The sequence below is a fragment of the Prenolepis imparis genome, unplaced genomic scaffold, assembly GCF_030444845.1.
Source record: "Prenolepis imparis isolate NDT839.2.m4 unplaced genomic scaffold, iyPreImpa1.0 SCAF_4, whole genome shotgun sequence".
Classification (NCBI taxonomy): Eukaryota; Metazoa; Arthropoda; class Insecta; order Hymenoptera; family Formicidae; genus Prenolepis; species Prenolepis imparis.
Genome location: NW_028141162.1, coordinates 4141778 through 4213866, shown reverse-complemented (window position 1 = coordinate 4213866; position 72089 = coordinate 4141778). Strand labels below are relative to the sequence as shown.

Genomic DNA, 72089 nt, shown 5'->3' with positions numbered 1-72089 from the left:
AAATAAGGTTGCATCGCATAGGAATAGCGTTAAAAAGTATCGATTTCCAATATTTTAAGACGAGCCAAAAATTCATCGATAATACATTTTAATAGTACATTGATTACAGAATCATTTGGTACCAAATAGACACCAGCGTACAAATTTTTTAACTTGATATACATTAAATAAGGATGCGTCACACAGGGTCCGCGTCAAAAAAGTAATAATTTCGAATATTTTAAGACGAGCCAAAAATTCATCGATTATACATTTTAATAGTACATTGATTACAGAATCTTTTGGTACCATGCAGACACCAGCGTACAAATTTTTTAATATGATATACATAAAATAGCTATGCGTCGCATAGGGTCAGCGGTAAAAAGGTATCGATTTCTATTATTTTAAGACGGGCCAAAAATTCATCGATTATACATTTTAATAGTACAATGATTACAGAATCATTTGGTACCAAACAGACACCAGCGTACAAATTTTTTAACTTGATATACATAAAATAAGGTTGCGTCTCATAGGGTCAGTCGTAAATAATATCGATTTCTAATATTTTAAGACGAGCCAAAAATTCATCGATTATACATTTAATAGAACATTGATTACAGAATCTTTTGGTACCATGCAGGCACCAGCGTACAAATTTTTTAATACAATAATCATAAAATAAGGATGCGTCGCACAGGGTCCGCGTCAAAAAAGTAATAATTTCGAATATTTTAAGACGAGCCAAAAATTCATCGATTATACATTTTAATAGTACATTGATTACAGAATCTTTTGGTACCATGCAGACACCAGCGTACAAATTTTTTAATATGATATACATAAAATAGCTATGCGTCGCATAGGGTCAGCGGTAAAAAAGTATCGATTTCTATTATTTTAAGACGAGCCAAAAATTCATCGATTATACATTTTAATAGTACAATGATTACAGAATCATTTGGTACCAAACAGACACCAGCGTACAAATTCTTTAATTTGATATAAATAAAATAAGGTTGCATCGCATAGGAACAGCGGTAAAAAGTATCGATTTCCAATATTTTAAGACGAGCCAAAAATTCATCGATTATACTTTTTAATAGTACATTGATTACAGAATCTTTTGGTACCATGCAGACACCAGCGTACAAATTTTTTAATACGTTAAACTTAAATTAATGATGCGTCGCTTAGGGTCAGCAGTAAAAAAGTATCGATTTCTAATATTTTGAGACGAGCCAAAAATTCATCGATTATACATTTTAATAGTACAATGATTATAGAAGCATTTGGTACCAAACAGACACCAGCGTACAAATTCTTTAATTTGATATACATAAAATAAGGTTGCATCGCATAGGAACAGCGGTAAAAAGTATCGATTACCAATATTTTAAGACTAGCCAAAAATTCATCGATTATACAATTTAATAGAACATTGATTACAGAATCTTTTGGTACCATGCAGACACCAGCGTACAAATTTTTTAATATGATATACATAAAATAGCTATGCGTCGCATAGGGTCAGCGGTAAAAAAGTATCGATTTCTATTATTTTAAGACGAGCCAAAAATTCATCGATTATACATTTTAATAGTACAATGATTACAGAATCATTTGGTACCAAACAGACACCAGCGTACAAATTCTTTAATTTGATATACATAAAATAAGGTTGCATCGCATAGGAACAGCGGTAAAAAGTATCGATTTCCAATATTTTAAGACGAGCCAAAAATTCATCGATTATACATTTTAACAGTACACTGATTACAGAATCTTTTGGTACCAAATGATTCTATAATCAATGTACTATTAAAATGTATAATCGATGAATTTTTGGCTCGTCTTAAAATATTAGAAATCGATACCATGCAGACACCAGCGTACAAATTTTTTAACTTGATATACATAAAATAAGGTTGCGTCGCATAGGGTCATGGTAAAGAAGTATCGATTTCTAATATTTTAAGACGAGCCAAAAATTCATCGATTATACATTTTAATAGTACATTGATTATAGAATCATTTGGTACCAAACAGACACCAGCGTACAAATTTTTTAACTTCATATACATAAAATAATGTTGCGTCGCATAGGGTCAGCGGTAAAAAAGTATCGATTTCCAATATTTTAAGACGAGCCAAAAATTCATCGATTATACATTTTAATAGTACATTGATTATAGAATCTTTTGGTACCATGCAGACACCAGCGTACAAATTTTTTAATATGATAAACATAAAATAAGTATGCGTCGCACAGGGTCCGCGTCAAAATAGTATCAATTTCTAATATTTTTAGACAAGCCAAAAATTCATCGATTATACATTTTAATTCTACATTGATTACAGAATCACTTGGTACCAAACAGACACCAGCGTACAAATTTTTTAACTTGATATACTTAAAATAAGGTTGCGTCTCATAGGGTCAGCGGTAAAAAATATCGATTTCTAATATTTTAAGACGAGCCAAAAATTCATCGATTATACAATTTAATAGAACATTGATTACAGAATCTTTTGGTACCATGCAGACACCAGCGTACAAATTTTTTAATATGATATACATAAAATAGCTATGCGTCGCATAGGGTCAGCGGTAAAAAAGTATCGATTTCTATTATTTTAAGACGAGCCAAAAATTCATCGATTATACATTTTAATAGTACAATGATTACAGAATCATTTGGTACCAAACAGACACCAGCGTACAAATTCTTTAATTTGATATACATAAAATAAGGTTGCATCGCATAGGAACAGCGGTAAAAAGTATCGATTTCCAATATTTTAAGACGAGCCAAAAATTCATCGATTATACTTTTTAATAGTACATTGATTACAGAATCTTTTGGTACCATGCAGACACCAGCGTACAAATTTTTTAATACGTTAAACTTAAATTAATGATGCGTCGCTTAGGGTCAGCAGTAAAAAAGTATCGATTTCTAATATTTTGAGACGAGCCAAAAATTCATCGATTATACATTTTAATAGTACAATGATTATAGAAGCATTTGGTACCAAACAGACACCAGCGTACAAATTCTTTAATTTGATATACATAAAATAAGGTTGCATCGCATAGGAACAGCGGTAAAAAGTATCGATTTCCAATATTTTAGGACGAGCCAAAAATTCATCGATTATACATTTTAACAGTACACAGATTACAGAATCATTTGGTACCAAACAGACACCAGCGTACAAATTTTTTAATATGATAAACATAAAATAAGGATGCGTCGCACGGGTCCGCGTCAAAAAAGTATCAATTTCTAATATTTTAAGACGAGCCAAAAATTCATCGGTTATACATTTTAATAGTACAATGATTATAGAAGCATTTGGTACCAAACAGACACCAGCGTACAAATTTTTTAATTTGATATACATAAAATAAGATCGCATCGCATAGGATCAGCGGTAAAAAGTATCGATTTCCAATATTTTAGGACGAGCCAAAAATTCATCGATTATACATTTTAACAGTACACTGATTACAGAATCTTTTGGTACCATGCAGACACCAGCGTACAAATTTTTTTATATGATAATCAAAATAAGGATGCGTCGCACATGGTCCGCGTCAAAAAAGTATCAATTTCTAATATTTTAAGACGAACCAAAAATTCATCGATTTTACATTTTAATAGTACATTGATTATAGAATCATTTGGTACCAAACAGATACCAGCGTACAAATTTTTTAACTTTATATACATAAAATAATGTTGAGTCGCATAGGGTCAGCGGTAAAAAAGTATCGATTTCTAATATTTTGAGGCGAGCCAAAAATTCATCGATTATACATTTTAATAGTACATTGATTACAGAATCTTTTGGTACCATGCAGACACCAGCGTACAAATTTTTTAATACGTTAAACTTAAATTATGGATGCGTCGCATAGGGTCAGCGGTAAAAAAGTATCGATTTCTAATATTTTGAGACGAGCCAAAAATTCATCGATTATACATTTTAATAGTACAATGATTATAGAAGCATTTGGTACCAAACAGACACCAGCGTACAAATTCTTTAATTTGATATACATAAAATAAGGTTGCATCGCATAGGAACAGCGGTAAAAAGTATCGATTTCCAATATTTTAAGACTAGCCAAAAATTCATCGATTATACAATTTAATAGAACATTGATTACAGAATCTTTTGGTACCATGCAGACACCAGCGTACAAATTTTTTAATACAATAATCATAAAATAAGTATGCGTCGCACAGGGTCCGCGTCAAAAAAGTAATAATTTCGAATATTTTAAGACGAGCCAAAAATTCATCGATTATACATTTTAATAGTACATTGATTATAGAATAATTTGGTACCAAACAGACACCAACGTACAAATTTTTTAACTTCAAATACATAAAATAATGTTGCGTCGCACAGGGTCCGCGTCAAAAAAGTATCAATTTCTAATATTTTTAGACGAGCCAAAAATTCATCGATTATACATTTTAATAGTACATTGATTACAGAATCTTTTGGTACCATGCAGACACCAGCGTACAAATTTTATAATATGATATACATAAAATCGCTATGCGTCGCATAGGTTCAGCGGTAAAAAAGTATCGATTTCTATTATTTTAAGACGAGCCAAAAATTCATCGATTATACATTTTAATAGTACAATGATTATAGAAGCATTTGGTACCAAACAGACACCAGCGTACAAATTTTTTAATTTGATATATATAAAATAAGTTAGCATCGCATAGGAACAGCTGTAAAAAGTATCGATTTCCAATATTTAATACGAGCCAAAAATTCATCGATAATACATTTTAATAGTACATTGATTACAGAATCATTTGGTACCAAATAGACACCAGCGTACAAATTTTTTAACTTGATATACATAAAATAAGGTTGCATCGCATAGGAACAGCGGTAAAAAGTATCGATTACCAATATTTTAAGACTAGCCAAAAATTCATCGATTATACAATTTAATAGAACATTGATTACAGAATCTTTTGGTACCATGCAGACACCAGCGTACAAATTTTTTAATATAATTATCATAAAATAAGGATGCGTCGCACAGGGTCCGCGTCAAAAAAGTAATAATTTCGAATATTTTAAAACGAGCCAAAAATTCATCGATTATACATTTTAATAGTACATTGATTACAGAATCTTTTGGTACCATGCAGACACCAGCGTACAAATTTTTTAATATGATATACATAAAATAGCTATGCGTCGCATAGGGTCAGCGGTAAAAAAGTATCGATTTCTAATATTTTGAGGCGAGCCAAAAATTCATCGATTATACATTTTAATAGTACATTGATTACAGAATCTTTTGGTACCATGCAGACACCAGCGTACATATTTTTTAATATGATATACATAAAATAGCTATGCGTCGCATAGGGTCAGCGGTAAAAAGGTATCGATTTCTATTATTTTAAGACGAGCCAAAAATTCATCGATTATACATTTTAATAGTACAATGATTACAGAATCATTTGGTACCAAACAGACACCAGCGTACAAATTTTTTAACTTGATATACATAAAATAAGGTTGCGTCTCATAGGGTCAGCGGTAAAAAATATCGATTTCTAATATTTTAAGACGAGCCAAAAATTCATCGATTATACATTTAATAGAACATTGATTACAGAATCTTTTGGTACCATGCAGACACCAGCGTACAATTTTTTTAATACAATAAACATAAAATAAGGATGCGTCGCACAGGGTCCGCGTCAAAAAAGTAATAATTTCGAATATTTTAAGACGAGCCAAAAATTCATCGATTATACATTTTAATAGTACATTGATTACAGAATCTTTTGGTACCATGCAGACACCAGCGTACAAATTCTTTAATATGATATACATAAAATAGCTATGCGTCGCATAGGGTCAGCGGTAAAAAAGTATCGATTTCTATTATTTTAAGACGAGCCAAAAATTCATCGATTATACATTTTAATAGTACAATGATTACAGAATTATTTGGTACCAAACAGACACCAGCGTACAATTTTTTTAATTTGATATACATAAAATAAGGTTGCATCGCATAGGATCAGCGGTAAATAGTATCGATTTCCAATATTTTAAGACGAGCCAAAAATTCATCGATTATACATTTTAACAGTACACTGATTACAGAATCTTTTGGTACCATGCAGACACCAGCGTACAAATTTTTTAATACGATAATCAAAATAAGGATGCGTCGCACATGGTCCGCGTCAAAATAGTATTAATTTCTAATATTTTAAGACGAGCCAAAAATTCATCGATTATACATTTTAATAGTACATTGATTATAGAATCATTTGGTACCAAACAGACACCATCGTACATATTTTTTAACTTCATATACATAAAATAATGTTGAGTCGCATAGGGTCAGCGGTAAAAAAGTATCGATTTCTAATATTTTAAGGCGAGCCAAAAATTCATCGATTATACATTTTAATAGTACATTGATTACAGAATCTTTTGGTACCTAGCAGACACCAGCGCATAAATTTTTTAATACGTTAAACTTAAATTAAATATGCGTCGCATAGGGTCAGCGGTAAAAAAGTATCGATTTCCAATATTTTAAGACGAACCAAAAATTCATCGATTATACATTTTAATAGTACATTGATTACAGAATCTTTTGGTACCTTGCAGACACCAGCGTACAAATTTTTTAATACGTTAAACTTAAATTAAGGATGCGTCGCATAGGGTCAGCGGTAAAAAGTATCGATTTCTAATATTTTGAGACGAGCCAAAAATTCATCGATTATACATTTTAATAGTACAATGATTATAGAAGCATTTGGTACCAAACAGACACCAGCGTACAAATTTTTTAATTTGATATACATAAAATAAGGTTGCATCGCATAGGATCAGTGGTAAAAAGTATCGATTTCCAATATTTTAAGACGAGCCAAAAATTCATCGATTATACATTTTAACAGTACACTGATTACAGAATCTTTTGGTACCAAATGATTCTATAATCAATGTACTATTAAAATGTATAATCGATGAATTTTTGGCTCGTCTTAAAATATTAGAAATCGATACCATGCAGACACCAGCGTACAAATTTTTTAACTTGATATACATAAAATAAGGTTGCGTCGCATAGGGTCATGGTAAAGAAGTATCGATTTCTAATATTTTAAGACGAGCCAAAAATTCATCGATTATACATTTTAATAGTACATTGATTATAGAATCATTTGGTACCAAACAGACACCAGCGTACAAATTTTTTAACTTTATATACATAAAATAATGTTGCGTCGCATAGGGTCAGCGGTAAAAAAGTATCGATTTCCAATATTTTAAGACGAGCCAAAAATTCATCGATTATACATTTTAATAGTACATTGATTATAGAATCTTTTGGTACCATGCAGACACCAGCGTACAAATTTTTTAATATGATAAACATAAAATAAGTATGCGTCGCACAGGGTCCGCGTCAAAATAGTATCAATTTCTAATATTTTTAGACAAGCCAAAAATTCATCGATTATACATTTTAATTCTACATTGATTACAGAATCACTTGGTACCAAACAGACACCAGCGTACAAATTTTTTAACTTGATATACTTAAAATAAGGTTGCGTCTCATAGGGTCAGCGGTAAAAAATATCGATTTCTAATATTTTAAGACGAGCCAAAAATTCATCGATTATACAATTTAATAGAACATTGATTACAGAATCTTTTGGTACCATGCAGACACCAGCGTACAAATTTTTTAATACAATAAACATAAAATACGGATGCGTCGCACAGGGTCCGCGTCAAAAAAGTAATAATTTCGAATATTTTAAGACGAGCCAAAAATTCATCGATTATACATTTTAATAGTACATTGATTACAGAATCTTTTGGTACCATGCAGACACCAGCGAACAAATTTTTTAATGATATACATAAAATAGCTATGCGTCGCATTGGGTCAGCGGTAAATAAGTATCGATTTCTATTATTTTAAGACGAGCCAAAAATTCATCGATTATACATTTTAATAGTACAATGATTACAGAATCATTTGGTACCAAACAGACACCAGCGTACAAATTTTTTAATATGATAAACATAAAATAAGGATGCGTCGCACAGGGTCCGCGTCAAAAAAGTATTAATTTCTAATATTTTAAGACGAGCCAAAAATTCATCGATTATACATTTTAATAGTACATTGATTATAGAATCATTTGGTACCAAACAGACACCAGCGTACAAATTTTTTAACTTGATATACATAAAATAACGTTGCGTCGCACAGGGTCCGCGTCAAAAAAGTATCAATTTCTAATATTTTAAGACGAGCCAAAAATTCATCGATTATACATTTTAATAGTACATTGATTACAGAATCTTTTGGTACCAAGCAGACAACAACGTACAAATTTTTTCTTTTGCTATACATAAATTAAGGATGCGTCATATAGGGTCAGCGGTAAAAAAGTATCGATTTCTAATACTTTAAGACGAGCCAAAAATTCATCGATTATACATTTTAACAGTACACTGATTACAGAATCTTTTGGTACCATGCAGACACCAGCGTACAAATTTTTAAATACGTTAAACTTAAATTAAGTATGCGTCGCATAGGGTCAGCGGTAAAAAAGTATCGTTTTCTAATATTTTAAGGCGAGCCAAAAATTCATCGATTATACATTTTAATAGTACATTGATTACAGAATCTTTTGGTACCAAGCAGACAACAACGTACAAATTTTTTCTTTTGCTATACATAAATTAAGGATGCGTCGCATAGGGTCAGCGGTAAAAAAGTATCGATTTCTATTATTTTAAGACGAGCCAAAAATTCATCGATTATACATTTTAATAGTACAATGATTACAGAATCATTTGGTACCAAACAGACACCAGCGTACAAATTTTTTAATATGATAAACATAAAATAAGGATTCGTCGCACAGGGTCCGCGTCAAAAAAGTATCAATTTTTAATATTTTAAGACGAGCCAAAAATTCATCGATTATACATTTTAATAGTACAATGATTATAGAAGCATTTGGTACCAAACAGACACCAGCGTACAAATTTTTTAATACGTTAAACTTAAATTAAGGATGCGTCGCATAGGGTCAACGGTAAAAAAGTATCGATTTCTAATATTTTAAGGTGAGCCAAAAATTCATCGATTATATATTTTAATAGTACATTGATTACAGAATCTTTTGGTACCATGCAGACACCAGCGTACAAATTTTTTAATACGTTAAACTTAAATTAAGGATGCGTCGCATAGGGTCAGCGGTAAAAAAGTATCGATTTCTAATATTTTGAGACGAGCCAAAAATTCATCGATTATACATTTTAATAGTACAATGATTATAGAAGCATTTGGTACCAAACAGACACCAGCGTACAAATTTTTTAATTTGATATACATAAAATAAGGTTGCATCGCATAGGAATAGCGTTAAAAAGTATCGATTTCCAATATTTTAAGACGAGCCAAAAATTCATCGATAATACATTTTAATAGTACATTGATTACAGAATCATTTGGTACCAAATAGACACCAGCGTACAAATTTTTTAACTTGATATACATTAAATAAGGATGCGTCACACAGGGTCCGCGTCAAAAAAGTAATAATTTCGAATATTTTAAGACGAGCCAAAAATTCATCGATTATACATTTTAATAGTACATTGATTACAGAATCTTTTGGTACCATGCAGACACCAGCGTACAAATTTTTTAATATGATATACATAAAATAGCTATGCGTCGCATAGGGTCAGCGGTAAAAAGGTATCGATTTCTATTATTTTAAGACGGGCCAAAAATTCATCGATTATACATTTTAATAGTACAATGATTACAGAATCATTTGGTACCAAACAGACACCAGCGTACAAATTTTTTAACTTGATATACATAAAATAAGGTTGCGTCTCATAGGGTCAGTCGTAAATAATATCGATTTCTAATATTTTAAGACGAGCCAAAAATTCATCGATTATACATTTAATAGAACATTGATTACAGAATCTTTTGGTACCATGCAGGCACCAGCGTACAAATTTTTTAATACAATAATCATAAAATAAGGATGCGTCGCACAGGGTCCGCGTCAAAAAAGTAATAATTTCGAATATTTTAAGACGAGCCAAAAATTCATCGATTATACATTTTAATAGTACATTGATTACAGAATCTTTTGGTACCATGCAGACACCAGCGTACAAATTTTTTAATATGATATACATAAAATAGCTATGCGTCGCATAGGGTCAGCGGTAAAAAAGTATCGATTTCTATTATTTTAAGACGAGCCAAAAATTCATCGATTATACATTTTAATAGTACAATGATTACAGAATCATTTGGTACCAAACAGACACCAGCGTACAAATTCTTTAATTTGATATAAATAAAATAAGGTTGCATCGCATAGGAACAGCGGTAAAAAGTATCGATTTCCAATATTTTAAGACGAGCCAAAAATTCATCGATTATACTTTTTAATAGTACATTGATTACAGAATCTTTTGGTACCATGCAGACACCAGCGTACAAATTTTTTAATACGTTAAACTTAAATTAATGATGCGTCGCTTAGGGTCAGCAGTAAAAAAGTATCGATTTCTAATATTTTGAGACGAGCCAAAAATTCATCGATTATACATTTTAATAGTACAATGATTATAGAAGCATTTGGTACCAAACAGACACCAGCGTACAAATTCTTTAATTTGATATACATAAAATAAGGTTGCATCGCATAGGAACAGCGGTAAAAAGTATCGATTACCAATATTTTAAGACTAGCCAAAAATTCATCGATTATACAATTTAATAGAACATTGATTACAGAATCTTTTGGTACCATGCAGACACCAGCGTACAAATTTTTTAATATGATATACATAAAATAGCTATGCGTCGCATAGGGTCAGCGGTAAAAAAGTATCGATTTCTATTATTTTAAGACGAGCCAAAAATTCATCGATTATACATTTTAATAGTACAATGATTACAGAATCATTTGGTACCAAACAGACACCAGCGTACAAATTCTTTAATTTGATATACATAAAATAAGGTTGCATCGCATAGGAACAGCGGTAAAAAGTATCGATTTCCAATATTTTAAGACGAGCCAAAAATTCATCGATTATACATTTTAACAGTACACTGATTACAGAATCTTTTGGTACCAAATGATTCTATAATCAATGTACTATTAAAATGTATAATCGATGAATTTTTGGCTCGTCTTAAAATATTAGAAATCGATACCATGCAGACACCAGCGTACAAATTTTTTAACTTGATATACATAAAATAAGGTTGCGTCGCATAGGGTCATGGTAAAGAAGTATCGATTTCTAATATTTTAAGACGAGCCAAAAATTCATCGATTATACATTTTAATAGTACATTGATTATAGAATCATTTGGTACCAAACAGACACCAGCGTACAAATTTTTTAACTTCATATACATAAAATAATGTTGCGTCGCATAGGGTCAGCGGTAAAAAAGTATCGATTTCCAATATTTTAAGACGAGCCAAAAATTCATCGATTATACATTTTAATAGTACATTGATTATAGAATCTTTTGGTACCATGCAGACACCAGCGTACAAATTTTTTAATATGATAAACATAAAATAAGTATGCGTCGCACAGGGTCCGCGTCAAAATAGTATCAATTTCTAATATTTTTAGACAAGCCAAAAATTCATCGATTATACATTTTAATTCTACATTGATTACAGAATCACTTGGTACCAAACAGACACCAGCGTACAAATTTTTTAACTTGATATACTTAAAATAAGGTTGCGTCTCATAGGGTCAGCGGTAAAAAATATCGATTTCTAATATTTTAAGACGAGCCAAAAATTCATCGATTATACAATTTAATAGAACATTGATTACAGAATCTTTTGGTACCATGCAGACACCAGCGTACAAATTTTTTAATATGAAATACATAAAATAGCTATGCGTCGCATAGGGTCAGCGGTAAAAAAGTATCGATTTCTATTATTTTAAGACGAGCCAAAAATTCATCGATTATACATTTTAATAGTACAATGATTACAGAATCATTTGGTACCAAACAGACACCAGCGTACAAATTCTTTAATTTGATATACATAAAATAAGGTTGCATCGCATAGGAACAGCGGTAAAAAGTATCGATTTCCAATATTTTAAGACGAGCCAAAAATTCATCGATTATACTTTTTAATAGTACATTGATTACAGAATCTTTTGGTACCATGCAGACACCAGCGTACAAATTTTTTAATACGTTAAACTTAAATTAATGATGCGTCGCTTAGGGTCAGCAGTAAAAAAGTATCGATTTCTAATATTTTGAGACGAGCCAAAAATTCATCGATTATACATTTTAATAGTACAATGATTATAGAAGCATTTGGTACCAAACAGACACCAGCGTACAAATTCTTTAATTTGATATACATAAAATAAGGTTGCATCGCATAGGAACAGCGGTAAAAAGTATCGATTTCCAATATTTTAGGACGAGCCAAAAATTCATCGATTATACATTTTAACAGTACACAGATTACAGAATCATTTGGTACCAAACAGACACCAGCGAACAAATTTTTTAATATGATAAACATAAAATAAGGATGCGTCGCACGGGTCCGCGTCAAAAAAGTATCAATTTCTAATATTTTAAGACGAGCCAAAAATTCATCGATTATACATTTTAATAGTACAATGATTATAGAAGCATTTGGTACCAAACAGACACCAGCGTACAAATTTTTTAATTTGATATACATAAAATAAGATCGCATCGCATAGGATCAGCGGTAAAAAGTATCGATTTCCAATATTTTAGGACGAGCCAAAAATTCATCGATTATACATTTTAACAGTACACTGATTACAGAATCTTTTGGTACCATGCAGACACCAGCGTACAAATTTTTTTATATGATAATCAAAATAAGGATGCGTCGCACATGGTCCGCGTCAAAAAAGTATCAATTTCTAATATTTTAAGACGAACCAAAAATTCATCGATTTTACATTTTAATAGTACATTGATTATAGAATCATTTGGTACCAAACAGATACCAGCGTACAAATTTTTTAACTTTATATACATAAAATAATGTTGAGTCGCATAGGGTCAGCGGTAAAAAAGTATCGATTTCTAATATTTTGAGGCGAGCCAAAAATTCATCGATTATACATTTTAATAGTACATTGATTACAGAATCTTTTGGTACCATGCAGACACCAGCGTACAAATTTTTTAATACGTTAAACTTAAATTATGGATGCGTCGCATAGGGTCAGCGGTAAAAAAGTATCGATTTCTAATATTTTGAGACGAGCCAAAAATTCATCGATTATACATTTTAATAGTACAATGATTATAGAAGCATTTGGTACCAAACAGACACCAGCGTACAAATTCTTTAATTTGATATACATAAAATAAGGTTGCATCGCATAGGAACAGCGGTAAAAAGTATCGATTTCCAATATTTTAAGACTAGCCAAAAATTCATCGATTATACAATTTAATAGAACATTGATTACAGAATCTTTTGGTACCATGCAGACACCAGCGTACAAATTTTTTAATACAATAATCATAAAATAAGTATGCGTCGCACAGGGTCCGCGTCAAAAAAGTAATAATTTCGAATATTTTAAGACGAGCCAAAAATTCATCGATTATACATTTTAATAGTACATTGATTATAGAATAATTTGGTACCAAACAGACACCAACGTACAAATTTTTTAACTTCAAATACATAAAATAATGTTGCGTCGCACAGGGTCCGCGTCAAAAAAGTATCAATTTCTAATATTTTTAGACGAGCCAAAAATTCATCGATTATACATTTTAATAGTACATTGATTACAGAATCTTTTGGTACCATGCAGACACCAGCGTACAAATTTTATAATATGATATACATAAAATCGCTATGCGTCGCATAGGTTCAGCGGTAAAAAAGTATCGATTTCTATTATTTTAAGACGAGCCAAAAATTCATCGATTATACATTTTAATAGTACAATGATTATAGAAGCATTTGGTACCAAACAGACACCAGCGTACAAATTTTTTAATTTGATATATATAAAATAAGTTAGCATCGCATAGGAACAGCTGTAAAAAGTATCGATTTCCAATATTTAATACGAGCCAAAAATTCATCGATAATACATTTTAATAGTACATTGATTACAGAATCATTTGGTACCAAATAGACACCAGCGTACAAATTTTTTAACTTGATATACATAAAATAAGGTTGCATCGCATAGGAACAGCGGTAAAAAGTATCGATTACCAATATTTTAAGACTAGCCAAAAATTCATCGATTATACAATTTAATAGAACATTGATTACAGAATCTTTTGGTACCATGCAGACACCAGCGTACAAATTTTTTAATATAATTATCATAAAATAAGGATGCGTCGCACAGGGTCCGCGTCAAAAAAGTAATAATTTCGAATATTTTAAAACGAGCCAAAAATTCATCGATTATACATTTTAATAGTACATTGATTACAGAATCTTTTGGTACCATGCAGACACCAGCGTACAAATTTTTTAATATGATATACATAAAATAGCTATGCGTCGCATAGGGTCAGCGGTAAAAAAGTATCGATTTCTATTATTTTAAGACGAGCCAAAAATTCATCGATTATACATTTTAATAGTACAATGATTACAGAATCATTTGGTACCAAACAGACACCAGCGTACAAATTTTTTAATATGATAAACATAAAATAAGGATGCGTCGCACAGGGTCCGCGTCAAAAAAGTATTAATTTCTTATATTTTGAGACGAGCCAAAAATTCATCGAATATACATTTTAATAGTACAATGATTATAGAAGCATTTGGTACCAAACAGACAACAGCGTACAAATTTTTTAATTTGATATACATAAAATAAGGTAGCATCGCATAGGAACAGCTGTAAAAAGTATCGATTTCCAATATTTTAAGACGAGCCAAAAATTCATCGATTTTACATTTTAATAGTACATTGATTATAGAATCATTTGGTACCAAACAGATACCAGCGTACAAATTTTTTAACTTTATATACATAAAATAATGTTGAGTCGCATAGGGTCAGCGGTAAAAAAGTATCGATTTCTAATATTTTGAGGCGAGCCTAAAATTCATCGATTATACATTTTAATAGTACATTGATTACAGAATCTTTTGGTACCATGCAGACACCAGCGTACAAATTTTTTAATACGTTAAACTTAAATTAAGGATGCGTCGCATAGGGTCAGCGGTAAAAAAGTATCGATTTCTATTATTTTAAGACGAGCCAAAAATTCATCGATTATACATTTTAATAGTACAATGATTACAGAATCATTTGGTACCAAACAGACACCAGCGTACAAATTTTTTAATATGATAAACATAAAATAAGGATGCGTCGCACAGGGTCCGCGTCAAAAAAGTATTAATTTCTAATATTTTAAGACGAGCCAAAAATTCATCGAATATACATTTTAATAGTACAATGATTATAGAAGCATTTGGTACCAAACAGACACCAGCGTACAAATTTTTCAATTTGATATACATAAAATAAGATTGCATCGCATAGGATCAGCGGTAAAAAGTATCGATTTCCAATATTTTAGGACGAGCCAAAAATTCATCGATTATACATTTTAACAGTACACTGATTACTGTATCTTTTGGTACCATGCAGACACCAGCGTACAAATTTTTTAATATGATAATCAAAATAAGGATGCGTCGCACATGGTCCGCGTCAAAAAAGTATCAATTTATAATATTTTAAGACGAGCCAAAAATTCATCGATTATACATTTTAATAGTACATTGATTATAGAATAATTTGGTACCAAACAGACACCAGCGTACAAATTTTTTAACTTCAAATACATAAAATAATGTTGCGTCGCACAGGGTCCGCGTCAAAAAAGTATAAATTTCTAATATTTTTAGACGAGCCAAAAATTCATCGATTATACATTTTAATAGTACATTGATTGCAGAATCTTTTGGTACCATGCAGACACCAGCGTACAAATTTTATAATATGATATACATAAAATCGCTATGCGTCGCATAGGGTCAGCGGTAAAAAAGTATCGATTTCTATTATTTTAAGACGAGCCAAAAATTCATCGATTATACATTTTAATAGTACAATGATTATAGAAGCATTTGGTACCAAACAGACACCAGCGTACAAATTTTTTAATTTGATATACATAAAATAAGGTTGCATCGCATAGGATCAGTGGTAAAAAGTATCGATTTCCAATATTTTAAGACGAGCCAAAAATTCATCGATTATACATTTTAACAGTACACTGATTACAGAATCTTTTGGTACCAAATGATTCTATAATCAATGTACTATTAAAATGTATAATCGATGAATTTTTGGCTCGTCTTAAAATATTAGAAATCGATACCATGCAGACACCAGCGTACAAATTTTTTAACTTGATATACATAAAATAAGGTTGCGTCGCATAGGGTCATGGTAAAGAAGTATCGATTTCTAATATTTTAAGACGAGCCAAAAATTCATCGATTATACATTTTAATAGTACATTGATTATAGAATCATTTGGTACCAAACAGACACCAGCGTACAAATTTTTTAACTTTATATACATAAAATAATGTTGCGTCGCATAGGGTCAGCGGTAAAAAAGTATCGATTTCCAATATTTTAAGACGAGCCAAAAATTCATCGATTATACATTTTAATAGTACATTGATTATAGAATCTTTTGGTACCATGCAGACACCAGCGTACAAATTTTTTAATATGATAAACATAAAATAAGTATGCGTCGCACAGGGTCCGCGTCAAAATAGTATCAATTTCTAATATTTTTAGACAAGCCAAAAATTCATCGATTATACATTTTAATTCTACATTGATTACAGAATCACTTGGTACCAAACAGACACCAGCGTACAAATTTTTTAACTTGATATACTTAAAATAAGGTTGCGTCTCATAGGGTCAGCGGTAAAAAATATCGATTTCTAATATTTTAAGACGAGCCAAAAATTCATCGATTATACAATTTAATAGAACATTGATTACAGAATCTTTTGGTACCATGCAGACACCAGCGTACAAATTTTTTAATACAATAAACATAAAATACGGATGCGTCGCACAGGGTCCGCGTCAAAAAAGTAATAATTTCGAATATTTTAAGACGAGCCAAAAATTCATCGATTATACATTTTAATAGTACATTGATTACAGAATCTTTTGGTACCATGCAGACACCAGCGAACAAATTTTTTAATGATATACATAAAATAGCTATGCGTCGCATTGGGTCAGCGGTAAATAAGTATCGATTTCTATTATTTTAAGACGAGCCAAAAATTCATCGATTATACATTTTAATAGTACAATGATTACAGAATCATTTGGTACCAAACAGACACCAGCGTACAAATTTTTTAATATGATAAACATAAAATAAGGATGCGTCGCACAGGGTCCGCGTCAAAAAAGTATTAATTTCTAATATTTTAAGACGAGCCAAAAATTCATCGATTATACATTTTAATAGTACATTGATTATAGAATCATTTGGTACCAAACAGACACCAGCGTACAAATTTTTTAACTTGATATACATAAAATAACGTTGCGTCGCACAGGGTCCGCGTCAAAAAAGTATCAATTTCTAATATTTTAAGACGAGCCAAAAATTCATCGATTATACATTTTAATAGTACATTGATTACAGAATCTTTTGGTACCAAGCAGACAACAACGTACAAATTTTTTCTTTTGCTATACATAAATTAAGGATGCGTCATATAGGGTCAGCGGTAAAAAAGTATCGATTTCTAATACTTTAAGACGAGCCAAAAATTCATCGATTATACATTTTAACAGTACACTGATTACAGAATCTTTTGGTACCATGCAGACACCAGCGTACAAATTTTTAAATACGTTAAACTTAAATTAAGTATGCGTCGCATAGGGTCAGCGGTAAAAAAGTATCGTTTTCTAATATTTTAAGGCGAGCCAAAAATTCATCGATTATACATTTTAATAGTACATTGATTACAGAATCTTTTGGTACCAAGCAGACAACAACGTACAAATTTTTTCTTTTGCTATACATAAATTAAGGATGCGTCGCATAGGGTCAGCGGTAAAAAAGTATCGATTTCTATTATTTTAAGACGAGCCAAAAATTCATCGATTATACATTTTAATAGTACAATGATTACAGAATCATTTGGTACCAAACAGACACCAGCGTACAAATTTTTTAATATGATAAACATAAAATAAGGATTCGTCGCACAGGGTCCGCGTCAAAAAAGTATCAATTTTTAATATTTTAAGACGAGCCAAAAATTCATCGATTATACATTTTAATAGTACAATGATTATAGAAGCATTTGGTACCAAACAGACACCAGCGTACAAATTTTTTAATACGTTAAACTTAAATTAAGGATGCGTCGCATAGGGTCAACGGTAAAAAAGTATCGATTTCTAATATTTTAAGGTGAGCCAAAAATTCATCGATTATATATTTTAATAGTACATTGATTACAGAATCTTTTGGTACCATGCAGACACCAGCGTACAAATTTTTTAATACGTTAAACTTAAATTAAGGATGCGTCGCATAGGGTCAGCGGTAAAAAAGTATCGATTTCTAATATTTTGAGACGAGCCAAAAATTCATCGATTATACATTTTAATAGTACAATGATTATAGAAGCATTTGGTACCAAACAGACACCAGCGTACAAATTTTTTAATTTGATATACATAAAATAAGGTTGCATCGCATAGGAATAGCGTTAAAAAGTATCGATTTCCAATATTTTAAGACGAGCCAAAAATTCATCGATAATACATTTTAATAGTACATTGATTACAGAATCATTTGGTACCAAATAGACACCAGCGTACAAATTTTTTAACTTGATATACATTAAATAAGGATGCGTCACACAGGGTCCGCGTCAAAAAAGTAATAATTTCGAATATTTTAAGACGAGCCAAAAATTCATCGATTATACATTTTAATAGTACATTGATTACAGAATCTTTTGGTACCATGCAGACACCAGCGTACAAATTTTTTAATATGATATACATAAAATAGCTATGCGTCGCATAGGGTCAGCGGTAAAAAGGTATCGATTTCTATTATTTTAAGACGGGCCAAAAATTCATCGATTATACATTTTAATAGTACAATGATTACAGAATCATTTGGTACCAAACAGACACCAGCGTACAAATTTTTTAACTTGATATACATAAAATAAGGTTGCGTCTCATAGGGTCAGTCGTAAATAATATCGATTTCTAATATTTTAAGACGAGCCAAAAATTCATCGATTATACATTTAATAGAACATTGATTACAGAATCTTTTGGTACCATGCAGGCACCAGCGTACAAATTTTTTAATACAATAATCATAAAATAAGGATGCGTCGCACAGGGTCCGCGTCAAAAAAGTAATAATTTCGAATATTTTAAGACGAGCCAAAAATTCATCGATTATACATTTTAATAGTACATTGATTACAGAATCTTTTGGTACCATGCAGACACCAGCGTACAAATTTTTTAATATGATATACATAAAATAGCTATGCGTCGCATAGGGTCAGCGGTAAAAAAGTATCGATTTCTATTATTTTAAGACGAGCCAAAAATTCATCGATTATACATTTTAATAGTACAATGATTACAGAATCATTTGGTACCAAACAGACACCAGCGTACAAATTCTTTAATTTGATATAAATAAAATAAGGTTGCATCGCATAGGAACAGCGGTAAAAAGTATCGATTTCCAATATTTTAAGACGAGCCAAAAATTCATCGATTATACTTTTTAATAGTACATTGATTACAGAATCTTTTGGTACCATGCAGACACCAGCGTACAAATTTTTTAATACGTTAAACTTAAATTAATGATGCGTCGCTTAGGGTCAGCAGTAAAAAAGTATCGATTTCTAATATTTTGAGACGAGCCAAAAATTCATCGATTATACATTTTAATAGTACAATGATTATAGAAGCATTTGGTACCAAACAGACACCAGCGTACAAATTCTTTAATTTGATATACATAAAATAAGGTTGCATCGCATAGGAACAGCGGTAAAAAGTATCGATTACCAATATTTTAAGACTAGCCAAAAATTCATCGATTATACAATTTAATAGAACATTGATTACAGAATCTTTTGGTACCATGCAGACACCAGCGTACAAATTTTTTAATATGATATACATAAAATAGCTATGCGTCGCATAGGGTCAGCGGTAAAAAAGTATCGATTTCTATTATTTTAAGACGAGCCAAAAATTCATCGATTATACATTTTAATAGTACAATGATTACAGAATCATTTGGTACCAAACAGACACCAGCGTACAAATTCTTTAATTTGATATACATAAAATAAGGTTGCATCGCATAGGAACAGCGGTAAAAAGTATCGATTTCCAATATTTTAAGACGAGCCAAAAATTCATCGATTATACATTTTAACAGTACACTGATTACAGAATCTTTTGGTACCAAATGATTCTATAATCAATGTACTATTAAAATGTATAATCGATGAATTTTTGGCTCGTCTTAAAATATTAGAAATCGATACCATGCAGACACCAGCGTACAAATTTTTTAACTTGATATACATAAAATAAGGTTGCGTCGCATAGGGTCATGGTAAAGAAGTATCGATTTCTAATATTTTAAGACGAGCCAAAAATTCATCGATTATACATTTTAATAGTACATTGATTATAGAATCATTTGGTACCAAACAGACACCAGCGTACAAATTTTTTAACTTCATATACATAAAATAATGTTGCGTCGCATAGGGTCAGCGGTAAAAAAGTATCGATTTCCAATATTTTAAGACGAGCCAAAAATTCATCGATTATACATTTTAATAGTACATTGATTATAGAATCTTTTGGTACCATGCAGACACCAGCGTACAAATTTTTTAATATGATAAACATAAAATAAGTATGCGTCGCACAGGGTCCGCGTCAAAATAGTATCAATTTCTAATATTTTTAGACAAGCCAAAAATTCATCGATTATACATTTTAATTCTACATTGATTACAGAATCACTTGGTACCAAACAGACACCAGCGTACAAATTTTTTAACTTGATATACTTAAAATAAGGTTGCGTCTCATAGGGTCAGCGGTAAAAAATATCGATTTCTAATATTTTAAGACGAGCCAAAAATTCATCGATTATACAATTTAATAGAACATTGATTACAGAATCTTTTGGTACCATGCAGACACCAGCGTACAAATTTTTTAATATGAAATACATAAAATAGCTATGCGTCGCATAGGGTCAGCGGTAAAAAAGTATCGATTTCTATTATTTTAAGACGAGCCAAAAATTCATCGATTATACATTTTAATAGTACAATGATTACAGAATCATTTGGTACCAAACAGACACCAGCGTACAAATTCTTTAATTTGATATACATAAAATAAGGTTGCATCGCATAGGAACAGCGGTAAAAAGTATCGATTTCCAATATTTTAAGACGAGCCAAAAATTCATCGATTATACTTTTTAATAGTACATTGATTACAGAATCTTTTGGTACCATGCAGACACCAGCGTACAAATTTTTTAATACGTTAAACTTAAATTAATGATGCGTCGCTTAGGGTCAGCAGTAAAAAAGTATCGATTTCTAATATTTTGAGACGAGCCAAAAATTCATCGATTATACATTTTAATAGTACAATGATTATAGAAGCATTTGGTACCAAACAGACACCAGCGTACAAATTCTTTAATTTGATATACATAAAATAAGGTTGCATCGCATAGGAACAGCGGTAAAAAGTATCGATTTCCAATATTTTAGGACGAGCCAAAAATTCATCGATTATACATTTTAACAGTACACAGATTACAGAATCATTTGGTACCAAACAGACACCAGCGAACAAATTTTTTAATATGATAAACATAAAATAAGGATGCGTCGCACGGGTCCGCGTCAAAAAAGTATCAATTTCTAATATTTTAAGACGAGCCAAAAATTCATCGATTATACATTTTAATAGTACAATGATTATAGAAGCATTTGGTACCAAACAGACACCAGCGTACAAATTTTTTAATTTGATATACATAAAATAAGATCGCATCGCATAGGATCAGCGGTAAAAAGTATCGATTTCCAATATTTTAGGACGAGCCAAAAATTCATCGATTATACATTTTAACAGTACACTGATTACAGAATCTTTTGGTACCATGCAGACACCAGCGTACAAATTTTTTTATATGATAATCAAAATAAGGATGCGTCGCACATGGTCCGCGTCAAAAAAGTATCAATTTCTAATATTTTAAGACGAACCAAAAATTCATCGATTTTACATTTTAATAGTACATTGATTATAGAATCATTTGGTACCAAACAGATACCAGCGTACAAATTTTTTAACTTTATATACATAAAATAATGTTGAGTCGCATAGGGTCAGCGGTAAAAAAGTATCGATTTCTAATATTTTGAGGCGAGCCAAAAATTCATCGATTATACATTTTAATAGTACATTGATTACAGAATCTTTTGGTACCATGCAGACACCAGCGTACAAATTTTTTAATACGTTAAACTTAAATTATGGATGCGTCGCATAGGGTCAGCGGTAAAAAAGTATCGATTTCTAATATTTTGAGACGAGCCAAAAATTCATCGATTATACATTTTAATAGTACAATGATTATAGAAGCATTTGGTACCAAACAGACACCAGCGTACAAATTCTTTAATTTGATATACATAAAATAAGGTTGCATCGCATAGGAACAGCGGTAAAAAGTATCGATTTCCAATATTTTAAGACTAGCCAAAAATTCATCGATTATACAATTTAATAGAACATTGATTACAGAATCTTTTGGTACCATGCAGACACCAGCGTACAAATTTTTTAATACAATAATCATAAAATAAGTATGCGTCGCACAGGGTCCGCGTCAAAAAAGTAATAATTTCGAATATTTTAAGACGAGCCAAAAATTCATCGATTATACATTTTAATAGTACATTGATTATAGAATAATTTGGTACCAAACAGACACCAACGTACAAATTTTTTAACTTCAAATACATAAAATAATGTTGCGTCGCACAGGGTCCGCGTCAAAAAAGTATCAATTTCTAATATTTTTAGACGAGCCAAAAATTCATCGATTATACATTTTAATAGTACATTGATTACAGAATCTTTTGGTACCATGCAGACACCAGCGTACAAATTTTATAATATGATATACATAAAATCGCTATGCGTCGCATAGGTTCAGCGGTAAAAAAGTATCGATTTCTATTATTTTAAGACGAGCCAAAAATTCATCGATTATACATTTTAATAGTACAATGATTATAGAAGCATTTGGTACCAAACAGACACCAGCGTACAAATTTTTTAATTTGATATATATAAAATAAGTTAGCATCGCATAGGAACAGCTGTAAAAAGTATCGATTTCCAATATTTAATACGAGCCAAAAATTCATCGATAATACATTTTAATAGTACATTGATTACAGAATCATTTGGTACCAAATAGACACCAGCGTACAAATTTTTTAACTTGATATACATAAAATAAGGTTGCATCGCATAGGAACAGCGGTAAAAAGTATCGATTACCAATATTTTAAGACTAGCCAAAAATTCATCGATTATACAATTTAATAGAACATTGATTACAGAATCTTTTGGTACCATGCAGACACCAGCGTACAAATTTTTTAATATAATTATCATAAAATAAGGATGCGTCGCACAGGGTCCGCGTCAAAAAAGTAATAATTTCGAATATTTTAAAACGAGCCAAAAATTCATCGATTATACATTTTAATAGTACATTGATTACAGAATCTTTTGGTACCATGCAGACACCAGCGTACAAATTTTTTAATATGATATACATAAAATAGCTATGCGTCGCATAGGGTCAGCGGTAAAAAAGTATCGATTTCTATTATTTTAAGACGAGCCAAAAATTCATCGATTATACATTTTAATAGTACAATGATTACAGAATCATTTGGTACCAAACAGACACCAGCGTACAAATTTTTTAATATGATAAACATAAAATAAGGATGCGTCGCACAGGGTCCGCGTCAAAAAAGTATTAATTTCTTATATTTTGAGACGAGCCAAAAATTCATCGAATATACATTTTAATAGTACAATGATTATAGAAGCATTTGGTACCAAACAGACAACAGCGTACAAATTTTTTAATTTGATATACATAAAATAAGGTAGCATCGCATAGGAACAGCTGTAAAAAGTATCGATTTCCAATATTTTAAGACGAGCCAAAAATTCATCGATTTTACATTTTAATAGTACATTGATTATAGAATCATTTGGTACCAAACAGATACCAGCGTACAAATTTTTTAACTTTATATACATAAAATAATGTTGAGTCGCATAGGGTCAGCGGTAAAAAAGTATCGATTTCTAATATTTTGAGGCGAGCCTAAAATTCATCGATTATACATTTTAATAGTACATTGATTACAGAATCTTTTGGTACCATGCAGACACCAGCGTACAAATTTTTTAATACGTTAAACTTAAATTAAGGATGCGTCGCATAGGGTCAGCGGTAAAAAAGTATCGATTTCTATTATTTTAAGACGAGCCAAAAATTCATCGATTATACATTTTAATAGTACAATGATTACAGAATCATTTGGTACCAAACAGACACCAGCGTACAAATTTTTTAATATGATAAACATAAAATAAGGATGCGTCGCACAGGGTCCGCGTCAAAAAAGTATTAATTTCTAATATTTTAAGACGAGCCAAAAATTCATCGAATATACATTTTAATAGTACAATGATTATAGAAGCATTTGGTACCAAACAGACACCAGCGTACAAATTTTTCAATTTGATATACATAAAATAAGATTGCATCGCATAGGATCAGCGGTAAAAAGTATCGATTTCCAATATTTTAGGACGAGCCAAAAATTCATCGATTATACATTTTAACAGTACACTGATTACTGTATCTTTTGGTACCATGCAGACACCAGCGTACAAATTTTTTAATATGATAATCAAAATAAGGATGCGTCGCACATGGTCCGCGTCAAAAAAGTATCAATTTATAATATTTTAAGACGAGCCAAAAATTCATCGATTATACATTTTAATAGTACATTGATTATAGAATAATTTGGTACCAAACAGACACCAGCGTACAAATTTTTTAACTTCAAATACATAAAATAATGTTGCGTCGCACAGGGTCCGCGTCAAAAAAGTATAAATTTCTAATATTTTTAGACGAGCCAAAAATTCATCGATTATACATTTTAATAGTACATTGATTGCAGAATCTTTTGGTACCATGCAGACACCAGCGTACAAATTTTATAATATGATATACATAAAATCGCTATGCGTCGCATAGGGTCAGCGGTAAAAAAGTATCGATTTCTATTATTTTAAGACGAGCCAAAAATTCATCGATTATACATTTTAATAGTACAATGATTATAGAAGCATTTGGTACCAAACAGACACCAGCGTACAAATTTTTTAATTTGATATACATAAAATAAGGTAGCATCGCATAGGAACGGCTGTAAAAAGTATCGATTTCCAATATTTTAAGACGAGCTAAAAATTCATCGATTTTACATTTTAATAGTACATTGATTATAGAATCATTTGGTACCAAACAGATACCAGCGTACAAATTTTTTAACTTTATATACATAAAATAATGTTGAGTCGCATAGGGTCAGCGGTAAAAAAGTATCGATTTCTAATATTTTGAGGCGAGCCAAAAATTCATCGATTATACATTTTAATAGTACATTGATTACAGAATCTTTTGGTACCATGCAGACACCAGCGTACAAATTTTTTAATATGATATACATAAAATAGCTATGCGTCGCATAGGGTCAGCGGTAAAAAGGTATCGATTTCTATTATTTTAAGACGAGCCAAAAATTCATCGATTATACATTTTAATAGTACAATGATTACAGAATCATTTGGTACCAAACAGACACCAGCGTACAAATTTTTTAACTTGATATACATAAAATAAGGTTGCGTCTCATAGGGTCAGCGGTAAAAAATATCGATTTCTAATATTTTAAGACGAGCCAAAAATTCATCGATTATACATTTAATAGAACATTGATTACAGAATCTTTTGGTACCATGCAGACACCAGCGTACAATTTTTTTAATACAATAAACATAAAATAAGGATGCGTCGCACAGGGTCCGCGTCAAAAAAGTAATAATTTCGAATATTTTAAGACGAGCCAAAAATTCATCGATTATACATTTTAATAGTACATTGATTACAGAATCTTTTGGTACCATGCAGACACCAGCGTACAAATTTTTTAATATGATATACATAAAATAGCTATGCGTCGCATAGGGTCAGCGGTAAAAAAGTATCGATTTCTATTATTTTAAGACGAGCCAAAAATTCATCGATTATACATTTTAATAGTACAATGATTACAGAATTATTTGGTACCAAACAGACACCAGCGTACAATTTTTTTAATTTGATATACATAAAATAAGGTTGCATCGCATAGGATCAGCGGTAAATAGTATCGATTTCCAATATTTTAAGACGAGCCAAAAATTCATCGATTATACATTTTAACAGTACACTGATTACAGAATCTTTTGGTACCATGCAGACACCAGCGTACAAATTTTTTAATACGATAATCAAAATAAGGATGCGTCGCACATGGTCCGCGTCAAAATAGTATTAATTTCTAATATTTTAAGACGAGCCAAAAATTCATCGATTATACATTTTAATAGTACATTGATTATAGAATTATTTGGTACCAAACAGACACCAGCGTACATATTTTTTAACTTCATATACATATAATAATGTTGAGTCGCATAGGGTCAGCGGTAAAAAAGTATCGATTTCTAATATTTTAAGGCGAGCCAAAAATTCATCGATTATACATTTTAATAGTACATTGATTACAGAATCTTTTGGTACCTAGCAGACACCAGCGCATAAATTTTTTAATACGTTAAACTTAAATTAAATATGCGTCGCATAGGGTCAGCGGTAAAAAAGTATCGATTTCCAATATTTTAAGACGAGCCAAAAATTCATCGATTATACATTTTAATAGTACATTGATTACAGAATCTTTTGGTACCATGCAGACACCAGCGTACAAATTTTTTAATACGTTAAACTTAAATTAAGGATGCGTCGCATAGGATCAGTGGTAAAAAGTATCGATTTCCAATATTTTAAGACGAGCCAAAAATTCATCGATTATACATTTTAACAGTACACTGATTACAGAATCTTTTGGTACCAAATGATTCTATAATCAATGTACTATTAAAATGTATAATCGATGAATTTTTGGCTCGTCTTAAAATATTAGAAATCGATACCATGCAGACACCAGCGTACAAATTTTTTAACTTGATATACATAAAATAAGGTTGCGTCGCATAGGGTCATGGTAAAGAAGTATCGATTTCTAATATTTTAAGACGAGCCAAAAATTCATCGATTATACATTTTAATAGTACATTGATTATAGAATCATTTGGTACCAAACAGACACCAGCGTACAAATTTTTTAACTTTATATACATAAAATAATGTTGCGTCGCATAGGGTCAGCGGTAAAAAAGTATCGATTTCCAATATTTTAAGACGAGCCAAAAATTCATCGATTATACATTTTAATAGTACATTGATTATAGAATCTTTTGGTACCATGCAGACACCAGCGTACAAATTTTTTAATATGATAAACATAAAATAAGTATGCGTCGCACAGGATCCGCGTCAAAATAGTATCAATTTCTAATATTTTTAGACAAGCCAAAAATTCATCGATTATACATTTTAATTCTACATTGATTACAGAATCACTTGGTACCAAACAGACACCAGCGTACAAATTTTTTAACTTGATATACTTAAAATAAGGTTGCGTCTCATAGGGTCAGCGGTAAAAAATATCGATTTCTAATATTTTAAGACGAGCCAAAAATTCATCGATTATACAATTTAATAGAACATTGATTACAGAATCTTTTGGTACCATGCAGACACCAGCGTACAAATTTTTTAATACAATAAACATAAAATACGGATGCGTCGCACAGGGTCCGCGTCAAAAAAGTAATAATTTCGAATATTTTAAGACGAGCCAAAAATTCATCGATTATACATTTTAATAGTACATTGATTACAGAATCTTTTGGTACCATGCAGACACCAGCGAACAAATTTTTTAATGATATACATAAAATAGCTATGCGTCGCATTGGGTCAGCGGTAAATAAGTATCGATTTCTATTATTTTAAGACGAGCCAAAAATTCATCGATTATACATTTTAATAGTACAATGATTACAGAATCATTTGGTACCAAACAGACACCAGCGTACAAATTTTTTAATATGATAAACATAAAATAAGGATGCGTCGCACAGGGTCCGCGTCAAAAAAGTATTAATTTCTAATATTTTAAGACGAGCCAAAAATTCATCGATTATACATTTTAATAGTACATTGATTATAGAATCATTTGGTACCAAACAGACACCAGCGTACAAATTTTTTAACTTGATATACATAAAATAACGTTGCGTCGCACAGGGTCCGCGTCAAAAAAGTATCAATTTCTAATATTTTAAGACGAGCCAAAAATTCATCGATTATACATTTTAATAGTACATTGATTACAGAATCTTTTGGTACCAAGCAGACAACAACGTACAAATTTTTTCTTTTGCTATACATAAATTAAGGATGCGTCATATAGGGTCAGCGGTAAAAAAGTATCGATTTCTAATACTTTAAGACGAGCCAAAAATTCATCGATTATACATTTTAACAGTTCACTGATTACAGAATCTTTTGGTACCATGCAGACACCAGCGTACAAATTTTTAAATACGTTAAACTTAAATTAAGTATGCGTCGCATAGGGTCAGCGGTAAAAAAGTATCGTTTTCTAATATTTTAAGGCGAGCCAAAAATTCATCGATTATACATTATAATAGTACATTGATTACAGAATCTTTTCGTACCATGCAGACACCAGCGTACAAATTTTTTAATTTGATAAACATAAAATAAGGATGCGTCGCACAGGGTCCGCGTCAAAAAAGTATCAATTTCTAATATTTTAAGACGAGCCAAAAATTCATCGATTATACATTTTAATAGTACAATGATTATAGAAGCATTTGGTACCAAACAGACACCAGCGTACAAATTTTTTAATTTGATATACATAAAATAAGGTTGCGTCGCATAGGATCAGCGGTAAAAAGTATCGATTTCCAATATTTTAAGACGAGCCAAAAATTCATCGATTATAAATTTTAATAGTACATTGATTACAGAATCTTTTGGTACCAAGCAGACAACAGCGTACATATGTTTTAACTTTATATACATAGAATAAGATTGCGTCGCATAAGGTCAACTGTAAAAAAGTATCGATATCTAATATTTTAAGGCGAGCCAAAAATTCATCGTATATATATTTCAATAGTGTATTGTTTGCAGATTATCTTTGTACCATAAGCATACCGGCGTACTACCTTTTTGGTCTAATATACGTTATATAAATCTGCGCCGTATGGGATTTGCGGCTTAAAAATTTCAATTTTCGATATTTCAAGACGTGCAAAAAATTAATCTTATATACATTTTAACAGTACATTGTCTGCATATTATTACGAATTATGCGTGACTGCATGCATATATCGCGATAATATATGTCGAAACTCATTTCTACTGCGCATTCGGAATTCGAATTATATCAAGATTATCGAAAAGTGTCGGACGAAATATATTTGTGACTCTAATTAAGAAAATAATTTTTGTATTAAAAATTATATCTACGAAACCTTAATTGTAAATTTGTATTCATGTCTCACTTCTATTCTTAACTTAATAAATATACTACTTCTTAATTAAATAAATATATTAGAAACTATTATTATAGTAAGGTAATTAAATTTTAAAATAGTAATATGTTATAAAAATTAAAATAGCAATATATTGTAAATAATATGTTGTAATATCTTATCCTCGATTAATATTTTTGTTACAGAAATCAGCTGATTGAAACGTTAATTTGCTAATTAATTTTTAAAATAAGAATATGTTATAACATTTAAAATAATATGTTTTAAATAATGTAATATATAATTCCTTAAACTCGATTAATATTTATAGCAGCTATCAGCTGATTTCTGTCAAAAAATATTAATCTAATATTAATCTAATATTAATCTTTTTGGTCTAATATACGTAAAATGAATCCGCGCCGTATGGGGTTCGCGGGTAAAAAGTTTTAATTTTCAATATTTTAAAGCGAACCAAAAATTAATCTTTCATATATTTCAACAGTACATTGCCTGCACCTTATGATGGTACCATCACCATATCAGCCTACAAACTTTTTGGTTTAATATGCGTAAAATAAATCCGCGCCGTATGGGGTCAGCGGCTTAAAATTTTAATTTTTAATATTATGCGTCTCTATATACATATATCGCGGTAATAGATGTCGATACTCATTTCTACTGCGCATTCGCAATTCGAATTATATTAAGATTATCGAAAAGTGTCGGACGAAATATATTTATGAGTCTTATTTAGGAAATATTTGTCCTTAAAAATTGCTACGGAACCTTAATTGTTAATTTGGATTTATGTCTCACTTCTATTTTTAACTTAATAAATATATTACTTTATAATTAAATGAATAAATTAAAAAATATTAATATAGTGAGCTAATTAAATTTTAAAATAATAATATGTTATAATAATTAAGATATATAGCAATATATGTTGTGAATAATATGTTGTAATATTTTATCCTCGATTAATATTTTTGTTACAGAAATCAGCTGATTAAAACGTAAAATTGCTAATTAATTCTTAAAATAAGAATGTGTTATAACATTTAAAATAATAATATGTTATAAATAATGTATTATAATTCCTTAAATTCGATTAATATTTATAACAGCTATCAGTTGATTTCTGTCAATAAATATTAATCGCACAGATAAGGCATTATAACATATTATTTATAACATTATTATATTAAATTTTATAACATATTTTTATGTTAAAATTTAATTAGCAATGTAATGCTTTAATCATCTGATTTCTATCAAAAAATATTAACCAAGTTTAAACAAACTTTATATAAAAATATTAATTTTTTATTTAAAATCGAGGAATGGCGTAACGCGCGCTTTTGTTATTCTAATCTTTTTCTAAAAAAGACATTAAGTCGATTCTCGCAAGTATTTTTGCCTTTTTTCCGCCAAAATATTAACCAAGTTTAAAGTATAATAACTTATTATTTAAAACATTATTTTATTTTACTTTTTGGACTAACTGTCAAACTGCTGATTGCTAACCCTCGCGATGACAGCCTTTCGATGCTACGAATATAACACACAACGCGAATGTCAAAAATATTAATCAAGCTTAAAGTATTATTACATATTATTTAAAACATATTATTATTTTATTTAATTTTATTTTAGACTAACTGTCAAACTGCTAACTGTTAACCCTCGCGATGACAGCCTTTCGATGCTACGAATATAACACACAACGCGAATGTCAAAAATATTAATTAAGCTTAAAGTATTATCACATATTATTTAAAACATATTATTATTTTATTTAATTTTATTTTGGTCAAACTGCTAACTGTTAACCCTCGCGATGACAGTCTTTCGATGCTACGAATATAACACACAACGCGAATCGACAGAGAACCAATCAGCATTGCGGAAAAGAGGCAACAATAATTCGAGACTTTCGAGAATCGACTTAACATGCACTTTTTAGAAATGGACATAGCGATAATTATTTACGTTAATTGATCAATAATTCATCAACTTGATGTTATAAATATGTATTACTTGTGTACAATAGTATCAAATATATTACTAGAACAATAAAAGCGCGAACTACGCGCGCGCCATTCGTCGATTTTGTAATAAAAATATTGATATTTAAAAAAATTATAAAACTTTTATTTAAACACCATTAATTTTTTTTTTATAGAAATTAGCTCATTAAATCGTTAATTAGTCGACACTTTGTTGCCGCGGACCCTATGCGGCGCATACTTATATTATGTATATTACTATATTTAGAGAAGTCAAAAATTCATTTCTTGTATATTTTGATAGTACATTGTTAAAAGATTATTTTTATACCAAACAGATACAAGCCTACAAATTCTTTTATGTAATATACATAATTTATGTCTGCGCCATATAGGGTTTGCAACAACAAATTTTTTCGTAATGGATATGTTTAGATAAATCAAAAATGTATCAAAATTATTAATATTAAAATTTCAATGAAAGTCAATGTATTGTATCAAAAGAGAGTTAAAAATTTATTTAAAATTATTTTATTATTGTTTCTTGAATATATTTACTTAAATTAATATAAATATTTTGCAATGACTGATTACATGATATTTATTCACATACACAGTGCTGCAGATATCAATGTTAAATATAGAAAGGAAGAAAAAATGATATCTCCACCTTATTTGATTAAAAGAAAGTAACTTTATATGAGACCTTGATCCAAAAAAACCAGACGCATATATTTGTTATGCAAGAGTATATAAGATTGCATTTCTCAATATAGCTTGCAGTTGTTCGCGCATCTTTCGAATATCGAAATATTTCTCGAAAAGACGGGCAATGTATTTATAATTCAAAACTTAGTCACACTCATAGAAAAAGTAAGTTTAATCAAAATATATCAATATTCAACTATTCTCATTATAAGTTTGAAAGCCTTTTTAATATTTGTTTATTTACAAATCTAATATGAAACGTATATAAGATAAATTATTCGATATTCGACATAATAGTTCTATGATAGTATATATATGTGTGTGTGTGTATGTGTCAATTGTGTTTGTTTAAATTTAAATATAAAATAAAACTTTAATTTTATTTAACTTTAAGTAGTTACTCTAATGTAATTATTCTAATAACTTATATATTTTCAGAAAATTTAATGTTAAATATTTTATGATATTATAATTCGTTATCCTAAACAATGGTTTTATTATTGCTGCTGGTCTCATCATGCGTTTTACTACTGTACTATTACTACTGGACGAAACTTCATACCTACTGGTTAAGAAGAAACGTGCCTTGTCTTAAATTTTCGTTTTTCGGAAATAGCCGAAATGCATCGATGTTCAAGATTACAGTCGCTGAAAGTCTTCAGATGATATACAGACAGTACGAAGGATATCCTTTCGTCGGTATATATGAACTTATAACACCGGTTCTTTTGCTGAGAGATCCAAAACTAATTAAATGTGTGCTTGTGAAAGACTTTGCCTGCTTTCAGAGTAAGTCACTGCGAAAATCTTGTTCTTAACTATTTTAACTTTTAAACTCTTTTTCTAATGTAAAAATATTTTCATCTAATTGGTTCTATGTATAATTAAATTTATTGTCGTTGCACTAATTAATTTCCCGAAATTAATTCTCTATGTCTATTTTTATCCCTTTTTTTCTGTTCTTATAATTGTAATGAAAAGTAATAATAAATAGTCTTAATTTCTTTAAGTGATAAATAATAAAATTTTAATGCGACTTTTGTAGCATGGTGATTGTATTCGAGTGAATATAATTACACTTGGTAATTGCAAATTATTTATTCATAGTCCTATTTAGGTCGCGGCGTAGTGATAAACGAACATGCTGATCCGCTTAGCGCGAATTTAGTTAATATCAGTGGACAACGGTGGCGAAAATTGCGCACGAAGCTCACATCAGCCTTCACAACCAGCAAAACTCGACATGTATTTGAATTGATGACAGAAGTGTCAAAAGAGTTTAAGGTACCTCACTATATTTGTCAAGTTATAGATCTTGCATTCAACTAATAGTAATTGTCTGGTTTAGCAATTTGTAGACCAATACGCAGACAATGAAGAGCCCGTCGAATTTCAAAATCTTACTGCCAAATTCACCAGTGAAATCATCGCAACTTGTTTCTTCGGGCTCAAAACTAATACGATACAAAATGATGATTCCGAATTTCGGAAAATGTGTAAAAAGGTCGTAGATCCGTCGTTAGAAATAGCGATGAAGAGATATATACGCGATTACATGCCCAGAATATTCAAATGGTTATCGGTTCGGTTTATACCTCTGGATGTAACGTATCAATTTATTATAAGTAAACAGCAAGAGAGAGAAAAATATTTGTTTAATTTATAATTTATATTGATTATATTGCATCTTATATAGGTTACCATCTACTTCACGAAGATAGTGAAAGAAGTAATTACACACAGAGAAATGCATAATATAACACGAAATGATATTATGCAAACTTTGATAGATTTAAGATATAAGGAAAGAAAGATAGAAGATGCACCAGGACAATCGCAAAACATGGCATTCAAATCTAATGATATAGGTATTAGAAAAATATTTTAGATTTTATTCTAAGCACAGCTTTATATATGTTTAATTATATAATTATTTATATAATTAAATTATATATAATATACTCTTATATATAATATTTATATATTTATATATAATTCAATATTTATTTGCAATATTAATAATATTATAAGCGGCGCGTTTTCCGAGAATAACATAATATAATTAGAGAAAAAAAAACTAAATTTTTGTATAAATCTAAATATAAATTAATTAAATTTTTTAAATGATACATGTATATAAAGCATAATCCATTTATATATTTCTTCAAATTATTAATATGCAAATACATAAAAAATCGATTGTTTTGACATGTTTCAGTCATCGATGACAGGCTTATCACAGCCCAGGCTTTTATATTCTTTCTGGCTGGCTTCGATACCTCATCAACGACTATGAGCTTTAGTATGTATGAGTTGGCTGCTAATCCTAAGATTCAAGAAAAATTATACGACGAAATACGAACCGCCTACAAGAAGCACGGCTGTTTCTCTTACGATGCTATATCCGAAATGAAGTATCTCGATTGCATAGTTCGCGGTAAGTTTTTATTCGTATGGAAATTTCGATGATTGAATAGTAAAATGTAAATATGTTTGCAAAATTTATCGCACAAATCGCAAAACATTTCCAGCGACAGAATTGAACAGTTTCAGTAATAGCTAGTAAAATCAATGATCACACACACACACTCAATTATCAGCACTTGATCATTAAGATAATTTTAATTTACAAATTGTTATTAAAATTAAATTCGGAAGATAAAATATAAGTTGTTTAACAATATTTTTTTATTTGTTTCTATTTAGAATTATCAAGTAGTTTTTATTACTATTACGATCTTCATGTATTACATAAAATGCAAAATGCATAAAATGCAAACAAAAAGAAATAGAATGAGACATATAATTTGATATTTCACGGTTATAAATTATTATATAATCATGTTTATATTAATTAAGAGATATTGACAATTTTAAAGAGATGTCACACTTTTAGAAACACTTAGAAAGTATCCACCTGTTGGTGCGACGCAAAGAATCTGCGAAGAATCATACAGAATTCCCGATTCGGATGTTGTTTTAGAAAAAGGTACAAAAGTTCTCGTGCCTATTTATGCAATCCATCACGACCCGCTTTATTATAAAAATCCAAATGTATTCGATCCGGATCGATTTATTGGTGAGAATAAGATGCTTCATGATAATCACACATATCTACCTTTCGGCAATGGACCACGCATCTGTATTGGTAATTTATTTAAATATTTAATTGTTGAACAACGTTGATATAAACATATGTTATCTTGCTATAATAAAAAATCTCTTATATTTTTCAAAACATTAATACTACTAGAGAAAAATGTTACATATTATACATATATATATACTTGCTTTATATTATATAAAATTATTAATAGTGTATACTTTTCGTAATATTTTATTTCCATTGTAACCAGGAATGAAATTTGCCTATCTCCAAACAAAAGTAGGTCTTGTTACTCTTATGGCGAATTATAAAGTGGAACTAAGTGAAAAGACTGCTACTCCATTACAATTTGCACCGACTTGTCTTACGTTGGCAAGTAAATCTGGAATATGGTTGAAGATCCATCGTCGTTTACAAGAATAGAAGCAATTTTAATTTATGACAATAATAAGATATAATTTATATTGGATAAATTGGAGCAATTTATGTGTATACGGGAATATTAATTAATTCGGTTAATAAATAAATAAATATATGTGTGTGTGTGTGATGTTTTATTAAATTTTTGTAAAATATATCAAGCTTTTGTAAAATATATATATGCAACAGTGTGCTGCAAAATTAAGATACACCATTTTATAATTTGCAACATAAAATGTCAATTATTTATATTAATCAAGTATAATATCGCAAGTAATATAAAGATCTAAAAACTAAAAAACAGAAAATCAAAACATATACATATATGTATGTATAGATAAATAATAAAATAAATCTATTATTTATAAAAACAGACTATATCAGATTTATAATTAATGGTATACAATAACTTTATTATTGTTTATAATATTTTGATATTTGCACATTTATTTATTAAATTGATTTTATTTATTAAGTTGATTTTATTTTCTTGATGTATCATTATTTAGTGTAATGTGCATCGCAACAGAGAATTGGTTGTTTTCGAGAGCATTACGAATTTTGGATAAGTTATTATTAATTTTGGATAAGTTTTCTTTCCTATCGGCTAAGTACATACTTATATCAAGTCCATGTTGTTCAGCAAAAGCTTTTATCTGTAACACAAGTTATTTCAAAATTCAATATACACGTAGAAAAACAGACTGTGTAAATATTTAAAATAATATAATATTATATGATAAATAATAAAATAATAATGTAATAATAATGTAATAATATAATAATAGTATTATTTTATCTTTAATATAAAATTTTACTAATAGAATATAAAAATATTATTTTACCTTTTCAATTTGATCTTCCCGAATATTCATAATAATGAGGGGAAGGATAAATTTATCAGCTCGGCTATTATAAAATATATATTATTTAAAATTGCTTTAAAAATGGTTATTAAATATAATTTTTTTTATTATATCTATCTCTGAGCAGATAAATATCTACATAAATTAATATAAGCAAAGGTTATTTATACACATAAATATTTTGCTTTATATGAGCACAATTACATCATGCATCAAACACGTACATATCTTTCAGAAAGAGGAAGACAAAACATACATTAAAAGAATATTAATTACATTTTAAAAAAGTTACTTACTCTGCGACAATCTTGTCGAATTTCTTAATAAAGAAATCAATAGCTGCATCTTGCACATTTGACAAACTCTCAAGCATATTTGTAAAAAGATAACCATAACGATAATTTCCCTCAAAATAATTTAAGTGCTTTTCGACGATGTCTAAATTCTCTGAACAACCAAGAAACATGCGATGATTCCTTGATGTCTCATTTTCTTTCTGCAGAAACTGATTCCAGATAGATTCATTTGCTTGTATCAGGCCAAAGCAAATAAATTGTTGATCAGATGAAATTCTATAATACAAAATTAAAATAAAAATTTATAAGACTCTAATATTTAAATTCATTAAATACATTTAAAAAATCATACGTTACATATGACTTTAATGTCGTTTTATTATTATTATTTGTTTTATAATAACTAGAATAACGCGTCAATTTACTAATTATAGATTTAAATAATAATACGTTTTCAAAATTAAAATAATAATACGTTTTAAATAAAATGTTATGGAACTTTAAACTCGATTAATATTTTTTACAGTTATCAGCTGATTTTTGTATCACTCTTTTTAACATACTAGAACAACACAAGCGCGCGCTACGCATGCGCCATTCTTGGGTTTTATATTAAAAAGAACAATATTATTAAAAAAATAATATTTTTTGACAGATCAGCTGATAACTGTCAAAAAATATTAATGAAGTTTAAAGTACCATAACATATTATTTAAAACAGATTATTATTTTAATTTTTAAAACATATTATTTAAAAATTTAATTAGCAAATTGACGCTTTAATCAGCTGATATCTGTCAAAAAATATTACTAAAACGTTAATTTGCTAATTAAATTTCAAAGTCTTAACATGTTATAAAAATTAAAATAGTAATATGTTGTAAATAATATCTTATAATACTTTGAATAATATTTTTTCCTTGAATAATATTTTTTGACAGAAATCATCTGATAACTGTCGAAAATATTAACCGAGTTTAAAGTAGCTAATTTCTATCAACAAATATTAATAAATGTTTTCGTCAATAATCGTAATTAGTCTCGATGTTGTGATTATCTCGATTATCAAAAGATTCTTGTAGATAATACTATTTTTTGTTTGCACTTTCTGTTTTATATTTAAATATTAAATTTTATGCGTTGCATAATTAATTAATATATTTTGTTATGCGTTGATTGCAATACATGCATAAAAATATGTGAATTAATTATGCAATAAAATATATAAAAATTCATTATTTAAATCTCTAACAAAGAACAAACAAATAGAATTTTCTACAAGAGTTTTTCGATCAAAATATTTGCGCTTTTAATAGATCGCGCGTCTGTACACATCCATCACGCTGCACGTCTCATGCAAGACTGACCGCAAGACTCTGAGCAGCGGTATCGCCAAACGTAGCCTACACATCCGCCACGCTGCGCGTCTCGCGCGAGACTGACGATCAGTGATCCAGTCTCGCAATCGCAATGTCTCGAGAATCGAGATTCAGTCTTCAGTCTCGCGCAAGACGCGCAGCGTGGCGGACGTATAGGTTGTGCTTGGCGATACCGCTGCCGCTGCTTAGAGTCTTGCAGTCAGTCTCGCGTGAGACGTGCAGCGTGATGGATGTGTACAGACGCGCGATCTATTACAAGCGCAAATATTTTAATCGAAAAATTCTTGTAGAAAATTCTATTTTTTTGTTCTTTGTTAAAGATTTAAATAATGAATTTTTATATATTTTATTGCATAATTAGTTCACATATTATTATGAATGCATTGCAATCGGTGCATAAAAAAAATATATATTAATTAATTATGCAATGCATAAAAATTCAGTATTTAAATCTATAACAAAAAGTGCGAACAAAAAATAGATTTTTCTATAAGAATCTTTTGATAATCGAGATAATCACAACATCGAGACTAATTACGATTATTGACGAAAACATTTATTAATATTTTTTAATAGAAATTAGCTACTTTAAACTGGGTTAATATTTTTGACAGTTATCAGATGATTTCTGTCAAAAAATATTAATCAAGGATAAAGTATTATAACACATATATTATTTACAACATATTATTATTTTAATTTTTATAACATATTATTAATTTGAATTTGAATTGAAATTTAATTAGCAAGTTAACGCTTCAGAAGTATTTTTTGACAGAAATCGTCTGATTAAAGCGTTAATTTGCTAAATATAGATTTAAATAATATGTTTTAAAAATTAAAATAATAATATGTTTTAAACTAAAAAATATCAATAATCCGCTCGTATAAATTTCAAAAATTAATAACGTGAATAATAGGCCAACTAATATGTTTTAAATAAAATGTTATGGAACTTTAAACTCGATTAATATTTTTTAACAGTTATCAGCTAATTCTGTCAAAACATATAATTTTTTTAATAATATCATTCTTTTTTAATATAAAACTGATAAATGGCGCGCGCATAGCGCACGCTTGTGTTGTTCTACTTTTTTTTTTAAAAAGACATCTATATATAGTCGATTCTCGCAAATATGAGCCTTGTTTTCTATTTTTGCACTGGCTGAACTGTGCACACTGGTGCAATAAGTTAGAGTGAGACACAAAATATATTTGTCTCATTCTAACTTATTGCACCACTTATTCATCAGTGCAGGAATAGAAAACAAGTCTATTGTTGCCTCTTTTCCACGATTCTGATTAACTGTCTCGATACGTGTTATGCGTTATATTCGTAGCATCGAGAGGCTGTCATTCACTGATCTCTACATACATACCTATATCTCTACATATAAGTATTATAACATATTTAAAACATATTATTATTTTATTTTATTTTATTTTGGACAAACTATCAAACTGCTATCCCTCGCAATGACAGCCTCACGATGCTACGAATAGCGCGAATCGAGACAGCCAATCATCATCGCGTAAAAGAAGCAACAATATTTCGAGACTCTTGAGAATCGACTTAACATGCCTTTTTTTAGCAAGGGAAATATGATGCGTCAATAAGGTTATTCACTGTTAATCACTGATTTTATCTTTATAACAAACAATTTGTTCTGCAAATTATCACGCAACATGACTTCTATATTAATAATTATATAGCATTAACTTTCTTTATCAGCAACGTGTTACACATATAAGACAACAGAATTGATGCTTTATATCATTTCAAACATACGCATGCTTATCTTGTTTTAATAAAGCAAAAGTAATAAAAAAAAAAGCATTTTTATTTACTAATTTTTATTTACTAATTGTTTTTATGTTATAGATTATAGATTATTTATTTGTCGTATTCACATTTCTTAATAATAATAGAACTTACTTGTTTGCGATTGGATCTTCCATATATGCAAGTAATTTAGCGACAGCTTTCGCTCGACATTTGTCGAATATGTCTGGATCTGGATGTGTGTTGTATAGACAAGCAGTCGTAATAAAATCTGCCCTAATTTCTATAGTCGCAGGATCGTCATCACAATGCTCATCGAAACCGATATGTTCAAATAGCTTATGTGTCAAGTTGAAGAAATATGGCTATAAAAATATTTTATAATGATCAAACAATTTAAAAATGCAATAACTTAATTCGAAATAGCTTAATTTTTTTTTTTTAATATATAATTTCTTCAATTATGAAATATTTAATTTACGAAAATCACAAAATTTGAGAATATTAATATTTTCATTTTTCCTTTCTTTTTATTAAGTTTATTAATTTTGATAATTATCAGTTTTAGTAATATTGTTATAGATTATGTGCAAAACATATCTTACTTTAAAAATCGCGGCTACTTGGGGCATCCGCAAATAATTATCTAATCTGCGAATGATTCGGAGTACTGGATACCATGGGATAGGATCAATTTCGCGCGATAAATAATTTATAACTTCGAGAACAATGATAAAATCAAGCTGTTCGATTGTCATCATGTAGTAAACGTCGTCGATGATTTGCGCACGATTCAGAATTGGGATTTTGTCGTAATTGTCGGAATTAAGGAAAGCGGCGATTCGTTTCCAATTGGTTATATCATAATTTACGCGATAATAGCCTGTGTTTAGAATAAGAAAACAACTAAAAATATGTAATATACATACATATAATAATGAAGTAAATTCAATATTTCAGAATTTGTTATCAAATTTCGAATAAATTCTTTAACCATATACTTTATATTGCAACAATATTTACCTGTCAACTGATTATTCACAATAATCCAGTCATTAATGTTCACTCCTTCGATCGTTACACTCTCATCCTGAGGTTTTAACCAATGAGTGGCCAACGTTGACGAAGAATTCGGATTGCTTTGGGTCATATAGTTCAATGGAATCCACCATCCGTCATTTGTTTCAGTGTCATTAAATTTCAAGAATTGAACCCTCTTCTGTTGCGTCACCTTGATTTCACCTGTATCATAATCTCGATCGATCGTCACGATGGGATACGCTGCCTGCTTGAACCAAGTGTCCATTACTTCTTTTACTTTAAAATCATCGTGCGGTACGTCTGACTCGTCGAGAGCATCTTGCAATGCTTTCCATAAATCGTCTGGCGTGGCACTGCTGTATTCGCTGAAAATCAATAATGCATATAATATGTAAGTACACTTGACAATGATAAGACTTTTGATAATTGAAAGCCTTTTTATTTTCGCAACTGCAGTCTAACACATTTGTTTAAAACTTAAGAAAATTAATACATAAATTTAATTTTTTTAGCTTTAAAATTAATTTATTTAAAAAATCTTAGATTAGATTAAATAGATGTACTAAATTCTTCAATCAGAGGCATGTCTGCGATTAAATACGCGAAATAAGTTTAATGTTGATCGAACATATACGCGATGAAATTCTTGACACTGTCTTACATCTTATTAACTTGAATTATGAATTTACTTTATTTAAAGATTAATAATAATAAGCAATTTCAAAAAATTATATTAACTGTGCTTGAAGATATTTTATCAAACCGTCTCGAAACACGTCTTCCCTCAAGAAATGTGATACCATTCGCAATAGAACAGCAGCTGAAAATATAAACTACATAATTTGTAAATATACTTTACAAATATATAAACAATCGCGCGATATAAAGAAAGATAATATTTATCTTGATTTACAATTCTAGAATCTACTATTATGTTTTTTGTTTAAGAAAAACGAAAAAGAGAAATAAATGTATATTAATATATTATGAGAATTGACTTGATATTTCTCTTATTGAATTTTGTCTTAATAACATATTAAACTTTGTAATTCCTTTTTTCTGTCTTTTATTGTAAATAAAAATCATATATTAAGATCTTTATTAAAGATATTATAGTTATTTTATACAATTATCACAGTTCTTTAAATAGATATTTAATAATGTAATTATATGCGTATATAGTTAAATAAATATATTTAAAAAATATCTTGCATTTTATATACGTGTTGCTAGAATATGCTTTGTAGACATCCAAGTGATTAGTAATGTTTATGTTGATCGGCTCGGAATCGAAAGAATCCTTAAACAATTCTTGTTGTTCATATTGCACCACCAATAAATCCATCAACCGCCATTCTTTCGAAAACTGAGAAGAACGAAATTCTCGTGAAAAGAATTAATACAACATATTTTGATTGCGAAATCTGCCAATACCTTGTCTGTAATGTAGAACTTCAGGTAGGTCGATATGCCCTCGCTCAACCAAAGATAATCCCACCAAGCCGGGCTGACTAAATTTCCAAACCATTGATGTGCCAACTCGTGAGTGATTGTCATAGTGTCAATTATCAAACGCGAGTTCTCGTCTTGAAGAAGTACATATTGCCTTAAATTTTCGGATATTTTCATTACAAATACGGTTATAGTATAATATAATATATATGTCTTATTATATCACAATATAGCAAGTATAATTTTCAGAAAACATTTTACAATGCTTATACTTATAAATATCGAAATAATCTATTTAAAGAAATAATCTTTATTTTCCTCTACTTCTCTTTTTTATTATCAAAAATATTCTGTCAAACAAATAATTCATGCTTTTATTTTAATAACGATAAGTGTTGAATTGTTTGAAAATCTGTATAACAAAATTCCTTTTATTCTAGTTTTAATATAAGCACAGTTCAAATAATCTTGATAAGTTATTATACATAAAGATATACATATATGTATCTTCGATTTGATCATAATCATTCATTTATCTCCGCAGTTTTTTAAAGGATTATTAATTATTAATTATTTGGCAAGAAAATACATATATTTATGTGCTTACGCATAGGCGATCATGCCCCAGTTTTCAGTAGCACGGCTCGAATAATGAGGAACAGCAACATGGTCCATTTTCGGCACGCGAACGGTGCTGTTGGTGAACCTTTCGAGTTCGCGCGTTGCCTTCTCAGCGATATCGAGGGGATACACGGCGTAAGGAAGAAGATGCCTCGGACCCCATATTTTCATGGTACCATTTAGATTCGAGATGTAATCATAATCGGCAATCACGAATCCCAGTAAGTTGGTGGACATGATAGGCGTCGTCTCGAAAAATGTCCACAATTTTCCATCGGCCGAATCGATCTCTGATTGCATGGACGGCATGTTCGACAACGCTGTGTAATTAGGATAGTGCTTTATGGAAAATTTGAAGGTCGCTTTTATGGCGGGTTCGTCCCAACATGGAAATGCCTGCCGCGCGGAGACTGGTTGGAAATGCGTTGCTGCCAACCATCTGTAAATTCATTGTAGTTTGCTTCAACGTATAAATAATCACGATAGAGCAGATTGCCATGTTCAATAATTAAGGGCAATTGCGACAGCAATAAAAAAGCGATAATTGTTCTTCTATTAACTTTCGCTTTATATAATATATTTATTTCTTTTATAATATATTAATAATATATAATTATAATATATTAAACATTTATTTTATACAGACACATTTATATACTATAATATATGTATATTATATACACATTTATATTTATTTATTACATTTATGTTATATCTCTTATTAATTTTATTTGTACATGTGTAAATCTTTATTAACGATATTTACTTACACTTTATGACCTTCGTTATCAATGTAGAAGCTTCTGTAGAATCCACGATATATATGTCTGATTACACCCGTGAATTTGAGATATAGCTTGTAAGTTCCAGGATCCAATCGTTCCTCGAATCGTATAGTCAAAATTTGCGTATCATTATTATATTCATGCTGCTTTCGAACGTAATTCGGTACAGCATTTACATCGTCTTCTTTATGAGTCAGTTTTGTCAGCGATTCATCTATCGTCAGTTGTACGGTGTGCAACGCGATTGTGTTCGTCGGTTTGTATACCTTAATGTCGATGCTCTCTTCGCCATCGAAGGTAAAGTTATCTTCCACGATATGTGGTATTAATTTTATATCGTAATGAATGGGCGCGGCATATTTTGGTAGTCGATATATATTTTCCACGTATTCTTCCACTAATGTATTATTCACTGCTTCGTTATCTTGAAGAAGAACGCTCTGGCCTGCGACAAACAATAGGGCTATCGTTAACAGACCTTTGATGAGAGCTGCCATAACGAGAGAATTTATACAACTATGTAACACGCGCTTCTTTCAGCAAAACACTGAAGTAATCTTGTAAAGCAATCTTCTCGCGTATGATAGAATCTTTACATATATCATATATGCGTCTGGTTTGTAAGATGTTTTCTAAAAGAAATATTATCGCCTATGACGTGTTATTACAGTTTCATAGGTCATCAACTTTGCTGCTTTCTTAATATGCTTTTTAACATGTTTTAGCATCTTTCGAGATAATAATAGAAAAAAAAACAGAAAATTATCAAAGAAAGAAAATAGTACTGTTCGTTAAAAAGACGCGATACATGTAGTTATCAAGACATAACATATTATCGAATAATAACGCAGAGAAGATAATATCATTTCAAGAAAAAAAATAATGCAATAAGCTTGTATAAATAAAATTACTGTTCAAGAGATTTCATTTAAAATTATTCAAATTTTGAGTTTTTATTCCTTACTAAAACATGAAAATATATCTTAAAAAACAAAATTCTGCTAGACATAACATATATATATATATATATATGTAATATGTATACATATATGAACCTAAACTACTAATAATTTTTACACGAATAACAGGCAATGTTTTGTTCTGGGAAAGAAATGTGGATCTGTTTCTGCTGCGTTGTTTAAAATTATATATATTTATTTTAATTATACAAATATCTGATCAAAATTTAAATTGAAAAAGAAGGAAGAGGATAGACATTTAAAAGCTATAATTAAAGAGATCAGCTGTCTTGTTGTTTTACATAAATTTCGAGTACTTGCAACATAAAAATATATGGAGAACATTTGTATTTATTGGCACCTTGATGACATATTTGATCGTATGTTAAAGATAATAATTCGTACGATCAGTCACGTTCTACGAATCTCGAATAAATCTTGATCTAGATTAGATTAACAACGTCGCGCAATGTTTGGCAAAATTTATACAATGAATAATTTTATATTAATATCTATACGCAATTTCTCGTATACTAATATGCAATCAAATAGATTAGCTTTTCTGTTTCTATCTTGTCTGCTAAAAAAAGAGCATTCGCTTTCATTTCTTGATACAATTATTTATTTATGCGATACGAGAAAGTTCTCAGAGTCGCGCGAAAAAAAAATGCGACAGAGTGAGGTCTGCCTCTTACTTACAATTAGTATGCGCGGGAACTAATAATTCCTAGCGGAAGAGAAAGCGCAAAAATCTGAAAAAGATAAGGTCTCAGACATTCGCGAAAGAGGAATCACCAGCTACGAACTCTTCCAATTTACAGCAGACTTCGAGCGAGCAAGGTCTCTCTATAAATGCGTGGCATTCGTGTTGATAGCTTTTAGTTGGTGGAAGGTCGGCCTTTCGGCGAGAACGATACGACGCAACACTTAAACATATGCGCGTGTCCGCGCCCATTGAATATACACGTACATTGTTTGTTTTTTTTTTCTTCTCTCCCACCAGATTCGTTCCTACTCGCTTCGATCGCACGACAATAATCGCGGCACATTCGCCGCTGGAAAATCGCGAACGCAGTAATGTCAAATAAAACTGGAATGCCGTGAAATGTTTCCTAGTGCGACGACGACATTTCTGTGCCCTTTTATGTCAAATCAAATGAGTCGAAACGATTTGCTGTCGAGCTGTCAAGTTCGCGGACTTCGGAACGTAATCGGCCAGTGAGTGAATGAGTGTGCAGTTATTCAATGGAAAAAAAAAAACAGAATGCATCAAATCAATAATTGACGTTACGTGACATCGCAAATAAAGTGAAAGAAAGAGTTGTCTTTTGTCTGCAATAATATGCAAAACTTGAAATATCGCAATATATATATATATATAAATAAAATAAACCTATATAAAAGTAAAATAAATCTAATATACATATGTATATGCGTGTTACAGAATTAATAATATCAAAACTTTTAATAAATTTATATAAGATATACGTGCGCTTTTTGCTTCAATTGCTTAAGCTTCTATCTAATATTACATGCTAATTTTAATACAAAATACAATTTTAAAAATATTTAATCTTAAGCAAAATTGAGATAGTTTTTAAATTGATAGTTTCAAACTCAGAAAAGAGGCAGATTTTATAAAATCAAAATAGAATTTTAAAAAGATAGAAAATTAATATAAACCAAACACGATAAAGAAACACAATTGAATCCTTTAGCTCAGAAATTAATCAAGGATGACTCGGTCTTTATTTTAAATCATTATCATCTTAGGGAGAATATATAAAATATTTCAACAAAAATAATAAAATCGGAAATTACAATAAAGTTTATATAAAATTATTAGAAAATATAAAACTATCCAGAAAAATTTTTCCTACCTTTTCTCTGCTCTTAAAAAAAAATTGTTAAAAATATATAAAAATATATATTAAAAGATATTTCTACAACTTTTATACGTGTGATACTTGATACTACAATAAAAGATAAGTCATTTTATTATGTGACAGAAAATGTTTTAAATTGTGAGGTAATGTTCCTGTTGAAGCAGCAGGTTGTTAAGAATTGATCTACGCTAAACAGCTGTGCGAACAATTTGTGTATATGTGTGTTAGAATTCACATATAATCAATGCAAACATGAACATCATAACGTGTCTGTTTTGAATGCTCTTTTATGCGATTAAGAGTGTACGTTTGTAAAATAAATTTAAAAATAGACCTCGGCGCGATCAAACAATCATAACTGCATTATGCTATGATAATGCGACGATGTCGAATCGATATTCGATGCAAACGATTCATTGTCAGTCTAACAATTAAGTTAATATAAAACCCGTATATGTGAAATGTGTATATCTGAAAATTATATTAAAAATTATGTATTGAAGTTATGTATTGAAGATTAAAAATCATTAATTGTATCACTCTCTTATGTGAGATAAAAAGTTATATAAATTATTATTTATATTATAAATTATAAATTATGTTTATAAAAAAAGGTGCTTTTTGAAACTCGTGCATCAAAAAGAAGTTGAAAATGCTTGATATTGTAACGGTGTTACTAGATCCCTTCTTGCTTATCGGACTTCTTCTTGGTAGCTTATACTTTTATCTTAAGGCGACTTTTGATTTTTGGCAATGTCGCGGTGTACCATTCAAAAAGCCAACCGTGCTCGTCGGAAACTTCGGTCCCCTGCTTCTGTTCCGGAAGTCACAACCAGAAGGTGTCAAAGAGATGTACCAATGGTTCAAGGATGAAAGATTCTTCGGGGCGTTTCGCGTAAGAACACCCGTATTAATCTTACGCGATCCTGATCTGGTAAAGAGTGTATTTGTCAAGGATTTTGCCTACTTCAAGAACCGTGGAATTCCAATTAATAACGCTCAGGTACGCGAAACTACTATTTCTTTCTTTTTTTCAGATAAAAAACAGATGATTTCTCGAGCTTGTCTAATTACACTAATTGAATTCTTCAAAAATAATAACGCATATAAACCTCGCGTTGAAATTTCAACCTAAAACTTCGTATATAAAACTTCGATATTGAAATTTCAATCCCATTTTAATTACATACTTCATCATCAGGATCCGCTCTCCGGACACCTGTTCAATCTCGAAGGACGTAAGTGGAAAGGCCTCAGGTCGAAATTGACACCCGCGTTCTCGTCGGGCAAACTGAAGCGGATGTTCTACCTATTGGTGGAATGCTCCGAGGAGTTGCAGAGGCTCATCGGCGTGAGCTGCAACGCGGATCGTAATACGATCGAGGTGCGGGAACTCGCAGCGAAATTCATTATCGACGTTATCGGTAGCTGCGCCTTCGGCATACAGATAAACGCTCTCACGGATGAAGAGTCTGAGTTTCATCGGGCAGCGAAGAGGCTCTCGAAGCCGAGTTACAAGGCGACCCTCTGGAGGATGCTGCGAACGTCCATGCCAAGGTTGTACAGACTACTGGGCGTGCAAGTCGTCGATCCGAGTGTCACCAGATTTTTCAAGAACGTGGTGTCGCAGATGATCGATCAGAGGGAGAAAAATGGCACTCGAAGACACGACTTCATGGACCTGCTGATCGAACTAAAGAACAAGGGTGTTCTGGAGAACGAATCCGGCCCGCAGGTCTGCAACAACGAGGACGCCCAAGCGGCGAAGGAAATCGGTAAAGTGAATCGCGAAAGCTCAAGAGCACATTCGTCTTTTTTATTCTCTAAAATGCTTTTAAAAAATCCATTATTTTTGTAGAATTAGACGAAAACGCTATTGCAGCGCAAGCGTTCGTCTTCTTCGCCGCCGGCTATGAAACATCTTCGAATACCATCGCGTTCTGCCTCCACGAGTTAGCTTTGAATCAGGAAATCCAAGAAAGAACCAGACGGGAAATACGCAATGCCATAGAAGCACGAGATAATAAATTAACTTACGACGCGGTACAAGAAATGAAGTATCTCGATATGGTAATATTAGGTATGCACTCGATACAATATAATTCAACAATTTTTAAATCCAGGAAAGAGAATAATCATTCTGTAATTTTCTGACAGTGAATACAATTTTGGCCTTAGAAATACTGTATCACATCATAATTTCAAGAAATTTACGATTAAAGTTGTAAGAAAGGCTATTTTAATTTTTAATTTTAGAAAAAATCTGAATATAATAATATTTGTCAACTTTAACACCAAATTATTAAGTTATTTATATATAATTATTTTCAAAGAATAATTTTAATTTTTACATCTGTCATAATAATTTTCATTTAAAAATTATTTTGACATTAAATTTGTATTTAGCAACCCGAAAAAGGATTAAGTTTAAAATAATTATAAATGATAAATTACGCTGATCTATGATAATCCTTTTTATAACTTTAATCTTAACTTTTTCAAAATTGTAACATGCATATTTCTGAGGTCAAAGTCATATTGAGTATGAAAAAAGGATTATTATTACAAAACAACTGTTATTACTTTTCTTGAGAGAGAATCTTGTTGTTATTTATTATTATATTTATTAGAAAGATTTAAATCATTAAGGCCCGATTGCACCAACATTATTTTAGCTTGAAGTTAGACTTAAATATGTATCTATCTTTATGTTTCCTTCTAAATAAATAAAGACAAATATATATTGAAGTCTCGCTTAAAATCAAAATGACGTTGGTGCAATCGGGCCTAAAATAATAATTAAAAGATTTACGTCGGAGCTAATTTTTTACTAGTAATAAGATTCGAATACATTTGCCATAAAAATCATAGCAATAAAAATAAAAATTTGGATAAAATAATTATTATAAATATAAAAATGTGCGTAGAAACTCTCAGAAAGTATCCGCCAGCCCCACTATTATCTCGGAAGTGTGAGTATAATTACCAGATACCTAATAGCAAAGTGGAATTGCCAGCCGGTATGAGAGTGATTATACCGATTTATGGCTTTCATCATGATCCAAATTATTATCCCGATCCGACAAAATTCAATCCTGAGAGATTTACGGAAGAGAATAAACGCACAAGACACCCTTATACGTATCTTCCATTTGGAGAAGGGCCACGAAATTGCATAGGTATTGATTTTTATTTATTTAGCCTCTCTGTGATACTTTTTTTTTATTGTAATATTAAATCAAATTTTTTAAAAATGTATTTTTAAAAAATTTTGAGATTTTTCAAAAATTTCCTGTGTATATTCAGCTTTTGACACACTTGTACCTTTGCGTTTGTTATGACATCTATTTTTTATTTCTTCTCTTAAAAATAAAAACGATGTAACAAATTGTCAGCAAACGCTGAAATTTTAACATTATCAGATTTGAGAAAAGTTACATTGATTATTTTTCAAATGTGTTTAAGCAATTTTCATGCAACAGTTTATTTAATTGTAATTATTCTGTAGAATAGCTATAAATGGTATTGCACGAACAATGAATTAAGCAAACAGCTTATCCGGAATTTATAATTTGCTGACTCAACACACGTTGTTACGTCATGCATTGCTTCGCTTGTATGAAACCAAAAAAAGTCTGATTGTAGTCGACACTTAAAAACAGTGATCGAATTATTCGTTGATAAGAAATCATATCTATAGAATTTAAATCCCATGTAATCTCGCGCTTATCGATTCATAGATTTTAGAGAGCCTTTATCTTTGATTATTATCATTTATGTTTATTCTAAAAACAAAACAATATCGAATTGCGTTTAATTAACATTTAATTCATTATATCTTTAATTAATCTTTAATTTAATTATCTTAATGTTTAATTTTAATAATTGCCAAATAAGAAATTATATAATAATTAACATAAATAAGAAAACATATTTTTTTTAAATTGTATTGTAATATATGCAAAACTTATTCGATAATTCGCTTAATAATTAATATTTACTTAAAAAGCAAGACGCAAAGTTGCTTGAGCGTGCAAATTTATGCAATGTGAAGTGTTGCAAATTTATGCAATAGAAGGATAATCACCATGAAAATATACCGCACACTTTTTACAAACAAAAAAACATCCGTTACAATTCGATAAACTTGCTTCGAAACCGCTATTAAATATTTAACACGTTATAATCACTGAGACAACGCATTCACGATTTCGCAACTTTGCAGGAATGCGATTTGCGTTGCTGCAAATCAAGATGGGGATAATATCGTTCCTCAAAGATCACCGAGTGAAGATATGCGAAAGATCAATTGTGCCGATAAAATTTAGCAGACGAAGTCTCGTGACCACGAGCGAAAAAGGATTTTGGCTCGCCATCACTCCAACTTCCTAGAGATCTGTAGATTCTATTTTAATTAAAAAGTTTTTAAGAATTTTTTAAAGAAAGTTTTTAGAAATATATGATTAAACATTAAATGTACACGTATATATAAAAACGCAATCACAAATATATCATACTTATATAATAATATGCGTACTTAATTGGCGGCAAAAAAAACATCAGCTGTTGTTTCTTTGCCTGTGTTATTTTGTATAAGTTGCTTAATTAAAACTATACTTCAGAATTAGAAGCATCCCTTTCTGAAAAAGGCATGTTATTAACATTGTTATCGCTTTTCCGCGATGCTGATTAGCTGTCTCAATATACTCATAATATATACTTTGTCCGTGATTAATATTTTTTGACAGAAATCAGCTGATAACTGTCAAAAATATTAATCGAATTTAAAGTATTAAAACATATTATTTAAAACATATTATTTTATTTTGGACAAATTGTCAAACTGCTAACCCTCGCATAGTGACAGCCTCTCGATGTTACAAATATAACGCACAATGCAAATCGAGGCAGCTAATCAACATCGCGAAAAAAAGGTAACAATACTTGCGAGAATCGACTTAACATCCCTTTTTTAAAAAAAGAATAGAACAACACAAGCACACGCTACGCGCGAGCCATTCCTCGATTTTATGTTAAAAAGAATGATACAGAAATCAACTAATAACTGTCAAAAAACATTAATCGAGCTTAAAGTACTACAACATTTTATTTAAAACATATTATTATTTTAATTTTTATAACATATTATTTTAAAATTTAATTAACAAATTAACGCTTTAATCAGTTGATTTCTGTCAAAAATATTAATCGAGTTTAAAGAATTTAAAAATAATAATAGGCTATATTTAAAATATGTTATAAATAATATGCTATAATGCCTTATTAATATTTTATTAATATTGCTTATTATTATACTTTATTAATATTTTTTAACAGAAATCAGCTGATTAAAGCGTTAATTTGCTAATTTTTAAAATAAGAATATATTTAAAAAAAATAATAATATGTTTTAAATAATATGTCATAATTTTTTTAATTCGATTAATATTTTAGACAGCTATCAGCTGGATTTCTGGCAAAAAATATTAATCGCAGATAAGGCATTTATGACATATTATTTACAACATATTACTATTTCACATTTTATAACAGATTATCATTTTAAAATTTAATTAGTAAATTAACGCTTTATTAATATTTTTTTACAGAAATCAGCTGATTAAAGCATTAAATTGCTAATTAATTTTTTAAATAAGAATATGTTATAAAAATTAAAATAATAATATGTTTTAAATGAAATGTTATCGTACTTTAAACTCGATTAATATTATCAATTTAATGTTATCAATTAAATATTATCAACTTAATGGTATCAGCTAATTTCTGTCAAAAAATATTATTCGAGTTTAAAATATTAATACATATTATTTATAACATTACTATTTTAATTTTTATAACATATTTTTGTTTTAAAATTTAATTAACGCTTTAGCTATTTTTTAACAAAAATCAACTGATTTTTGTTAAAAAATATTAATCAAGTTTAAACAAACTATATAAAAATATCATTCTTTTTTATATAAAATCGAGGAATGGCGTAGCGCGCTCTTGTGTTTTAATCTTAAAAAGGATTCATTAAATTAATTAAGCTTACATTAATTCTTATGTTGTGTTTTGTTTATTGGAATCCGGATATAGGTATAATAAAAAAATTGAGAAATGTAATTTTCTTAATCTTAAATCTTTCCTTGAAAAGTCAAAAATTTTAAGAGAGCTTTTTTCTAATTCTGGAAATTTTAATCAAAAAATATATCCCGTATCGCAAAAAAGAATAAATAATTTCTGCTATTTAATTAGTTTAATTAGTTTAATTAGAAAATAAAAGAAATTGACACACAAAATTATTAGAGTGTTATCAATTATGTTATCATACTTGTTACATTCATTCAATGATGCGTAAATATTATAATCATTTATATAATCTTTTAAAGTTTTTTACAATGATTTTAAAAATTTAAACACGCGTATAAATAATAACCCTTAATATATATAAAAAAAATTACTTTAATCTAATCGAAAAAATAATATATAAATTGTGTGTGTGTGTTCTTATATAAATTATAAAACATTTATTCCAATTTATATATTTATATCATTAATGCAAAAACAATTTACATATCTTTATTATAATTATATGAATAATTTTGCTTAACAAAATAATTTTTGTTAAGCACAAAATTATTCACATAATTATAGTAGAAATTCATGTACTTATCTAATATGTGTCATGTACATATATTGATTGTATTATGTATACTTTATTGTTAATAAAATTAAGTTTTCATTTAGTTAGGAGAATTACCTCATTACTTTATATGTAATCAACTCCAAGAAAGCACAGTATTTTATTTTTGTACTTGTAAAACTATTTGTATAATATATGCACAGTGCGAAGTTATACACGCACATATAATATGTGTATAAATATAAAAATATGCCTTGCGCTAATAGAAGTACGAATTTTTTATTTCTCATAACATATATAAAATACGCAAATAAATTGCACGCACTTATTTTATTCTCTAATAATGCAACATTTTAACTTTTTTATATTTTATCGCACATATATGTTTATTCTACCAAAATCAAAATAGAGAGAGAGAGAGAGAGAGAGAGAGAGAGAGAGAGAGAGAGAGAGAGAGAGAGAGAGTATAAAGAGCTCAGAATTACGCGTCAATATAATTTCGTGATTCGATTGAGAAAAAAAAAAAAACTCGTAAAAGTATATAAATATATACATACGTACGTATATGTATACATAAACAAAAGGATCCTACCTACAGGTATGTGTGTGAGTATGTGTCGAAAGAGCCGGACGTTACTCCGTGATCCTACGCAGCCATAAATTGAATCGGTCGTAATCAAATAAGGCTCCGTCGTCGTCAGCTGATCGGAGCGCGCGGCACGTAGTCGCTGCCTGCGCGCTTCGCTTGTTAAAGGCACTGCACAACAACGGAAAGAGTTAACACTACCACTATTCTCTCTCTCTCTCTCTCTCTCTCTCTCTCTCTCTCTCTCTCTCTCTCTCTCTCTCTCTCTCTCTCTCTCTCTCTCTCTCTTCGTGATGGCCGCTATTATTATTACGGCCGCTACACAGTGCCGTTTCATCGTCGTGCTTTGCACATACGTGCGCAGCTCCTCTCCGGCTGTTTACTCGTCGCAAATCCGTGCGTTGACCGATCCGTAATAACAGTATTCGCGAGTCAGTGCACTCCCGCATATATTCGCGGTTCGTAAAAATATTTTTCGGAGTAGCGGACTTACGGCTATGGAAAATTAAAGCCGAGAAGAGGCGAAATTCGCGAGCAGCACGATTATTCCCCCACATGAGAAAACGGAGCGAGGACGACGTTAACGGAGAGAGAGAAAGGACGCTTACAGATTACAGACGCGGACGCTTGTGAAGAGCACCTGTCAACGGGGGACGCTTCTTCGGGAATAATGCCACGGTGAGCTAACAATAAGATATATCTCTTCCGTCCGCGGAAGCGATAACTCGGCCCTTTAAACGCGCTATATTCACCGCATGTTTTATCGCGCGATTCTCCTATTCTTATCGCGTGTTAATGTTAATATTACATTACTGGCGACCAGTAGCGTAAAGTCCGAGAAGTCTGTCCCTGCCTGTGATTCCGTCTCAGAGAGATATATATCTGCGAGATGATGTTTATATAAAATGGAGCAACGTGATGAAAATGCACGATAATCAATAGATCTCCCGGAACAGAACCTTCTTCTGCAGATCGTCCACTTCGTTAAAACGAGCGCAAGTCTCAATAGTTGTTATTTTATCGCATCTCTGTTGATGTAGGTTAGAATGATTTGCACTGTGCGTTGCTGTTTTTTATTTGGGTACCAAGAGTATATATTCATGTATGCACACTCGAATTGTTGAAGTATTATTAATATAATGAACGCGATCCTACAATTTACGTGAAAATTTCATCTGTTTATTAAAGGCAATCTTTTATCTGATTCTAGATGTCACACTACGGTAGAAGTACCTACAATCAAAGGACTGCGGTGATTGACCATGAAAGACAGTTTCAAGAAGACCTGGAACGAGCCCAAGCCCTCAGTTTGGAAAGCTTGGCTCTAGAAAAATTTAGATTGGAAAAATTACGCTCGGAATTTAGTAATGTGGAACAATCGTGCGGTACGCAGAACAATGTGTGCAACAGTGCAACATCGGAGACAGATGGTTCGCAGAGAGAAAGGTAAAGATTATAAGTGCTTCATTTTATTCTGTGCGAAACTGATGAAATAATCTAATGTTAATTATTCAACAGATCTCAATGCAGAAGTCGACCAAGACCAGGGTCCATTAACAATCAATCGAATCAAAAGAATACTGTAATATTAGCACCGCCACCTCCAATACCATGTAGAAGAAATTCAACGGCCACTGCGGCAAGTCAGGGTTCTTCTAGTGACTTAATCAATTTTACAAGCCCCGTGAAGCAGGATAATCTGGCTGAATATTGCTCAGCAGCACCTCCACCACTGCCGTAATATTTTTATGATAATACATAAAATATATTTTTTGCTAACAAAATAATTTTCTAAAATTAAATGTAAAATTTGTCTTTTTATATATACTATTTTATATATAATTTTATTATTTTTATTTTAATATTCTAAATTAAAAATAAATCACCAGATTTATATAAGAAATGAATTATTAATCCAGTAATTTATAAACTCGCAATATTTGCAATGATATTTGATAAATCATTCTTCTTTAATTAAAACATCAACAATTTTATGTTTTTATATAAAACGTTGAGGCTATTAAATATTTTTTGTTGCAGAAAAGCACCAATAGAACCTAACTGGGATACACATCCGTCATTATTGAAGAAACAGTCAAGAGTGTCTCGAAGTAATAGCTCAGTTGGAGCATATCATTCCAGAGATTTTAGATATCATTCTCTTTCTCCAGGTCCACGATCTTCCACAGCACCATGTACGCCAGGAACACCAGGAATTAGTCCCATCATGTCAAGAGCTAATAGTGTTAGCAACAATGTACCTGATATTGCACCACAGGTAGCAAAAATTTACATAGAATCTTTTTTGTTCTGAAATAAACATTCTCACCTACAAAATATTTTTTTCCTTTTTTTTTCAACAGACTCATTTAAAATTTAAATAATTAATACAAAACAGTCTATTAAAATACAGTCTTTCTTCTGTTAAAATACAATGTTTCTTGCAGCCTGCATGGAAATTTATTATCTTTAAGTATCTTTTCTTCAGACAGGTATCTCATATATCTGAAAATTTGAGAGATGCTTATATTATGTTCTTTTTCTTTTATAGTATTTTATTAGAGTAACCTATTTTAACTTATCTTTTTATACAATATCACAAATATAGCATAATATCTACAAAATGTACCAATTAATTAAACAGGTTCTCACGCTTTGCTTTTCTTCTAGTGAATGCAATAATATTTGCATTATATATACTTGTATCGCTAGCTTTTCAAGCGAGGGATGTTCATGAATGCATGATAAAATAATCAAAGAAAATATTATATCAAAAGTTGTACATTTCTCTTTTAGATTCCTCCATTGCCTACAAATTATAGACCAACTGTTGCACCTGCCATGTGTGCTCCGTCAATACCGGCATTCTGTATAGATGATGAACAGTTAAACGTGTTGAAAGCGATAGAGAAGAAACCAAATAGCAATCTTATAGATTTGAATAGTTTTGAGCAAACGGAAGACAAAACAAATGTGCGAGTTAGCGTATTGGAAGCATTTGATCCATTACTTATTAAAACTGACAGTGGAAATGATTCCACGCAAGAAAATAGAGACGGTAAATTTTATTTTATATTGAACACAGAAGAATCTTTATTATTTAAACTAATTGTGGACGAAAAGTTTAGGCAATTGATTTTTCGGATAATTGACTAGTTACGTTCTAAAGTAAAGATAAATGTATTTCTGAGATTATTTGTGACATTGTGTCTTAAGTCTTGTTTCTTAGATAATATTGTTTAGATAATAGAAATTATACTAAACTATTGATGTTATAATATAAAATAATATATTAATTATAATATAAAATATATAAAATAAAATTTTGAATATATGTCAGAAAATATGTTTCTTGTATATTAAGTAAAGAGAAAATTCTTTGTTATTATAGATAGATCAATTTTTTACAGATTTGCAATCACAAGTTAGCGGCAGTGTATACGATCCGTTCGATCCATTTGATTACATGTACAGCACAAACGAAAGCGTCAACTCGGATCCAGTTTATGCTGCTGTGGAAAAATCAGCAAAATCGCCGGCTATGTCGCCAGCTGCACCACCTCCATTGCCTCCTCGCAATTCGTCTGCATGGAACACCATAGAAAGACGAAAAACTTCTTTAGATCGTCGAGTGAGTCTCTCGGAAAAGTTTATCCAACTTTTGACGAAATAATATATGTCATAATTACACTTTAATTCTATTTCTAGCAAAAGCGTCAAACACGATTGTACGAGAATGTAACTGTCATAAAAACCAGATCATCTCTTCATGATTGTGATCTGAAGGCATTTCATAAGATTATAAAGTCTATACGAAGTGAGTAGAATGTTTCATTACGCTATGTTTTAATCAATACACATATCTCCATTATTCACGATTTCATTTAATTTGACATTATTTAAGGCGAGTTTCCATTTAATAACCCGACTACAAATATTGGATACGTTGTCAGCCCAATAATGGAGAATTTATATCCAGATGGCACAAGTATAAAATTAGTAGTTCATCCGCAATTAGTCAATAATGATAAAGATCCTACACCATCTATTACTTTTACTTGCAATGGTAAGTTTAAAAAACTAATCTTTTAAATCTAATCTTTTACTTCTTCTTTGCATTATACATTACTCTAAATATTATATTTCAGTGAATTGTAGCGTCGAGCACGTTATCTTGAATGTCGCTTGTTCCTTAGAAGATGAGGATACGGTGAACGTAGAAAAATATTGTTTAAGAGTATGGGGTCTAGCTGAATACCTCGCACCTAATACAACCTTAGCACAATATGAATACATACATCAATGCATTAAGTTAGAAAAGGATATTGAATTAGCTATAATGAGCAGAGCACAAATTAAACAGTCAATTGCTCGAACAGTCAGTATCATTGCATATATTTATATAAGCATTTGGTTATTCAATATGTTAATTACGCTATTTTTTTCCAGCTGCAAGATGATAATTGTGATCAGTATCTAAAATTAGAAGATATTCTACCAAATGAACCTTTGCAGCCTATTTCGTACGATACGTTAATTATTTTACTAGGTACAGCCATATATATACACATACATATATGTATATAGAAATTTCTTGATTCCAATATTTTTACATGGCCATTATATTTTTGAATTGTAGAGACAGTAGAGAAAGAAATGGAACGAGTAGAGAACGCTGCGTTACAATTGGTAAACGCAAATCAGGGCTCTGTCTTACTACCTCAACTTCAACCACATTGCGTGGTGCAAGCAGTAAAAGCGGTGTGTGCCTTAATGGGAAGCATCGAGACGTTCGAGACCACCGAAGCTGTTGACAATTTCGTAAATGCTTGCTGCCAATTTCTACCGCAATCTCACACAGCCAATATAGAATGTAAAAAGCCCGAAATTATACACGAGGATGGCGATTACGCTGTGGTTACTTTGAGGAAAAAGTTTCCCGATGTGATTTCCTCGCATTGTCATAAAATTCGCGATGCTATTCAAGAACTTGTTGAGACGTACTGTCATGCGTTTCGAGTTGATTTTCAATTAAATATCAAAGGAGAATTCCCGACAAGTAAGAGAGGAAGACCTAATTCTTTTATACAAAATACTTTGTATTAAAAAATCGGTATTAAAATCATAATTATTATTTTTTTCCTTTACAGATACATTAATTTCGTCAGAAGTAATAGATACTATTCTAGTACGCGTCGGAGCTCTACATAGGCTGCCAACTACGTGGAAACACGACGATTATATAGTAGCAGCTCAAATCTTCCATGGAACTAGACCGGTAGGAAATCCAGTTTTATCGGAACCAATGACAGTCAGCTCGAATTTTTACCCAAGAATTTTATTTAATTCATGGTAAGAACGAAAACGCATTCGACACGTCTCTTTTTAAGCAATCACGTTTATATAAAAATAAATAAAAAGCATATAATCTATATTAGGTTGGAATTTCACGGAATAAGTGTCTGTCAAATACCAAGGGAAGCCAGACTTGTGCTAGTTCTTTACGGTCGTACTTTACAACCTGCCGAGCACGAATCAAACTCGTCCGCAGAGAATGCGATGCAGAAGGAAGAACTCGGATGGGGTGCTATACAGTTCTTTGATTATGATGGGTAAGTGACGTGTGCTATAAATAATCTGCCACACTTATTTCTTGAGCAAATTTCGAGCAAATTCCTTTTTTTCATCTTTAACGTAACATTTATATCTATTTATGTACGTTTTCTCTTTTTCTGCATTTTCGTACATCTTTATTTTCTATTCTAGTGTTATGAGCCAAGGGAGTTTTTTCTTGTCTCTTTGGCCAGCCATCGCAGACAAAAGATTAGGCCCAGCGCCAGCGCCTGGAATTCATCCGCGCAATACTCATCCCATTATAGGCTTAGAATTGCCTGATTATGGAGGAAAGGTGTTATTCCCCACAGAGTTGAGAGATTATGATGTGGAATCGTTAGATTTTAATTCGTTAGATCAAAATACACAAGAATTATTAATAGATATTACGCAGCAGGATACATTCTCTAGGTATGATGTATATAATATATATATATATATATATATAACTCTCATATAATAATTATAAAGAAGATTTTTCTAAAATCTTAAAATGATGGGTTTTGTAAAAGCCAATTCTTATTTTCAGACCTCCCATTGATGAAAGGGAAATTTTATGGGAGAAAAGACATTACTTGCACGACAGACCCGAAGCTTTACCTAAAGTATTATTAGCTGCGCATAGTTGGGATTGGGCATGCTTGCCAGATTTACATGCTTCGCTCAGAGTTTGGAGTCCGCTGCCTCCAGTACAAGCTCTACAATTACTTTTACCATGGTATGTTTTTATGAAAATTATTTCTCCGTTATAAAATTCCTAAAAAAGACAAAGAATGTTTCTTAGAATACCGCGTTTTTCTTGTTTCTTGCAGTTTCCCAGATATGAAAGTTAGAGAAATGGCAGTTGGATGGATTCGCGAATTAAGTAATGACGAACTTGTCGATTATTTGCCGCAATTACTTCAAGCAATGAAACACGAGACGTATGAAGCTTCACCTCTTACTCGATTCTTGTTAGAGCGTGCCTTATTTTCACCGAGAGTGGCTCATCACATTTATTGGTTGCTAACACAAGCGCTACCGGGACAAAGTCCCCAGGTACAGGTTGGGTGATCATAAGCGTTGGTAACATTATTAATTGCTTGCGCATTTTGTATTGAGCATTAATAAGAACAAAAATTCTCATTGCAATGAAAATTAATTGTAATGATTTAAAAAATTACTTATATCTTTTTTTATATAAGCGATAAAATTAAAAGAATAAAGTTGCTTACGCGATCTACATTATTACATATGAAAGTTCTATATTGAATACATTCTAATAAAATATATTATTTCTCCTCAGAATTCTGCTGAAATCGCTGCAGAAGATGATAAAGCTATCAGTTGTGCTCGTTATCAACGAAGATTGCAATTAATGTTAAGAGCATTATTGGCAGTTATTGGAGATGCACTGAGAAAAAGTTTCCTGACCCAACAATTATTAGTTAAAGTACGTTTAATTTTATATAAACACATACACACACATACAGGATGTTTCAGAAATAGATCATCAAGCTTTAAGAGCATATTCTACTCATCGTAAGAATGAACAAAAGTCATATGAACGTGGATCGGCTTTCTTTCCAAATTATAAACCTTTTTTATTTATAACAGACAACAGATTTATGAATTATCTTTTTATTCACCTTTTGAAACGTCTTGTATATCTCGATTTTATGATGAAAATATTAATTTTCAATTTATTGTACAGAATCTGCATGAAATAGCTGAAAATATCAAAGTTACAAAGGAATCGTTACGAATGGAGACGCTTAAAAATGGTTTACAAAATATACACTGCCAATTAATGGAAGATGACGGCACCTGTTTACCACTGTCTCCCAGTAAGCTAGTATTCGGCATCAACGTACAAACATGCGCCTATTTCTCATCGTTCACTCTCCCGTTGAAAATTAACTTCATTAGTTGCGACAATGTAATAAGTCCGGCAATCTTTAAGGTACGTGTTTTCGAACGTAATCTAATATAAATATTCCATAAAATTGTTTTATTTAGCGGTACGTTTTCAATGTATACACGCTTTTTCTTTTCAGGTCGGCGATGATTTACAGCAAGATATGTTGACTCTCCAAATGGTGCGCATTATGGATAAGTTATGGTTAAAGGAAGGTCTCGATCTGAAAATTGTCACTTTTGCCTGCGTACCTACCGGTCATAAACGTGGAATGATAGAGATGGTAACGAATGCAGAAACATTACGAAAGATCCAGGTTGAATTCGGGCTAACTGGATCGTTCAAGGATCGACCGATCGCAGAGTGGCTAGCGAAGCATAATCCCTCGGAGCTGGAATACGAGAGGGCGGTGGAAAATTTTACCGCTTCTTGCGCCGGTTACAGCGTCGCCACTTACATCTTAGGAATTTGTGATAGGCATAATGATAACATTATGCTAAAAACGTCCGGTCATTTGTTCCATATCGACTTTGGAAAATTCCTTGGAGATGCGCAGATGTTTGGAAACTTTAAGAGGTGAGCGTACATACACGACAATTTATTGTATAGCTTATAAGAAAGTTGCATACATTATGATACATGTTTTACTTCTATTATAATAAGATAATTTTATTATAATTATAATTATAATCTTGTATGTTATACTTTTTCAATCAGAGACCGAACGCCGTTTGTGCTGACATCAGATATGGCATATGTTATAAATGGTGGCGATAAACCTTCGGCGAAATTTCATCATTTCGTGGATTTATGCTGCCAAGCTTTTAACATAGTGCGAAAACATGGAAATCTGATTCTTCATCTTTTTGGACTGGTATGTTTCACATAACATTTATACTTAAAAAAAATAATTAATTCTTCTATTGAAAAAAATACGAATGCAATTTGCAATAATAACTTCTTATGATTCCTCAACTTTTTTATACAATCATATAGTTAGATTCGCTATGATATATTTTATACATTTTTTTATATACATAAAATACGGATAAACAAAATCATGAATCATTACACAGTGTTTCCTTGTTTCTAATTAATCTTATGCTGTAAATCTAGAAAAATTATGTTAAAATAGTCTATTTAAATTGTATAATTAAATTGAATAGATTTTAAATAACACAAAATTAAATTATTTTAGAAGGATATACATATCTTTAATATTTCAGTTAATATATCTTTTAAATTAATTACTTATACTTCTCTAAATGCAAGCGCATTTTATATGAATCTTGCAAACATTATGTATACAAATATTACATATAGATAGAATACATTTTAAATAAAGATTTTACGAGTTATGTGGTCTACGATACCGCTATGAAAACAATAAAGCCACAACGGAAGGGCTTTATCCGTAATGTTTTATCAGAAAGCGGACCGCTATCGCATTAAACTATACATGATGTAGTTAATTGGTCATTATCGCCCGCACTCTTACAAAATATTATACGCTGCAGCAGTCTGAGTCAATCATGTTGAGAGTAAAGTGCTACTAAAAGTGAATAAAAATTAAGGAATCGTTCTAAATATAGAATCCAAATATAAATCACGACATTATAAAAATCGTACAACGAATTAATAGAGAAATCCATTGTTATCATCTAGAGATAGATTCACACATACGATGGATGATTTAATATCCCGGAAAAATCTTTTCGATCATTCACATAAACGAGATGTTATAGCGCGAAAATTGCACGATATCGAAATAAAAGATCATTTAAATAAAGCAAGAATGAACGAGTACACCACTTCACAGATGACTTCATCCGGTATTCCTGGGGTAACTATGGACGCAGTAAGTTACGTGCAGAAGGCTCTACTTCCCGGGCAAACGAATCCCGAAGCAGCGGCAACTTTCGCTCGAATGATAGAAAGTTCGTTGAAAAGTTGGTTCACGCAGTTCAACTTCTTCTTGCATAATCTGGCGCAGCTCAGATTCTCCGGAGATCATAGCGAAGGAGAATTGCTGTCCTTCATTCCGCGCACGTACACGTGAGTATATTTTTCCACCTTTGCTATTTTATATATAGTCGATCACAATCGCGAAACATCGGAAAATCAGAGAATTTTCTGATTTCTCACGGATAGCAATCGATTAATTTATTTATAATTTATTTATACAATTAATATAAGCTTTACATTTGTTTTATAATCATTATAGAATGCAACAGGAAGGTCAGTTAACAAGCGTGCAAGTTCATGGGTATCAAAAACGTTACGATCCAGAAAAATATTACATGTACATTCTACGAATACAACGAAAAGGACAGCCGGACCCGACATATCTATTCCGATCGTATAAAGAGTTTTGTGAATTCTACCAGAAATTGTGCATACATTTTCCACTTGCTAAAGTAGCCAGGTAAATATTACTCGAAACATGTTTTCATCTGTTATTATCTTGTTATCATTATTATTTTATTTTTACAATAATGCTTAATGTAAATATTGCAAGATTATCATATATTAATCATATACATTATATATCTATTTATATATTAAAGTACTTCATATTTCTATATGAATATATAATATACTGCATATTTAATCATATATAATTAAAATTAAATTTTAATTCTGAATACATAAATTATATATATAAAGATAGTATTATTATAATTATAGATATAAACATAACATAAAAATATCTGAATCGGGAAATATTTATCTTTCGTATTTGAGATATCTTTATACATATATATATAACACTTTCTATAACATTTTTCTCCCTTATTAAATCACTAGCTCGTTATCTGAACGGTTCTTATATGAACTATCATTTTGCTTTGTATTCATCTTATTTGATTCTTCATCCTGCGACAAGGATTGATCTTTTAAGTTTAAATCTTTGGTGGATGTAGAAGGTTCTGTGTATACAATGGCATGGTTACCATGCTCTTCGGAATCAATAATTGACGACGATGATAATTGATTCGCAAAGTTTGCTTTCGAACTGTTATATTGCGCTTCTTCATTATTGGCAATTGCTGTCGAATCACTGGAGAGTGAAGGAGTATCCCCATTTTTCGGCATCGCCACTACATTCGATTCAAAGTGTGAAACTCTCCGATATAAGCCCGTCATTGCTGGAACTTTAGACGCTTCTTTCTTTATTGATAGACGTGCTCGAAACCATTTTAAGCCCATCTTTTCCAGAATTTAATATTAAATCTTCAAAAATAAATTGATTTATATATATTATACAAAATCAAATATTTTCAAATAAATTCTTAAACTATGATCTATGATCAATAATGGATAGTCGATTTTATATTTTTACTGATACGAATGTGTTATTTTATATATATTGCACGAAGGTGTATATTACTCACTCTTATAAGAAAAGAAAACTCTTTAATATATTATCAAGCTGTGACTTGATAGATCTCCTTTAAAAATAACGGTATATTTATTGATTATAATTTTATATATATATATATATATATATATATATATATATATTTCTCTCCTAAAATTAATATATTATCTCATTTTGCTGTTTGCAACATTAATTTTCTTTAATATAATACAACAGATAGATAATGTGTAATAAAATATTACACAGTTATTTTTATTATAATATCTATTAAGTATATTAAATACTTACAATGCAGAACTGTCAAAGGAGAATTATCATCACTTTGATGGCTGAAGAATAGATATCGCTAGTACTAGATAGTGCTAAATTTTCACGAAAAATCAAATTACGATGTTATCACAGCCATTGTTATTATATTTCAAGCGATTATAGATCAGTCTACGTGTATATATTATCACAAACAAAAACTTTCCGCGATGTATCCAAAAAATATATATATGACAAGAGACAGAAACGACACGTAGAAAGTTCACAAAGCATATATAAAAAGATATCGCAAAAACTTTCGGCGCATAATATCGCATTTTTTGATATGCGTTATCTTTACATTATCCGATATTAGACGTATCTCAACAGTCTTAGTCACTCAAAGATTAATTGGCAAGCGTAGCGCAAAATTCATTAAGCGCAATAATATCGTAAACAGCGAATTACTTAGAACTGACATTCCCTATATAAAAATTAAAGCGCTGTTTAAAATCATTATCTCACTCTGTAGTATAAAGATTTCACAATGTTACTACTGCTTAATATAAGGCTGTTCGGTTTCTACTATGTTTATTTACATTGTATCTGACGATACGTACATTATAATCTCTCTCTAAATGGAGATATTTACGAATACAAAAGTATCTCCGTTTATCAGCATTTCGGGGAAGTAATCTCGACTCTTTCTATTTTTTTCACAGTTTACCGAGTGGAATAAGCGTGGGACGTTCTAATATTAAACAAGTGGCTGATAAACGGCGAGCGGATATAGAGAAGTTCCTTGTAAGTCTATTTAAAATGGCACCCGAGATATCTCAAAGTGATCTGGTTTATACTTTTTTCCATCCATTGCTGCGAGACCAACAAAATGCCGACATACGTTTACGTAAAGTCAGAGGTATATTCTGATACATTATAAATATTTTTTCAAATATATATGTGTATATATATATATTTTTTTTTAACTTTTATATGTATGTATACAAAACACACTCGTAATATATCGTAATTATTAGAATATTTAAAAATAAAAACTCAATCAGCAGAAAAAAATAGAGTTAATGATCGAAAAAAATCATACTTTGCACGAAAAATATAATTTATCTTAAAAAAATCATCTAATAATTAACCGATTTTCAATTACATGTTTGAATTTTCTAATGAAATTAATTTATAGAATAACGAATAATAAAACACAATGTCATTTTTGTACAATAGTTGGAAATTGGTGGGCCGAGAAGAGAGTTAGAGATAACGTACAAAGCGGTCAGATCAAGTTGTCTCTTCACTACACTCGTGGTACTTTATCCGTCATGGTCTGTCACGCCCGAGGACTTCCCAAAGTCGCTAATGCTCAAGAGCCAAATACATACGTGAAGGTATATCTTAAACCCGATCCTACAAAGGCGACGAAACGGAAAACGAAAGTAGTAAAGAAGAATTGTCATCCGTCATTTATGGAGATGGTAAGTAATAAAATAGATTTATCAAGCTTTGAAAAACCAAGAAGATATATATTAAAAGGGATTGAATATTGAAAGGGAAATTTTAATATTAATATTTTTATATACACTTTAACATTTTTATTACACTCTAGTTGGAGTACAGAATGCCTCTAGAAGTGATCAGAGAGAGAACACTCGAAGCAACAATATGGAATCATGATACATTGCAGGAGAATGAATTTCTCGGTGGTATAAGTTTACCACTCGGACGTCTTGACTTGACAAACGAAACTATTGAATGGTTTCCATTAGGTAGTGTACGATGAGGCGAGTACGAAGACTGTTTCAGAATAAAGTCTCTTAATGCTCATAAATATTATCATTAGGATGTATAGGAAACGTAACGCACATTAAAACTTTTTTAGTAAGCACAAGCAAGTGCAATCATGTTTCACGAAATAAAAATAATTTTAATTTATATAATTTCGTGCATCTCAAAGCAGAGTTTCGTTTCTTTAACAAAGTTCAATATAATAAATATTAAAAATTATGTGATATCCAGAGAAGAGATAGCTATATAAAAAAGTAGAGAGTAAAGAGAGTCAACTTCTACAAAGATTGCTTAGAAAAAATTAGTATACATAATTATATCTAAAGTATCTGCATATGCATGTGCATAACAAATAGAAAAGAAAGAATGTTGCAAAAATTTAGAATTATATATCTATTATATTATGTTTATATATATATATATATAGTCCTTTAATTATATATATATAAAGTCCTTTATTATATATTTTTATCGAAAAAAATATCTAAAAATAGTATAAAAAATTTAGCATGAATTTAATCTATATATTATCTAATTTATACATATTAGAAGTTCACTCTTTTACAAAAATTTTATACACTTATTTATTTGCATAACTTTTTATCAATTATATTGACCATCAATTGTAAATAGAAATTTGGTGTATTTTATATCACACACAAACACATAAGTATGATAATGAAATAATTTTTAATCAGCTATAATATTGAACTCTTTTAGAAACATTTTATAGTTAAAGTAAAACTATGCAATTTTTATCATATATATCTTAAATTTAAATTTTATATAACATATATATATAGCGAAAACTCGCATGTTTCACTGACTTTTATGGTTATTTTATTATTAGAAGAAAACTCCACATATATATAAAATTGCTTGTCTATATAATGGCCTCATTTATAATAAATAAATATAACGTACATTAATTAATTATTATGTAAATATGCTTTCAAAATCATGTAATAAATTATCTTTAATTATCTTACACTGCAATTTTATATCACACACATAAACACATCTATATGTGTAATTCAGAAAAAAAGATTTTCCCTACAAGTTCCAAAAAAAAAAAACATTCATTTAGCTTGAAAATATATAATTTCCTCCTACATAAAATTTTAATTAAATTAAAGAATAAACTGTATTCACGCCTGCTGATCGCTTCAAAATCAAAGATAAAAAAACCTAAGAGTAATGCCGATAGTTTCAGTATAACAAAACCATCAAATTCTCGCACAGCAGTATCATGTAAGATCGATTTATAGTTTTATATACTTTTCAACATTGATAAAAAACATCATTTGATGCGTGTCCATGTTAATTCTAGCACGAACCACAACAAATTGCGATTTTATTGACAGTGTTAAAAAGTGTTTGTGGCTAAACAATTCAATCATATAATGGCGGGAAATTTAGTGGTATCGAAAACTCGAACATAACCACTCATATCGATTAGTGCCTAGGGTCCTAGGGTAACTAAAGACAATTGACCAATCAGAGAGTGGTAAACTGTGTTTAACTGATCACTAGGCAATGTGGCCAATTTGATAAAAAAGTCCATCTCAAACTTCTCTCGGATGAAAACAGGAGACATCTCCGAATTAATTTAAACATAGAATACGTTTTAATACCTGTACTGTATCATAAATGCGTGAAAATAATATAAATGAGATATCTATGTGATTAAAAAGAAGATACGACGTTAAAGCGAGATATCTTATAGCCGTGAGTATAATATTAACGTAAGACTTAAATTTAGGTTATTTATGTTAAAAAAAAGAGATTTATCAAATTTATGATTAGATATAAAAAACATAATAAAACGTAAAGATTCTGATATATATATATATGCAAAAGTTCAAATAGAATAGGCTAATAAGAGTTTAGACGCAAAAAAACTGATTTTAAAATCTTTTATTTTACTTGAAAAGTTTCGGTCCTTTTGCCTGCTCCCCTTTTTAAACCTCAGCAAATTAATTAACAAAAAGTTCATGCGTCTTAACCTCACTTTAAGTCTTCAAAGCGATCGATGAAGAACAAGGAGCGAAAACCGTGTATATCATGATTTCAGCAATATACAATAATGAGTATATATTGTTTTGTATATGTTACCCTAGAGGCCATATGACATACACGTTTTTGCTCCTTTTGTTCTTCATCTTGTCTTCGATCGCTTTCAAAACTTACCGAAGACGTAAAGCGGAGATGGAGGATCAAGATGTATGCATTTTTTTTATCAATTAATCTGCTGAAGATGAGCCAAAGGTATACCAAAACGTTAAAATCAAATAAAGATTTTAATAAGTTTGTTGTGCCTATAATTGCTATGCTCTCATTAACTCATTTTCTACCTGAATTTGTGTATTTGTATATATGTATAAAGAAAGATCGATCTATGATCTTTTTTTTTTTTTTTTAATATACTTGTAGCAAATATTCAACTTTTTTATAATATATGTTATATAATACTTTAAACTCGAATAGTATTTTTTGACGGAAATCAGTTGATAACTGTCAAAAAATATTAATCGAGTTGAAAGTATTATAACATTTTATTTAAAACATATTATTTTATAATTTTTATTAAATACTATTATTTTAAAATTTAATTAACAAATTAATAACTCTTTATAATCAGCTGATTTCTGTCAACAAATATTAATAAAGTGTTAATTTGTTAATTAAATTTTAAAATAATGTTATAAAAATTAAAATAATAATATATGTTTTAAATAATGTGTCATAATTATTTAAACTCGATTAATATTTTTCACAGTTATATGCTATACCCTATATTTCACAGCTGATTTCTGCCAAAAAATATTAATCGCAGATAAGGCATTATCATATTATTTACAATATATTACTATTTTAAATTTTATAACCTATTATTATTTTACAATTTAATTAGCAAATTTTCGCTTTATTAATATTTTTGACAGAAATTAGCTGATTACATCGTTAATTTGTTAATCAAATTTTAAAATAAGATTATGTTATAAAAATTAAAATAATATGTTTTAAATAATATGTTATAATTTCTTAAACTCGACTAATATTTTTGACAGTTATCAGCTGATTTCTGTCAGAAAATATTAATCGCAGATAAGGCATTATAACATATTATTTACAACATTATTATTTTAATTTTTATAAACATATTATATTATAACATATTATATTAAAATTTAATTAACAAATTAACGTTTTAATCAGCTGATTTCTATCAAAAAATATTAATAAAGCGTTAATTTGCTAATTAAATTTTAAAATAATAATAGATTTATAAAATTTTAAATAGTAATATGTTGTAAATAATGTTATTATGCTTTATCTGCGATTAATATTTTCTGACAGAAATCAGGTGATAATTGTCAAAAATATTAAACGAGTTTAAGGAATTATAACATATTATTTAAAACATATTATTATTTTAATTTTTATAACATATATTATTTTAAAAATTAATTAGCAAATTAACGCTTTAATCAGCTGATTTCTGCCAGCAAATATTAATAAAGCGAAAATTTGCTAATTAAATTTAAAAATAATAATATATTATCAAAATTAAAGTAGTAATATTTTATTTTATTTGTTACAGGTGCTGATACATTGCTGATAAGCTGCACGCGAGTTGGACTGCGAGATTCTCGAGTGTCGAACGGACGTTGATTCGTGTGGTTATAGTTTTCGTATCGTTATTTTCTCATTGCGCAATGTACGCGAAATACGCGTGCGATTCACGCGTCGCATCGGGAGTGCCGTGTAAAGTGTCGGGCGATTGTAATTATTCGTGTTTTCGCGAGTGTCGTGAGTGCTACCATGGACCAAGAGAGGAGGAGGAGGCCTGGAGGCATCGGGCAACAGCGAGGCAACTATAAGGTATGCAAAATGAATATATAATATTTCTTTTAAGAATTACATAATTTTTGTTATATTTGTTTAAGTATCTTTATATATATGTATTTTATTTGTTATTACAGGTAAGCATTAGTAATAAGTAATAAGAGAGGAGGAAAAGGAGGCCCGGGGATGAGGCATCGGGCGACACTGAGGCAACTGTGTGTGAGGTAAGCAAAATAATATTATATAATAACATTTCTTTTAAGAAACATATAATTTTTGTTTAAGTATCTCTATATATATTTTTTTTTTTATTTGTTACAGGTACCATTGTTGATAAGCTGCACGCGAGTTGGACTGCGAGATTTTCGAGTGTCGAACGGACGTTGATTCGTGTGGTTATAGTTTTCGTATCGTTATTTCTCATTGCGCAATGTACGCGAAATACACGTGCGATTCACGCGTCGCGTCGGGAATGCCGTGTAAAATATCGAGTGATCGTAATTATTCGTGTTTTCGCGAGTGCTACCATGGACCAAGAGAGGAGGAGGAGGCCCAGGGAGGCATCGGGCGACATCGGGGCAACTATGAGGTATGCAAAATATCTGAAAACATTTTATTCTAAATTACATTGAGATATTCGACCGTTTCCAGACTTTGAAAACACCCTGTACACACACATACGCAACC

General features: G+C 30.3%; 5 protein-coding genes across 13 annotated transcripts; 3 read left to right on the top strand and 2 right to left on the bottom strand.

Annotated features, from left to right (window-relative positions):
- The first annotated feature begins 33280 nt into the window (after positions 1-33280).
- LOC145935159 (putative cytochrome P450 6a13) lies at positions 33281-36404 on the top strand. Its single transcript, XM_083036268.1, has 7 exons — positions 33281-33581; positions 33910-34076; positions 34141-34395; positions 34489-34660; positions 35011-35229; positions 35689-35940; positions 36149-36404. The coding sequence occupies exons 1-7, from the start codon at positions 33281-33283 to the stop codon at positions 36319-36321; spliced, it is 1539 nt and encodes a 512-aa protein (XP_082892394.1). The 3' UTR covers positions 36322-36404.
- A 70-nt stretch (positions 36405-36474) lies between these two features.
- On the bottom strand, positions 36475-54955 carry LOC145935567 (aminopeptidase N-like). 2 transcript variants are annotated; one of them, XM_083037044.1, is made up of 12 exons: positions 54625-54955; positions 44527-44986; positions 43743-44195; positions 43118-43289; positions 42896-43049; positions 42422-42503; positions 41666-42048; positions 41248-41525; positions 40796-41007; positions 37481-37756; positions 37164-37227; positions 36475-36974 (listed from the first exon to the last, which is right to left on the bottom strand). In XM_083037044.1, exons 1-12 carry the CDS (start codon positions 54953-54955, stop codon positions 36801-36803), a joined length of 3039 nt encoding a protein of 1012 aa, XP_082893170.1. In that variant the 3' UTR covers positions 36475-36800. The 2 variants fall into 2 exon arrangements, with proteins under 2 accessions (XP_082893170.1, XP_082893171.1); XM_083037045.1 differs by lacking the exon at positions 54625-54955 and having other exon boundaries at positions 36679-36974; positions 44527-45138.
- Positions 46281-52632, top strand: LOC145935569 (putative cytochrome P450 6a13). The gene is made up of 5 exons (XM_083037046.1): positions 46281-48389; positions 48588-49161; positions 49245-49466; positions 50314-50565; positions 51612-52632. Exons 1-5 carry the CDS (start codon positions 48039-48041, stop codon positions 51776-51778), a joined length of 1566 nt encoding a protein of 521 aa, XP_082893172.1. The 5' UTR covers positions 46281-48038; the 3' UTR covers positions 51779-52632.
- A 201-nt stretch (positions 54956-55156) lies between the features above and the next one.
- Positions 55157-68541, top strand: Pi3k68d (phosphatidylinositol-4-phosphate 3-kinase catalytic subunit Pi3K68D). Of its 6 annotated transcripts, XM_083037042.1 has the most exons (27): positions 55157-55296; positions 55829-56064; positions 56137-56355; positions 56659-56729; positions 56790-56896; positions 57066-57110; positions 57415-57676; positions 58029-58249; positions 58327-58435; positions 58523-58684; positions 58767-58996; positions 59068-59167; positions 59258-59677; positions 59769-59970; positions 60057-60230; positions 60385-60642; positions 60761-60949; positions 61044-61275; positions 61517-61663; positions 61925-62173; positions 62268-62704; positions 62846-63002; positions 63948-64183; positions 64353-64553; positions 66479-66675; positions 66996-67243; positions 67375-68541. In XM_083037042.1, exons 2-27 carry the CDS (start codon positions 55829-55831, stop codon positions 67546-67548), a joined length of 5283 nt encoding a protein of 1760 aa, XP_082893168.1. In that variant the 5' UTR covers positions 55157-55296; the 3' UTR covers positions 67549-68541. The 6 variants fall into 6 exon arrangements, with proteins under 6 accessions (XP_082893168.1, XP_082893169.1, XP_082893165.1 ...); XM_083037043.1 differs by lacking the exon at positions 57066-57110; XM_083037039.1 differs by having other exon boundaries at positions 56659-56896; positions 61044-61269.
- LOC145935570 (uncharacterized) lies at positions 64796-66479 on the bottom strand. 3 transcript variants are annotated; one of them, XM_083037047.1, is made up of 3 exons: positions 65799-66477; positions 65524-65660; positions 64799-65362 (listed from the first exon to the last, which is right to left on the bottom strand). In XM_083037047.1, exon 3 carries the CDS (start codon positions 65336-65338, stop codon positions 64925-64927), a length of 414 nt encoding a protein of 137 aa, XP_082893173.1. In that variant the 5' UTR covers positions 65339-65362; positions 65524-65660; positions 65799-66477; the 3' UTR covers positions 64799-64924. The 3 variants fall into 3 exon arrangements, with proteins under 3 accessions (XP_082893176.1, XP_082893173.1, XP_082893174.1); XM_083037048.1 differs by having other exon boundaries at positions 65524-65580; XM_083037050.1 differs by lacking the exon at positions 65524-65660 and having other exon boundaries at positions 64796-65362; positions 65799-66479.
- Positions 68542-72089: the final 3548 nt, after the last annotated feature.

Excerpts from the sequence above, each read along its gene's own strand:
- LOC145935569 (XM_083037046.1), top strand. The coding sequence starts at position 48,039 with ATGCTTGATATTGTAACGGTGTTACTAGATCCCTTCTTGCTTATCGGA. Across the intron at positions 49,467-50,313 it reads TCTCGATATGGTAATATTAG|AAACTCTCAGAAAGTATCCG; the intron begins GTATGCACTCGA and ends AAATGTGCGTAG. Across the intron at positions 50,566-51,611 it reads AGGGCCACGAAATTGCATAG|GAATGCGATTTGCGTTGCTG; the intron begins GTATTGATTTTT and ends GCAACTTTGCAG.
- LOC145935567 (XM_083037044.1), bottom strand. The coding sequence starts at position 54,955 with ATGAAACGGCACTGTGTAGCGGCCGTAATAATAATAGCGGCCATCACG. Across the intron at positions 44,196-44,526 it reads GATAACGAAGGTCATAAAGT|ATGGTTGGCAGCAACGCATT; the intron begins GTAAGTAAATAT and ends ATGAATTTACAG. Across the intron at positions 43,050-43,117 it reads AGTTCTACATTACAGACAAG|TTTTCGAAAGAATGGCGGTT; the intron begins GTATTGGCAGAT and ends CGTTCTTCTCAG.
- LOC145935570 (XM_083037050.1), bottom strand. The coding sequence starts at position 65,338 with ATGGGCTTAAAATGGTTTCGAGCACGTCTATCAATAAAGAAAGAAGCG.
- Pi3k68d (XM_083037038.1), top strand. The coding sequence starts at position 55,829 with ATGTCACACTACGGTAGAAGTACCTACAATCAAAGGACTGCGGTGATT. Across the intron at positions 61,664-61,924 it reads CCCAACAATTATTAGTTAAA|AATCTGCATGAAATAGCTGA; the intron begins GTACGTTTAATT and ends TTTATTGTACAG. Across the intron at positions 62,174-62,267 it reads TAAGTCCGGCAATCTTTAAG|GTCGGCGATGATTTACAGCA; the intron begins GTACGTGTTTTC and ends TTTTCTTTTCAG.
- LOC145935159 (XM_083036268.1), top strand. The coding sequence starts at position 33,281 with ATGGTTTTATTATTGCTGCTGGTCTCATCATGCGTTTTACTACTGTAC. Across the intron at positions 34,661-35,010 it reads ATTCAAATCTAATGATATAG|TCATCGATGACAGGCTTATC; the intron begins GTATTAGAAAAA and ends GACATGTTTCAG. Across the intron at positions 35,230-35,688 it reads TCTCGATTGCATAGTTCGCG|AAACACTTAGAAAGTATCCA; the intron begins GTAAGTTTTTAT and ends TCACACTTTTAG.